Below are 71618 nucleotides of genomic sequence, written 5' to 3'. Positions count from 1 at the left end.
ATTTTAACAATTCTTAACAAGGTCTTTGAACATAAATCAAAAGTAAAAATGTAGAAAGAAATTTAAAAAAATGAAATATCTATCTTTGGATATGAAAAACAACACAAGGTGGTGAAGATCTAATATTTTGAAATCAATACTTGAGGATAAACTCACCAGGATGCTTTTGTACATGTTGCCGTTGTTGTGGCCCAGGTCCACGCTCACCCTGACTATACAGGAGTCAGCCACCTGGCGGTTATACAGCGGCAGGGAGGTCATGGACACGGAGCGCTTGTGGTGGGAGGCCAGAGTGGGCTTCGGCCGAGCGCCACCGCAGGACGCGGCTGAAGAGCACAGATCGGTCCGGCAGTCAGAGGAGGAGCTGGAAAGAGAGGGGGAGTCCGGAGAGGAAGCCGCGGAGGAGCAGGGGGAAGATGAGGAAGAGTAGGATGAGGAGGAAGAGAAGGCCTCGGACACGTTGCTGCAAGAGCCGTGAAAGGACTGATGAGACAAAAACGAGAGAAGGAATATTGATGAGTGCCACTGGAAATATGGTCAAAGCATCTGTAGCCTTTCAGAAGTGATTGCTCTGCAGAGAAGAACTAAGCTATTTTAAGGAGGATGGAATCAAAATGAAAAAATATATAAAAAAGAATAAATAAAATGAATGCCATTAAATGTAAAAATCATGAATAAATAAATAAATAAATACATACGTCAATTTTATAATGAATAAATAAATTAAAAATAAATTAAAAAGTTAGTAAAAATAAATAAATAAATAAATAAATAAAAGGGAAAACTAAATAGAAAAGTATATATTTAGAAAGCAGAGAATAACTAAGATTAACCCGATCTATTGGCAGAAACGGAAGATAAAATGAAAAAGTATGTTTTTCTTTTGTGTATAATCACCTGAAAATAAGAATCGCTGTGTTTTCGTTACCTTAAAATTAGTCGTTTATATCTACATAGGGAGCGGGCCCTCTTCACGGAGTCCGCCATGATGCACGGCCATGTTTCTACAGTAACCCAGAACGGATAAACCAAACTGTTAACTTTTCCTGCTTGGGCCGGAGTCAATAACGTTACTCGCTCCCATTGCTGCCGCTCTCTCTCTCTCTTGCTTCACCGCTCAATTCCCATGTACGCACACACTCTAAGCACTGGCTCTGCTCCAAATTGCTATAGAGAGGGCCAATCACATCATGTTTTCGCGTCGGCCACCGTAGCTCTCCAACACGCTTGGCACACGGGAGAGGCTTCAGTTGGTTGCAATCTCCTCACCTCACCGCTAGATACCTCCAGATCCTACACACTGGACCTTTAAAGAAATATTTATTTTTTTAATTGAGTCATTTATTTATTTTTTATTTCGGCAGGTTCTGTCCTCCATACTCTCGAGCCACGGTGCTGCAATGAGAACTGTGTACCATTAAACAAACCCTCCTCCAGCTCAGCTAAGGACCAATTGAAATTCCACTTGTCGAGGGCTCACGCTAGTTTCGATGGCCCTTTAAAAGAGGATCTTTTGTGAAGGCATATTATGTGAGTTTCCCAGTTTTAAAAGCCATTCACTGTATTTGACTTCTCATCAGAAATGCTTCCGGGTTTGTTTTTTACGACTAAAAACAAAACGATTGTTTGTGAAGTGTAAATAGGGGTTGTTGTGCTGAACACAGATGCCCATTATTAGATGAAGGCACAGCATGACAGAGACACCACTATGCACAACTGAGAACAAAGTACGGACAGAAGACAATGAGGCAGACACATACATAGCTGTTTACCTGCAGTCTGATGGAACAGGCTGAGTTTGGGGAGGATAGATCCTCCATCTCAGATCCACTGGATCCAGATGATGAAACGCTGATCTGGTCAGCAGGGACTTTTTTAGATCCATCGCTCACTGTCAGGAGACTGAAGACAGAGACTCAACTTAAAGTTTGTATCAAAGACAAAACTAATTTTAGGATGATAATAATGCTGTTTTATATAAGATTATACAATAATTTAGAATATATTTGTATGTATCAACACTGCATACAATAAGTCATACTCAAAAGAGCTGCTTCCTTTCATGTTATGGCGAAGAAAGCACTGTTTGTACCCACTGTGGCTCCAGGGTTAAAGGGTTGTGTGCAGGTGTGTGTGTGCATAGTAAAATGTGCATGCACCGTGTGTGTTTGAACATTCAAATCGGACCACAGTAGAATACTCACAAGGAGAGTTTCTTTGTGAGTGTGCGGTGTCTCCAGGGAGTTGGCGAGCACAAGTCCAACGGAGGCTCCAGCTGTCTCGACAGGTCATAGCTGTAAGAGAAACAGGAATGAGAACTGCAGGCCTCTATGATAGATTTTCATGTAGTGAGGAAAACTTTGGACTTGTTGCTGCTTTGTCAGTCTACAGGCATTTAACCCTTGAATGGTCTTCTCATGTCTAGAGCACATTTTGAGTTGTGATATCTTGATGATACATTAGTTGTGGTTTAATAAGTTGTGGTAATCGTGCTCTACCAATCAGTTGAGATTTCCATAAATGGTAGAGGTTGTTTTGCTGGCAATTCTTTATCAAAACTGGGCGGTGCAACTGCTACCTAAAGGGTGTATCCACATTTCAGTGTACAGGAAATACTCAATTTTATTGTTTTTGAATACTCAGCAGTCAGCAGAGGATTGTAAAACCACAAGAAGCTGAAAAAACTGTTGTGCAGTTGCACTGCACAGATATTTGGGATATTTCTTTTCAAAATTGCTCAGCACTAATCTTTTAGCATTATAAATGTCAAAAGACTGGCTGCTTTATTAGATGCCATTACTCAGTATGACTGCACCTTAATGCCGAATATTTCAGTGGAAAGTCATGAAAGCAGCACACCTTTATTTGTCCATATCGAGAATTAACTCTTTAATGAGAGAAGAAGAATTTTTACAATGCATACTTCACATTATGTAACATTTATTGGGCTTACAGCAGGCTTTCCTCTGCTCGTGATGCGATCACGGGTATGTTGTGTGGAAGTAATTAAAACACTTTCTTTAGCTCACCTCTCTTGGTCGGTGAGCAGCTTGTGTCCCTGCAGCCAGACAGCGATTCTGGGGTGATTGGGCAGGTTGTACTGGGAGCAGGACACCTGTAGCACACGGATCTGTGACAGAACCTCAAACTCCTACAGGAGAGGGAGAAATGATGACGGATAAACAGAGTTACAGAGATGCTCCTGACATCTGTGTGTTTACATAAGCAAATCTGTTTTTTAAGTGTTCCATAAAGAGATATGTAAATGTTTAAAAAGGTCTCTAGCTTTCAGCATGTCACGTACTGAAAAGGGAGTCAGAAAATGTCCCTCTCTGTTTACTTTGACAATGCAAATAAGCACACGCCCAACTGCACCATCACTCACATGCTGACAGAATGCTACATGGACATCTTTGTACTTTGTTTTTGACCACTATGAAGAAAAAATTATAAATAAAAGGGAAATTCATAAAATATGACACAAAGAGGAAACACTTACCCTCCTCCTCTTCTCAAAATTTATGAGCACAACCTGTCAAAAGACAAAGTATATATTTATTGCATATATCAATGATTAATTGGATCAAGAAATGAATAATTACACTTTGGTAACACTTTACTTTAACACCCCCTATTTAGGATTTATAAGCAGTATATCAATGATTAATAAATGGTCTATAACACATTGTTATGTAGTTGTAAGCAGAAATAAGAACCTTCTAAGTTTTTATCAATGTATTTGTTAGCAACTATAATACCTCCTGTGAATCATCCATAACTAGTATATAAAAAGATGAATCATGAATCATTGACAATATAATATAATATAATACAATATAATACAGGTGTAATCATGACCATCGATAGGCTAGCGTATGTCTTCATATTTTACATGAACATTAAATATTGCATCTTTATTTCTTTATTATTAATAACATATATATATAGTGTATTAGTAAAGTATTATTTTATTTATTTATTTATTTATTTATTTATTTATGACGACTGAGCAAATTCAAAAGGCCATGAGATGTGGCTGAAAGCTCTGGGAGAAACCTAGAAAGAGGAACTTCAGTGAGAATTTCCAAGGTCAAGAATGAACCTTGAACACAACAACAGTTTTAAACCCACCGTTTGTACACGAGTGTAATCATGTCATTAAATATGATTGCAGCTACTGTATGTTATATTGCGTCGTTATAACCTTCCATTAACTCTTTATACACCAGTTAGCCTACGGATGTTTACGGATCAAGTTAAGACCTGAATCTGACTTTTTGACAATCTGATTTATATCATTACAAATATTATGTCATGGAAATTGAATTTGAAATGCTAAAAAAGGGGGGTAAAGTAAAGTGTTGCCCACTACGATGTCCTGAAATAAAACACATATGATGACACATTTGACTTTACAATAGGCTATATACCTAACCATTGAATGTTTTCAATGGCAAATATTAAGCAGAAGAGGCTACATTATGTACCTCCACAACGTCTGGCAGGGCAGTGTCCAGCATGGTGAGGACGGTCAGATAGGTGCCCAGGTAAGGAACCACTCCACTGGAGGTACTCTGCAGAGAGACATGTAAGCACACCATCCATTAGCATTACAGCAGTAGTTTCATGTGTCACTGTATTTCAATCCAGTCATTAGCTTTCTTTTCACTACATGGGTTGAGATCGAACGGCATTCACACAAGGCAAGTCCCAGTTAGCAGCACTGTGGGTTCATGTTACGGCCCAGGAGAATGTGCATATGACTCATAAAAGATCACGGTCTAGTCTATTATTACTGTCCTATAATCCTGGTGATCTGGGGCCATCTGAAACTTGTTGAACACCGAGCGAGGCTAAAGATAGGTTTGGGTATCTGCCATGCCGGAGTTACTCCACCCACACTGAGTGAAATCAACTCTCTTGTGGATTTCAAAGTTGTATAATATATGGAAAGGATTTTGCATGTGTCTTTTTGAAAAGTTGAAACTAAACCCTGCCTCAGGTAAAAAGACAATATCACACAGATCACATTTTGTAACATTCCTACTGTGAAACGGCACATTTAATGTGGCAGAAAAGGAAGGTTGCTGCAGATATAGGTCACTGAGCTTCATCTCATGTCTTCAAAACATCTCAGTCTTTTCAGATCCTGAGGTATGGCTCACCATCTGTCTGTGGATCGGACACCGCTTGGATATCTTTGGAGAAATGTTATCCACAGTCGCTTGGCCTCCGTCCTGTAGAAGTGGGTCAGACAGAGCTATATTCAGTTGAAGGTTATATTTCAAATTATTAAAAAAAATAGCATGATTATTTTCATTCTCATGCATGCGTTTATGAGGATAAACATTTGTTTATATACATGCACACAAGCACGTACAAGGGGGCTGTAAATGAAGTTTGTGAGTAAATTGTAAACTGGCTTATGAAGCAAGTTCTTCAATACAAGAATAACACTTATTATTCATTAACTTGGATATCCTGTTTCATAATTATCTTGTGAAAGGAAGGGAGGCCACTTCCAAGTATTCTCTCTTAAGTCTTTGTCAAAAACAGCGATTAGTCTTTAAGCAAATGTCTGAGTCACTGTGTTCACATAGATAAAAGGCACCACCTGAATACAACCAAATTGAAAAGTGAAAAGGAGGAGAACAAGTTAACAAAAGTGAGACGTATAAAATCCTTTCCCAGCGAAGAATCTCTTTGAATGCTATTGTGAAGCAGTAAACACTCGTGCAAGAGAATACAGGTCTCTGTATGATCTATTGACTTTAGCGTCCTTTCACTGTAACTAGAGACAAGTCGCCTCTGACGCGGTCGCCTAAAGGAGGCTTCATAAAAGAAAAGAGGGAACACAATGTGCTTGGGGCCTAGTTTCCCATTAACACTCTGTTAAACATTTCTGTAAATATTAAACTCAAAAATGAATGAGAAATCCATGTGCTTAGGAGGATAATCATTTCCAAACATGTTTTCAATATGTGCAAAACATTCTTCGTCCTATGTTCTTTGTACATAGTCTGTTGTGTTTATGGTTACAAAATAAAAAAGACCAACTCTGTAATTCCAGTATTGTGTCATCTGCGGAAAACTGCCCCAATACTGGTTTTATTAGTGATTGACCCCCCCATCTCAAATTGACTGCCGAGACTGAAAGTATGTACAGCTGCACTGTGTTGTATGCATCGTTAAACATTAACTCTTATAGGTAGATCAAAAATGAACCGTATGCATTCCCATTGAAATGTATAGGAATATTTCTTAAATATATATATGCAGTATCTGCTGTGACCACATCTCATCTATCATTGGCGTTACAAGTCACCTACATTATTTTACACAGCGATACAATTTTACATTTGATAGATGTATTCGAAATATCTCCTACCTTTTCACTTCAGAAAAAGTGATATTACTAAATTGATAGCTGTTTTCCATAACATTTACACACTGGTTATGATTATGTTAAAGAGTACCTGCTATTAGTAAAATTACTCTACTTTATAGCTGGCTAATTGGCTTACAACTAACATTACTGTAGTTGTGGATGAACTGTTGCCATAACAAGTAGCTTAACTTAGTGGCTAAGTAGCACAACTGAGAGAGATAGACTCTAAAATTCACAAGTATGTATATATAATTTGATAATGAAAATGATAAACTAATGTTAAATTATGATTGTGGAATACAAATGAATATTTTGAGAATAATTATGAAGATGGCATGTAGTAATTATCAACAAAAAACATTGATTCTAATACGGTTTATTTTTGCCTCGCTTATGGACGACTGTAGGTTCCAATTACGGATGCATCTAAAGATTAGCTAACACTGTGTTTACATGGACGCGAATAACCTGATCATAAACCGGTTATGCATGTTCATGTAAACACAGTACACTGTAAACACTGAAGTAAATAACCTGTTTTTTGTGCAATAAGCGGTTTCCTTCTCACCTCCACCAGGAGCTCTCTGTTGGTCAGGACACAGTTCTCATCGGGGAACGTTTCCGAGAGGTTATCGAACGTGGCCATGCTATCCCTACAACAAGAACAGAGATACAAAAAACAAACAGATACTTTAATAATGAACTATTATACCACTTCACCCGAGACCAGATGTTTACACCATAAAGAGAACATGAAGTTATGCTTCAGTTATCCTTGACGTTATAATAGTTTACTGCATTGTTCATGACCTGACATACTGTAGAATATGGTTCACACAAAGGTGAGACATTTGCTGACTTGCTCCGTCAGTGACAGTGAATTGCACTTGATGAGGGTTCAACGTCCTCATTAAAGGACGATTATGTAAAACGCAATATAAACGTAACGATGGAGACGGACAGAGGTTGTGGCCTTTGAAATGGCTATAACTCTACCTGCTGACAGCAGCCCAAGTCTTCCTCAGCCTGTAAACTGCATTAGACTGAAGGGCCGACAGGATCGCCTTGAGAGAGGAGAAGTTCTTCAACCGACGACAATCCTGTAGAGGAAACAATTTCAAATCAAATAGTTTTGCGTTGAGGATTTACTCCTTTTATAAAGCGTTAGTTAATGAAGCTCTTTGGCTCACTTTGGCATTTTTGACCGACCTGTGCTACTCTGATCCACTTCTCTATGATGCGGGCCCTTTGAGCTGGTGTAGTGGGAGGCCGGCGGGAGGAAGTGGGACTTGAGGTGGCGTCGGTCGGCTGGCAGAGCAGGGACATGATGACCTGGTTGGTGATGGCGTTGAATTGCGCGATGGTTGCTCGGATGGTGGGAGACATGTTTTCCTTCTTGTCTCTTTGCGACCACACACAGCCCAGACACTGGTATGGCACCACTTTGACAAACAGAGCCTGAAACGTCATAAAAAAAACAATCATCAGCCTTTAATCGTCAATGTAAAACAATAGAACATAAAATATATCCTCTCACGTACAGAGTCCATCCGGGTGAGCTGTTCAGCAACGGCTGCAGCGGAGAACTCCATGATGCCACCTTGATCCAGAGAGTTTTCACATCCTGAATCCTCATCACCAGAACCCTCCTCATCTTGCTCCAGTTCAGCCGAGGCTGTACTGATACTTGTCTCAGCTTCTGAAGAAACACACCGAGCAGAAATCAAGAAATAGTGAGCATTTTTTGCAGGAAGATTTGGTATGGTGACATTTGGCTCATGGACAAAGGCCTTATCATGTACAGTCATGTGATGTGATGGAGGATCACCTTCGTTCTGTAACCTCTTGAGCAGCGCCTCAGCCTGCCCAGCCAACGAGCTAAAGTTGGGCTGGCTGCGCATGTTGTCGTGAACGGCGGAGCTGATCCTCAGATGATCCAACAGCAGCCTGAGAGCCGGGTGCAGGGGAGGATCCCTGAAGTCCTCGCTGTACTCATCCAACCATGTCTGGACAAAGGCCAACAGAGGGCTGAGGAGGCAGAGGAAGAATCATTACAGATTAACCATTTAAACCAGAGGGACATATTAGAAATTAACCGCATAAGGGTCAAAAGCCATCCACCTACCTCGTGTAGCATTCACCGTTGTCCAGATCTGAGGCAGCATTGTCTCTATAGGGGGGAAAACAGACTTAGTTGTACTCTTCAGAATGTTTTCTGTATATTTTGTAATTATTATTTGCTCCTGTCCTGCGACTATCCTAAACCCGACCTCGGTACATGCCAACCACAGTCTAAAACCGCTATGTGTGTAATTGTTGTTGTTGAAAGCCTCAGCATAATGAGCACCTGCAAGCTACTTATTACTACATCAAAGCAGGCAGGGGGTGGTTGCCTTGTCAGGGAAACAATGTATAAAAAGATCCTGACGCAACGTGGTGACTTTGCATGTGCAACAATCCAAGTTGTTTTCCAAGAATCTAAAGCACAAAGGAGATGTCTCTTCACCTGTAGCTCTTCATCATGTTTAAAATAAGGAGCCTGTACTTTCTGATCAGGGGAAGATAACCAGAGAAAGAGGCTAAACTGTGCAAAAATTTTAGCCTAAAATGCCTGAAATAAGGTGTGTGGTTAACACAAGCTTAAGAGGTTTTAACGTTTTGTTCTACAACATAAAATATGTCAGTAAGTACCCCACTTGTGAATTTTGAAGCCTGTATGTGTCTTAAAGAAGGCGTTTGCTAACAAGTGGCTAAATGAGACTACTAAATGTCATCACGCCGACTTGTCTGCCTTTACAGCCTCGTTGTGTTTATACTCGCATTCATGTGGGTAATTGCGATCATGCTGGTAATTGCATTCACACTTCAAAACTCATAAAAGTGGTGTTCATTTATGTAGATTATCTTGCAGAACAAAACGTGTAAGTATCATAAACATGTGTTTGCCACAGAGCTTATTTTCTGCAATAATCCAAAACCCAATGGAACAATCCCATTGGCTTTTTGTCGAGGGAACCAGGGTGATACTAACTTCCTGGTTGGCCTACAAAAATACGTCATCCCTGGAGCACTCTATTTACTGTACAGACATGACAGTGGTATCAATAGTCCCATCTCACTCTCAGCAAGAAACCAATAAGAGTATTTCCCAAAGTTCCATGAAGAAAAACTAACAAAACCAGGCATACACTGGTAAAAAAAAAAAGAGTGATTGTACCTCTGGAAGAGCATCTCTATGAGCTTTGAGGTACCGGTGAAGGTTCTGTATGTAGAGAGGAAGATCCTGCCATAGTCCTGCTCCTGGCAGCCAGGGTCGAGGACGTGATTCACAACGAGGTCCAGGGTCGCGGCCTTCAGACGCCGCACCTTGCAGGTACGGTACTGCACAAAAGCGAGGCTCGGGCTCTTCTCACCAGGGTTGGGGGAGGATGGGACGGGCTCCCGGCGCAGAGTGACCCCGTAAACTGCGCCGTCCTCAAACTCCTCACCCCACTCCTGCACTGGGTCCTGAGGATGGTAGAGGCGGGAAATAATTATGTTTGAGGTTTTCACGGTGAGAGTGTGGCTGGTTGCCATCCAATGTCGTGCTTGTGTCCGACAGATATACAGGTGTACAGGTCAAATACACAAATGTATATCTGGTAATGTTGCTGGTCACAACATTAGGGTCAGAGGTCGGGCCGTGAGGAGGTTAAAAAAAGCAGCAAGCCTCCATGCCAGGTGAACCAACACAAACAAGTGACACGCCATCCCACACTGATCCCGTGTCAGCCACAATGACTGTGCAATATTTGCTGATAACCATCACGCCAAGCCTTCAATGACAAACAGTTTAGTGTGTAATGATAATAATTATCAGATGCTCATCCACTCTACATGTTGGTGTTAGCCACTGCTTAGTTTTCATTTCAACAATTTCTCTGCACAGCGATCTGAAATTACCCAGAATTTTGTACAGTAGGTTCACATGAGTGTTTATGGACAAATAAAGGATTATCAAAAGGTTAGTACATCAAATGGTACACCAAAGCAAAATACCAAAACACATGCCAGACACAGCCGAAATGTCAGCGAGTTTCGATCAGCATCACTCATCTTCCAATGACTAATAAAGAAAAGACTGTGGGCTGTTGGTTCAGCAGGTTTAGACATACTGAACTGACATGCACATGCAGACAAGAGGTCCGACCTTGTTTGATCTCAGTGAGAGCGATCAATCAGTGTTTGAGCAACGGCTCCTCCTGAGTGCTCAACAGCACTTGACCCAGCATAGGGAACAGGGTTTATCAAATGTGAATACTGAGCGCCTTGTTCAGACTCTCAGATTATGTGAAGTGTAACGGCACAACAGCTGTGATGCATAATTTAAAAAGGTCCAAAGGAGCCGCTAAACAATATGTGCATAAAATACTACCACCAATGAATACTCAAGACAATGAAGTCACGGCTCAAAAAGCAAGGTAACAAGAGTGAAATGGTTCATCTGTCATTTTCGGACCCTAAATAAAGCACTTTTAGGGTTCAATATCTTGTTAAAATGTAACACCTGGAGCCATGACATTTGGTAGGGGCACGGACAAAACGGTGTACACCAGATCCAAATGATTGAAAGGCACAAGTAGATGTCATACTTTTCATTACTGACCCTTTAAAATTAAAAGAAAAGTGCAAAATGGGTGGTTTTGGGGCCCAAGGCAGTACCCCAAAGTATATACGTACGGACAATTCCATATTTTCTGCTAAACATACAGTGTTTGGTTGACGTTGTGCCAAATATCAGGGGCTCTAACTTACACAGAATACAAGATATGGCAAGTATGGCAAGCCAAAATTGCAATTTTTTTGCCGTTTTGAGATGCCAAAATGCCAATGTGGACTCATTCCTAGGAAAATGAAAATTTGTGTGAAACAGGGGCTATATGTGGATATTATGTGTGTAAAGTAACACGTTTTTTTTCGATGTTGTCTTCATGTTTAAATTGAACAAGATATAAGGCTTATTATGCCCAATTAATTCATGGTTCTAGGAGTTATCTGTTAGAAGATATTGAACCCTAAAAATGGCTATCCGGCCCGACTAAGACATTTTTTTAGGGGGGTGGTGGGATGACAAAAAATTACCAATTGTAAAAAACTATGCAATTTACAGAACTTTTTAAACAAAATGTTAACAAAAACCTCTAGCTATCTCATTTGACACGGAATGACATCTCTTGTTACACTGACCCTGTCTGGCACGTCCTTCAAAACTTCATAACCCACTTTGTAACGCAGGCAATCTGTTCAAAATTTCCAATCCCGAAGACAAAACCGGGGTTACCCCTGATGACGTCACCATGACATCATCAGGGTTATTTTCTCGCAGCTGTTTTCACAGGTTAAGTAGTGCTCCTCATAACAAATAAACTAAACTTCATGAGTAAAATCAGTGGAGTGCTTCATTAAATGTCTGACCCGTTATATAACAACACCGGGCATCAATAACTGGTCTTGCATGACTCCTGTCTAATCCATCTGGTTAATAAGCAAATGATTCACAAATCCATACAGATGCCCCGGAGTGAAAGCAAGTACACATTCAATATTAATTCCTCTGAACTATTCAGAATAGAAAATCATTTGTGTCACAAGCTTTTAGTTCTGAATCACATGCCATACAACTAGACAACTTGTTGCATCTTTAAAAAAACAACTGTATTTTTGGACTAATAGTTTTGTCTCAAGGTCATGTCTGGACAATATGGACACACTGGACGAACATTACTGACTAAATACTGCAGAGGAGATTAAGAAAACTGCCTGCGTTCACAATAATTATTTAAAATTGGTTATCTGTTGTAGATGGGAGGACTCACATCCTCGTATGTAAATGACCATTTAAATTTATTTATGTAACGACAAAAGTTGAGCTGTTGTGTCTGCCGGTGCTAACCAGTATCACACAAACCCCATTGTCCCTCATAGAAAGTAGGATTGTTTGTTAGCTACACAGATGCATTGTGTCCTATGTTACTCAGAGTCGGCGATGGTGGTGCTAAGCACTACCAACAGGCAAATCTCAAATCTGAAAATGTATCTCTGGAGATCTGATTATGTTGCCTCTACAGCATTTAATATGAAAAGCAGATCATGGAGCAGCAAGAGGAGGACTCGTCAGTCTCGAGTGACAGACTTAAACACGGGGGAGTTAATACAGTCACTGCCTTCTTGACCTTTTGCAGCCCCAGTTTGTGCCTCTCATGTATTAACATTTAATTTCAGTCACAAAGCAGAGACAAATAAAAACCTGGTGATCTTTGACAGTTGAAAGAGGTGGAAAGGTCAAATTTTAAAAACTCTTAAATATCAGTTTTATTGAGGTTTTCTTTGCAACATTCTTTGTTATACAAAATAAAATGTCAATATTTTGCCTGTGTTTTACAAAAAAACAAGGACATTTGTCATTCTCATCAACCTAGATTTGGAAATATCATTGCAATTTGAAAAAACAGGTTCGGAATATTTTTTTTTATGTGCAACAGACTGAACATTTCTTTCATCCAGATGGCGAGGATTCTTCAGAACAGCATTCAATGTTTCTAAAATTACTTCTGGATGTTTCAAACATTACTGATTTTTCAGCAAAACTGATGCTTAGCTCTGTTTTTCAAACGTAATCGTAAAACTTGAGCGGTAAAACATGAGGCTAGACCTGTTGCAGCTTCAGTACAGTGGACTGTAGATTCTCATAGATACACTAACTACAGATTAGCTGTGGGATCAATTGAATTACAGAGGTTATGAAAAGACAGTGGTGGAAGAAATACTCAGATCTTTTACTTAAGTAAAAGTACAAATACCAGTCAAAAACTATTCTGTTAAAGGTTGAAGTCCTGAATTCAGAATGCTACTTCAGTAAAAGTACAGAAGTGTTATCAGCAAAATGTACTGAAAGTATCAAAAGTAAAAGGACTCGTTATGCATAAAGTGTTATATTCTTATAGAATATTAGATTTTTCCTGTTTTGATCTCTAACAATATATTTTAATGTTGTAGTTCTTCAATTTAGATACTTAGGTTTATATACTACTGGGTGGATTAGTAGCACAGTGCTGCACCATATCATAAAGTAGCATAAAATGGAAAATACTCAAGTACAAGTACCTCAAAATTGTACTTAAGTACAGTACTTGAGTAAATGTACTCAGTTACATTCAGGTGTGGAAAAGAGGCAATTAAATATGAAGAGTAAGATTCAAGAGCCAACTACACCCAGTGATCTCATTTCATTTCAAAATGTATTTCAAAAATGTAGAATACAAAGAAATAAATAAAATAAAATAAAGAAAAAGAAAATGATCACACCAACAAGTGGTCAGTCAGAAACAAGTAGTATTTACATACAATGAAAAGCGTAAGAAAAATAAATTGTCAAACACTTGATGCCTTGATTTACATATTGGAAAAGGAGTGAGAAGAAGAATAAACTTATTTAATCCCAACCCTTCTCCATAAGTCAATTAATTAATTATTAACCAGCTTCCTTATTGAGCCATACATATACTTTAATTACATTTTCCTAAAATTTGTCTAACTATAAATATTATTATTTATAATTATAATTATTATTATTTATAATTATCTCTTCACATGTTAATCAAAACAAAAGCACCATTTAATTGCATCTATTACATTACATTACAGACTATGCAAATAAATGAGCCTGCACAACAAGCATTATTCTTGAATCATATGAAGCATTTGTCTTACCATTGTTAACTCCCATTTTCCCATCTCGTCCTTAAGGAGTGGTGCTTTCCATCTTGACAGCAATTGTTAGGACTGAATATCAACTTCCACTTCGAGAAACAGTAAAGTTTATGGCTGCATCTTGATATAATAATAAAAACGTTTTTAAATGATGTTCTTTGGAGCTACATTAACGCGCCTGTATTACAATTAAAAGACGACTTTCACGGCAGAGTCTCTGCTACATGTTATGTCAGCACAGACATGAGTATAGGTCTGCTGTTTCCATGTGAGTCAGACCAGAGATAAACTGTAAACCGACTTGTTGTCTCGGTGCTGTGAGACGGTTTGTTTGTGTCCTCCGGTGCCCGCTGGCTGCTGTCCTCTGACTGGGGACAGAGACTGAAACTGACTGGGATTTATAGTGGGAGGTGTCTTTCTGCTGGAGGACTGAGAGGAGGTGTGTCTGGCTGGGTTTAGTGTGGGGAGAGAGGGTGCTTTAGAAATGCACAGATCTGCAAATGCGCAAATATCATTCCACCTGTAGAAATAGATGCACAAATGCGTATATATCACTTTGCATGTAAACCTATAACATTTTTATGTGGAATTATTAGTTATGTGTATTTGCAAATCACCCTGTATTTTTGTGGACGTGACTTTACACAACACAAATACAAAAATACGTTTGTGGGTAGTGAAATATTTGCAGATCATAGTATTTATTTGTGAATTGTCTTCTGTGGATTACAACTATTATCTACAGATCTGCTGCAGTACCAATTGGACAAAATTCCGTAAACAAACAGGCAGAAAGTTACAAATGTCACGCGCAAATATCATTCCACGTGTAGAAATAGATGCACAAATGCGTATATATAACTTTACATGTAAACTTTAAAATATGTATTTGCAGAGTAAGTTATGCGTATTTGCAAATCGGCGTTTATTTTTGTGGATGTGACTTTACACAACACAAATGCAAAAATACGTTTGTGGGGAGTGAAATATTTGCAGATCATGGTATTTACTTGTGAATTGTCTTCTGTGGATTACAACTATTATCTATAGATCTGCTGCGGTACAAATCGGACAAAATTCCGTAAACAAACAGGAGGAAAAGTTACAAATGTCACGTGGCCCGTAAATCCACAGGATGCGATCTGCAAATGCGCAAATATCATTCCACGTGTACAAATGGATGCACAAATGCGTATATATCACTTTGCATGTAAACCTTAAAATATGTATTTGCAAAGTAAGTTATGCGTATTTGGAAATCGCCCTTTATTTTTGTGGATGTGACTTTACATAACACAAATACAAAAATACATGTTTGTGGAGAGTGAAATATTTGGAAATCATGGTACACATTTGTGGAATGTCTTCTGTGGATTAAAACTAATAAAGTCCAATAAAAACTTCCATAGCCTTCGATATAGCAGGATTTGTAATTTAGCATCCAGGTAGCCAGCGGGCTGCCATCTTTGTTTTGATTAGGAAACAGAGACTTGGGAAACGGGTTGAAAATCATTTTTAGCATTCAGCAGACGGAATGTTTTTAATTCATATGGTCAGAAGAGTCTTTGTGGATCATAGAAATACAATGGTAAGTGTTTTTAAACGGCCTCCGCCAGTTATTATTAATACAAGAGTCACGAACTGGGGCTAGGAAACAGCTAGCCTGGCTCTCCCTAAACATAAGAAAATCTGCTTTAAAAAATGTGAAAATCACAATTTAATAAGACTCAGGTCATCTATGATTGAGTGAGTGTGCGTGAGTTTGTTTAAGGTAACAACTTCACAATCTGACCTACAGTACACGATGCTGGCTTTTCCAAGAAGGTGAAAACCTGCTTAACTTTTCTATGAAAGATGGCTGTTCTTTCCTGAGTGTGGCATTTCGATGCACGTCATCTTCACAGCTGATGTGTAGTCCTCCCCCTTCCCATAAAAAGTCCAACAGACAACAAACACATCAAACGCTATTTGTTTAGGAAAGACATGGATGTGCTTGTAGCCTACTGAACCACTGACCCACATATGGAACTGTCTAATGTTAGTGATGTATTGTATACTCATGCATCATAGGTATACCACAGGGGTCATACTTAAATCACTGTAACAAGTGACACAAGTGACGTTCATGTTTCTTCTTCACCTAAAATCGTGACAGATTTAGCTTCCGTTATCCAGTCAGAACAGAACAGAACAGAACAGTTTGTTAAGCCGCTGCTGTGAACCCTCTGACGTCTTTAGGTGTGGTTCTTACCCCGAGGGCCTTTCATTGTTGATAGCGTTGTCATCATGTATTATCCCAGGCTGTAAACTCAAATTTGACACCATACAATGCGGGCTAATAGCTGCTATTAACATGTCATCTTTTTGAATAAGTTGTATTTAATTTAAGGTCAACTGATGGTCATTTCTGAAAGTGTTAGCAGACATTGATTATTTTGATTCCGATATTGTAAAGTTTTTTGCCTTTTCAATCCATTTCTCCCAGTAAGATTCAACATTATCAGGCGAGTTGAAGGAGAACGTCACGTCACATGAACAAGACTTACAGTGTGTTCCAATCCACGTACTTCCTGAAGTACACTTCAATGTAGTGCACTGTGTGCACTCTGTACTTACTTGAGTAGTGCGTAAATTTCAGCAGGATAGGGTCGTTTCAAATCGAATACTCTGCAGCGCACTTACCGGTAATGACGATCGCAACATTTGACCGCTGCTCGCTACCCGCCAAAATGTCTTCTTCTTCTTCTTCGGGGTTTAACGGCAGCTGGCATCCTTTATGTTGCACTGCTGACTCCTTCAGGTTTTACCCGTCCACTACCCGCCAAAATATCTGCCTGCTTTGTTGATCCAGAATACACAGAAAATGAAATCAAATGAGTAGACGTGAAACTTTATAACTTACATCTATAAGGTATGTTGTTCAGCACCGCAAAAGCTCCTGCATCATCTGCCGCCATTTTCACATGTTTGAATAGTGGTCATGGTCCCGCCCACCTTTGAGCTCTAACATCTGCATGCAAACGTGAACAATGACAATGCTAACATACAGATGTTTAGCAGGTATGATGTTTACCATGTCCATCATCTCAGTTTAGTTTGTTAGCATGCAATTATGCTCACAATGACAATGCTAACATGGATGTTTAGCAGGTATAATTTTTCCCATGTTCTCCATGTTAGCATGCCAATATTTCACACTAAACACAAAGTACAGCTCAGGCTGATGGAAGTGCCATTCGTTTTTGCAGGTGTATGGTCATAAACCAAAGTATTCGACAAATTTGACCAAAGTTGTTACGATTCATCCTGAGGGGAACATGAATGTTTCATGGTAATTAATCCGATATAGCTGTTACACATTTCACTTAAAACCAAAAATGTAAACATCATGGTGGCGCTTGAGGAAAATCAGGGGCTCACCAAAGACAGTAGGATTCATCCTTGGGGCACCATGAATGTGAACATTTCATCCAATACTGTAATTGTTGAGATATTTCAGTCTGGACCAAAATGATGGACCACTCGAGTCCCAAAAGCCATGCCGCTATAGCATAGCTACAAAAATAGACAACATACACAATCTGCAGGCATTTCACTGTTGAACACATTCCCACCTCAGCATGCCGTCTATCAACGTCCACCTTCAGATTGTGTAAGGCTCTTGAGCAGCAGCTCTCTGTCTGCTTTCTGCCTTGTGAACACCTGTCAGGGATTACAATCTCCTCTTTTGATGATTGCAGTGATTGGGCCAAAGAGGAGCGTTTATTACTCTGGGACACTCATTATGGTCAACAATATTGTCTGACCGACTCCAGCTGATTGGTATCTGACATCAAATAATGGGAGTGGACAAAGAAGTGTTGGCCAATGAGTACCTGGTCCCATCAGACATGACTACAAATCTGGATTTAGGCATTCAAAGACTGACGCACAGTGGTTACAGCAGCGGTAAGGAATGCAGAAGGGCAGTTTCTTTATCACAACACAGCACAAGAGGCAAATACCTTTTGAAACTCTTAGCATTCACAAGTCTCATGACAGGGGCTGGTCTTTAGGGCAAAGCAGGCTGAACATAAGAGTATGTTTATCTTCAGCACATTTGGTTTCGGTTAGTAAACCGGAACAATGTGCTCTACGCAGCCGTGTTTTAAAGAACCACTGTGTAAAATTTATAGGGATCTATTGGCAGAAATGGTATATTAATAAGTATCGACATCAAGTGCCGATTAAACTTGCGGTTGTAATATCAAGTCCTACAAGCTCAACCAAATGTATTCTTCAGTGTATAATCACCTGAAAATAAGAATTGTGTTTTCGTTACCTTAGAATGAGCCGTCTATATCTACATATGAAGCGGGTTCTCTTCACGGAGCCAGCTGCTATGTTTCTACAGTAGCCCAGAAGGAACAAACTATACACTGGCTCTAGATTTTAGATAGTTTCCTGTTCAGTGATCCAACAATGTCTGCCCTCCTAAGATTGCTGTTATACAAGTTAAAATATGTGCCTGCAGATGTGACTGCTTTTGGCTCTCTCCAAATGTGAAACTCTCCAGACTAAAGAAAAGTGGTAAAACATGACTCATGAGGTTTTACCAAAAGTCTGTTTCCAGGGCCATATATCAAGTGCATACCAGGCACTCTCAAGAACTCCACCACTCCTGCTAATGACTCAACAACTCAGGCAGTTCAGGTGTTCTCCATGGCAACCGAAATGAAAGACTCAGGTCCTCTGACGCAAAACTGCTAAGAAAACTTCTTCTGTGACTGGATGGCTGAATTTTATCGCTCACTGTTTGACTGCAAACACAATGAAATGCAGTCCCACCGCCTCGGGGACACTGATGATGATGCTAATGAGTCAGCTTTAATCCTGGGTGTGTTTACCGTGTTGATGGAGATTATTGTGCAAATGTTAAAAACTGTCTGCGCTGAATGAACGTAACCTTTAGGAGAGGTGTGGCACAATGTGATGAAAAGCAAAAATCAGCACAAAGAGATTGATTCCAGGCCAAAAAAAACACAATAAAATAGGATAATGTTACACAAGGCACTGAAAAACAATCTCTCAGTTTTGTTCATAAAGAGTAGAATTGGATCACAAAATGTAGTACAAACCCGTCAGCTGTGATTCAGAGTGGTATGTCACTGTTGGGTTTTGGTATGCCGCTGCTGTTCTACTGGTTTACGGCACAAATGGCGTGACACTCATTCCATTGTCACTGTTCTCATAATATTTACGCATTCAGTCCTATTCAAGGTCGCAGACAAATGGAACCTAATCCTACTGAACATGGAGGGAAACATCCAGGGCATCACTACATTACAGAGCAAACGAAGATAGACAGACCTAGCTGTTATACTTATGTGTGATTTGGGGTCACCAATTCACCCATATGGCAACTTTTTTGAGTCTCCAACACTACTGACTAGCGTGTCGGCACAGTGTCAACGTCACAGTATCGTCCACGCATCACCACAAGTGATGTATCTGTTGAGATGCTGATATGACTCTTATTAGAAAGATGATTGTAATCTAAGTAGGGCAGATCTTTCCTGCAGCCGTCAGGTAAGCAAACTGGAACTATGCTGACTGACCTGCACTGATAATGGTTAGATTACACACACTTTCAATCTCATGGACAATAAAAAAACTGGACAGTGGGCTTGAAGGTCCTTGGACTTCAATCAAGTAGTTCCTGAATACACCGCATTCTGTCGGGACACACACTCTTGCGGAGTCTGACTGTCCGTGAATAAATTGTGTTTATGCTGAAATGGCATGCAATGTGAAATGAATATTTTTGTGCGACTGCTGTCAGTCGGTAATATAAGTTCAAATGTTTGTTGTAACTCGTGATTGCTCTGCACTTCCTGCCCCTTTTTTCATTTAGTTATTTATTTTTCCCTTCCTTCTTGGTATCGTCATGTTATGTGTGTGTACATGTATCATAAAAAAAAAGAAAAGAAAGATGATTGTAATCTAAGCAGGGCAGATCTAGCTCCTGGAGATAAGAGACCTTCCTCTGCTATGCTGACTGACCTGCACTGACAATGGATAGATTACACACTCCATCTCATGGACAATAACAGAACAGCAGGGAGCATTTTATGGCTGTTGGTGAGAGTGTCATGTATCACTTTTAACGTTTACCTTTAACTGTTGGTATTTATTATTTAAACGATTGTATCCTGTTTTATATCTTGTACATGTTTTAGCTTTATCATGGTTTTTATTGTATAGCACTTTGCAACTTTGTTTTGAAAGGTGCTATATAAATACAGATGTTATTATGTTAAGGTAGATGTAAAGGTGTAGATGGTAAAAAAGTATCAGGGTTTAAAATGTTAATGTATAAGGATTAGGGCGGTCCCTTTTTATTTGAAATCTAATATAATCTCAGTTTTCTCAAGGTGATTCTTTGACATGGAGAAGGCCCACACACACAACTGGGGTCATCAAGACGAGCCTTCTTCCCTCTCATTAAGATATTGACTTGGAGTTGGCAAGCTCTCTATTAACACATGACCATCTCCAAAAAATAAAACAAAGCAGATTGGGTTTATTATCAGCATCTGAAAGATACCTAATCAGCAGAGAATGAGTAATTGGTTAAACAGGAGAGACAGTCTCATACAAATTTGTACAAAACTCTGTTTATTTCAAAAACATTCTCAATTCAACTCCACAATGATGAAATGAGCACCGAAGTATAACCCTATACATCAATTACAATATAAATGTAGCTTTTGTCTCTGTTTATATTTCTCTCCATATGCTGCTTGCTGATAAATAAGGTGCACCAGCATCAGATGCTTTATGCAATAGTCTAACTGTCGACGGAAATAACCTCCACTTTGCATGATGAGTGGTAGTGTTATGGCTTTGGTAACAAGATTAAATATTTATTCAAATATGACATAAGATTACACCATGATAAAAGCGCAGGGACGTAATAAACAACTTTAGCAGATTACATTAAGCTTACCTTCATGTAACTTACAAATAAAACATGCTCACATTAAGCTGCGTATTCGATAACAAAAATTTACAACATAATAAAAATGTGTTTGGATGATAACTGTGTTCAAAACAGGCATTTTAAAACCCACAAAGCTCTAAATTGAATACCAAACCGTTAAAAACTGGATTCATAAGAAGCATGTGGGAATGAAACATTTGTTGGTAACAAAACACAAAGTATGACACTAGTGATTGTCACCTGTAGGCTCCTGGTGACTGATGGCGTCAGGTTCTTGTCCAAGTCGGGTTCCTGTGAGAAAAAAAACACAGTCCAGTCCAGCCCACAGTTTGGCCTCACAGAGGAGGTGGTGTTCTACTGAGCCGGCTCCGTCTTGTTCTTCTTATTCAGGACTTTGCGGAGGCTCTCAGGCATCAGGTAGGGCCTCTCTGCACTGCCGTCGTTCCTCTCAAGATCCTCCACTGGAAACAGATTTTTAAAAAATGGTCATTAGAGCCACAGAGACGAGTACTTTTAATGAGGGTCAAGCTTCACAATTTAGTGAATCTGAAGGACAAAGTTAATTTGGCTTGTTTCCACTTAATAAACGTATATAGCTTTGATCAATAGTTCAGACAATCACCAACAACATGCATCAATTTCAAGAGTTTAAAGGTCCTATAAATAATATTCGGCCACTAGATGTTGCATTCTCCCTCCCCCGTTCCATTGCATTTACTTCACGACAAGTGGTTGCCAGACACTTACCGTCAATCTCAGCTTTTATCTGTTTTTTCCACACTAACTGACGACCCAGATACCACGTGATACCAACATCGCGTTACTATTGGCAAACAAGCCTCGTAAGTAGTGGTAACCAATCGTCAGATATCTTCCACAGAGATAAACAAAACATTCATTTGGACCTAAAATTATTTATTCAAAATCAAATAATTTTTTTTCAGGAAAAGCCATACTTTCATTCAGCGCCTTTCTAAACACTCTGTTGATGTATTTTCTTTTCTTTTCTTTTTTTAAAATATTTGTCTACACAAAAATGTTATCAATAAGACCTCTAAATGACTTTGTTTCGTGGCTTGTTGCCTCAAATACTGTTTATTAAACCAACTTTACAGCCAAGAACACATTCCTTTGTAAAAAGGTACTGAATGCAAAACTAAATACATTCGTTTCACAGTAAAAACTTCAACATAACAGTCTGCAAAGCAGCTAACCTCAACAAAAAAAACAATCTTCATTTATACAGATAAAAAAAACCTGTTTGGTGTTAATAGAAATTAAAGTGCATTTATAGAACAGCACACTAACGAAGTAATACTGATGATCACGTGGTTCTGATTGTAGAAACTGTAAACAATTAGATACCCTTTAAGTCAAACGGTGCAAACAGACCTACGTTAACACTGTCAATTAGGCACATGAACGGCTTCAAGTTTCTATTGGCCAGTGGCAGTGGGAGGAACTATTAAAAAGCTAAAAACTGAGTTTAGAAATGTCAGTTTGTCACATAAATGTCACAGTAATCCATTCATACAATCACCTGACATTCAGTCGAGTGGGGTTACGAACACGTTCAGGAGTACCGTAATCAAGCACCATGTCGTTAAAGTGAAGGAAGACCTGGTTGTTAACAAGAGAATCTTTCCTATCTCCAATGAGAGACCATTTCATCGTCTTAATCATGCAACAAATTACACACATTTTAAAGTGCTCATTCCTAAAGACAGGCTTGATGTTTGATTGACCATTCGCTAATCCCCAGTTATTGTTGCTATGCCTGTCAAGCTTTCCGTTCTCACATATTACACATTACAGTGATATGAGACCGAGGCTAGGATGAGGAAAAATGTGAGACTGTTTTGTCCTAACATAAGCTTGTTTGGTTTGCCTAGTTTACACACGTATACCAGAGATGGGGACTTGGATTTGGACTCAAGTTGCACACACAGTGACTTGAGACTTGACTTGGACTTGCAAAAAATGTATTGTGAGCCTCTCTGGGTTTCAGAGGATAGAGGGATGTGTTAAGGTGCTAAATACGGGATTGGGAGCATTTCTATTGCCTCCGCACAGCTCAGTATCAGTACAGTCCGCACAGTATCTCTGACGTATACATTACAGACGTTAGATTTATGCTCTATTGCTAATTTGCTAGCAATTTTGTTTAAAAAAGACGAAAAGGCTTTTCAGGTGAGGAGTAACTGCTGCGTTTAGTGGACATAATGCTATCTCGAATAACGCGTTAGGCTGCGGTGGCTCGTGTGTAAACTGTCTTGCTCTGTATTGGAATTAGGAAAGAGTCGCTGAGTTAGCCTACACTCTGATATAACATCCAGGACCGGCTTCCACACATTGAAAAATACTACACAGTGAATACGCCCTTTTTAACAGAACCTGTAACCGCCCAAGATAATGTAGTATAAAATGCTCCTTTGCGTTGGAACCAACAATGGGTTAAGAACTATAGGTTGTAAGCTAGTTAGCCAAACATGCTAACACTAAACTGAGTTTAATACATTCCTTAATGTAATTATTACCTTCACCAAGGAGGTTTGGTTTGTCTGTTTTACAGCAGGATTACAGAAAAACGACTGGCCCGATTTGTATGAAACTTGGTGGAAGTGTGTATCATGGGCCAAGGAAGAGCCCATTAGCACGTTTAGCACACGTTTCTGAATCACGGGGGGGATACACACAACGACCGTCCGATTGCCCTTCTAGTTCACTTCGTAAAGCTACAACTCTTACTACAGCCTCTTGCACACATGCGGAGAAATTCAAAGCGTGAAAGGCTAGTTATGGTTGCTAAGTTATGATTGAACAATCACTGATTGGGGGAGGGGTTTAGCAAATGGTCAATTAAGAAAATCCTTCACATCTTGTTTCCAATGGTTCATTGTGTTGAAGGACAGATAAGGTAAATGGAATAAAGGAAACACTGAATCTCCATTTTAAGGCATAGTGTTCTGTAGCTGTATTATCTGCCTCTGTGAGATGATGAGTGGGTTTAAGTGCAAAGGAGATTTTCCCAATGGACAACAACAAAGTCCTTAATATCATAGTTTAAGATATTCTTAACTAGAACAGTTTAAAAAAATGTTGCATGGGTTTCGTTGGGTGTCTTCATCGTCCTGTTCCTGAGCAGGAGGCGAAGACGGATCCTCGGCCTTGTTCTTCCACAGAATCTCATGAAGAGTTGAGGACATGTAATAAGGCCTTGCGGCTGAGCCGTCATTGCGCTCCAGGTCTTCACCTTATTGTGTGTGTTAGTGGTATTTGAAGGTGTTAATGGATGGAACAGAAAATTAGTATTGAAATGAAGGTTTTAAAAAAAAAAAAAAAAGGAAGTTATAGGGCCAGTAGGAGGGGGATGGGGGAGGTGGTGAATTGTGAGAAGTGAGGGGAAAAAAAGGAGACAAAAAGAGACAGAAAGTCAAATAGCAAGCAAGCAAAAGCACCCACAGGCATTTCAGATTTTGAAAGTTAACAGTTCAACACCAAGCAGCAGCAGCAATTAACCAGATTAACACACTGGAGGCCACAGTTATTTTGTTACGGTGGTGACATTTTCAAGTGTGGCACACCATATTCATGCAATTTAGAATTAGTGACAGCCCAACACCAAAAGCAATAAAAGAGTTGAAGAAGTGAGGAAAGTTTTGATTCAGCTGATAATTAAGTTTTGTATTTTATATCGAGGCCTTTCTTCAATGCAGCAGATCTGGTTCCTTTTATGTATCCGACACTGGACAATCTAGAGGTAATATGTGGAAGGAAATAATGGCCGAGGAGGTGCTACTTACAGAAACAGAGGAAGAGAGTGTCCACACACATGGCATACACGCTGAAGAATCCATGGGCAATGAGGTAGGAGCCGACCACCACAGTCTGGTGAGGACAACCGTAAATTACACATTTCATTCATAACACACATAAATACATTTTAAGCATGAACATCATGGATCAGAACCAAAAAAAGCAGGGGAAACGGAATTAAACTAAAAATTCTGTAGTGTTTTTGATTAGATAACAATGTTATGAAAAGGACCAGCAGACTCACCAGGATGGGTACCCAGTAGTAGTGGAGATGGGGAGCTGTATTCTCAAAGGCCTTCACTCTCCCAGAGAAGAAAAAGAAGGCAAAGATCCCTGTGGAAGAAAGAAAGACCATAAAACTCACACTCTTATTTGATGAGTCGAATCATGTTAAATGCTTAGCTTCTCTTATTGATAACTGTTAAACAGTACTTTGAGTTACAATCCAAATCCACTGTATTTACATATATATGTATTATGTATATGTTCCTCCTGCTGTATACAGTACAAACTCCATTCAAACTTCAAAATGCTCTATGTTGCACACTGATCAGCTGTGAATGAACTCATTATGATGACATGTGGATATACGTGATATAACACATTAAAAGGGATAGTTTGGGTGTTTTGAAGTGGAGTTGTATGAGGTACTTATCCATTGTCAGTGTATTACAGGAGTCGCACAAAACCACCAGACTCCATTGAAAAAACCTGCTATTTCACCTCGCAGAACACGGGAGTTGCTGGTCTACCGCTGCCTCGGTTGGTTAGTTTGTTTGTGAAATTCTGTGACTTTTGTGAATCCGAACTAACCAAAGTCACACAATAACACAAACTAACCGATCGAGGCAGCGGTAGAGCAGCAACCCCCGTGTTCTGCAAGGAAAAATTACTGTTTTTGTCAATGGAGTCTGGTGGCTTTGGCAAGAACAAAGATAACAGCTTCAGTATTCCGTTGGAAACAAAGACTGAATAGCTGTCTGAGGGAGAGGCCTTTGCTTCCGTGCGGTAACTCGGTCTGTTTCTCCAAACTGGGGTCGTGCCGACCGTCATCTACTGTAGGTAATACACTGACTATATACAAGTACCTCTTACAACCCCACTTCAAAACATCTATCCCTTTAAGGTCTATGAAAACCCATTCAGTCTCATTCTATTTGCAAAACATCTGTATTCCATTCAAATTCCAAACGCTCAGTATTTCCCACTGATCAAATGTAAATAAGCTCATTATGACCACATGTATAATTTATGAGGTATATTTTGCATTAAAGTCTATGAGGCCCATTCAGTCCCGCTATACTTACAAATACAGCGCCTCTGTGCACCACAGTGGTTGACTGTGAATAAGCTCATTATGATGACCGTGCAGTTTGAGTTCAAACTGTAATGCATAAAGGTCTAATGCTAATGTGTTTTAAAGCTCTCATTCACTCCAATTGCATCAATGACCCAGCCATTCAGATCAATGTGTTTTCATATTATAAAGCATGCCGAACAGCATCAATGCGCACGTATATCAAACAGATTTTCTTTTCTATTCTAAAATACTGCATATGTTCAATGAAAAAATTCATGCATGAAGAATAAGGGGTGAAATAAACAGACTCACCCACGAGCCCGACAATGAGCAGTTTGCCCAAAAACAAGAGGAAATCTGTCACTTTGTCCAAGACAGCCACCCTGGGGGGATTAAAGAGAAGCATTTATCTTTTGCAAAGGAGAGAGTGCCAGTCATAAGACTTCAAACATGAGAAAAACATTAAATATATAATCATGCAAAATTATATAATCGCAGATCCCATGTCATCTCACCTGACCATGTTCCTCATGAGGAGGAAGAAGGCATCTCTGGCAGAGGAGCAGAAGTTTTTGCCATAAATCGCCACCTAGAGGCCAAATACGCTCATTACATTCAAACACTTCAGACATTACTAATAATAGGTTTCTATTTGAATGATGGGCTGAGTGGAGTGAAATAAACCACACATACCATAATGTAGGCGTTTCTGTTAATGAACTTGACGAATTTCTCCAGACACCAGAAGCAGCACTTCAGACAGCACAGCAGGAACCTGGTACACTTATTTTTGGCTCCTGTGAATGAAACCATGATTTACAGATTAGTGAAGGTCGAACCAACACTGGAGACACGTCTCCCAGGTTATCCCGATGTTGCATGAGAACAGTGGTTCCCAACCTTTTTCCTTAAGGGAACCCTTTCCTATCATTGAGTAAATTGACGGTCCCTGACTAAGTGACATTTTATGAATATTTCATATTATATTTCAATGCATAACAATAACAGTACAGAACAACTGATAAACTGTACAATTAACCCAAAAAGTGAACGCAGTAACTGCAGGAATTTTGTGTAAAACGAGCGATTTGGATGAATTTTGAGCAGATAATTGCATCACAGATGAGTTTTCCTGTTATTTTTAGGAACTTTTAATAAAATTCTCTGTCTGTATTATGTTTTTTTATTTTCAACAACATACTTAATAGGCTTCTTTTTTGACAAATTCAGCGTTTTCTTCTCCCTGACGCTTGGCCGTTGTTCTATTAGCTCTTCGGTTGTTTAACTGCATACTTTTTAAATAACAATCCAAACTTTAAAAAGAACAAATCATGTAGTTGTCTTCACAGAAATGAATAAACTGCTTAGATAAAGGCCAACAGGATATTGTTTTTAAAGAGTTGTTATACACTCCTTAAAATCAAGAAGGCCTTGTGACCCCCGTGAATCTAGGCTAGACTATTTCAAATTATTCTCAGTTTATTTTTATACAGCGTCAAATCATAACAGAAGTTCTCTCGAGATGCTTTTCTTATAGAGCAGGTCTGGACCGTACTGTATAATTTAGAGACCCAACAAGAGATCCTTCATGAGCATGTATTCCAGTGCAAAGCGGTGCATTAGAAGGTAGTGACTTTGCTATTTGTGCAGTTCATTCATTTAACAATCAGAAAGAAATGCTGAACAACAAACTAATACACTTTTACATCACGGACATTTTCGTTGCTGCTATTTACCAGGTAAACCCTTCCTGTAAGCTAGCTTGATCAAAGGTTATCGCTTGATTCAGGACAGTATGCTACACAAACTATGGATTATAGCCTTGAGCAGAAATCTAAATTGTAGTCAACAACAGTACCAGACCTTTCAGCTTGTGGTCCAGATACTCCAGCAAAACCCTGATGATCTGAATGATTGAGAGGATAAGGGAGCCGAACGCCAGAGTTCCTGTGTGATACCTAAAACAAGATATGAAAATAGCGTTATAGTATAGTGTTATATGGCAAATGTAAGGTGTGAGATGAACTGAAACGTCCTCCGCACACACCTGAGAGATCTCCCTAGTGCAGAGAACACTGGGAAGGCAGGCATGTCGTCCGGCTTTTTGAAGGCCCAGTAGTACGAGGCGAAGGCCCCGGCCAGGGTCATCTGTCCCATAGCCGTGACGAAGTTGGCGCACCAGAAGAAGAGGAAGACGTTGTAGAACTGCAGGCCGATCAGGTATTTGTGGTAAACGGTCTCTCCGCCGTAGAAGGCGAAAAGGCACTCGGAATCGGGGCACTGCGCCTTTTCAGGACTGGTTGTGTAGTTCTGAGCACAGATACAGGTTATATAGAAACCTCCTATACACAATATAAGGATAACTAATTAACAGTGATGTTGTCTATAAGCTGTAGTAAGATTAAAACATGCTGCCTGAAGGATCCAACACAAATATAAATTGAGAAAACAAATAAAATGAGAAACCTTACCGCTGGATCACAAGTTTTTCTTGAGTGGTCGCACACTGTCTCATTGAAAACTTTGTAGATGGGTTCATTAGAGGTAGACAAGAAGCTGATCCGTTATGTCAAGGACAATGAATCATAAGGTTTTATGACATAATATTCATTTTGGCACACTTTGGTCAACATTAATGGCTGGCCCACTCTCCCACCTGAGCTTAATTACTTATCCACATGTGCTTTTTAAGTTAATTTCTGCTTCAGGCATCGATCAGACGAGTGTTCACAATCAACGTTTTAGCAGCCTGGGGTGGCTTTTTGTAATTGTTTTCAATGAGAGCGAAGCGTTACGCGCGCTGCTTTTGAGTTGCTGAGCGCCTCACGTTTTTCTGCTCTATGTGACTCCCGTTTTTACAGATGCGCCCTGAACATTCGTTTGCTGACAGTCCAATTTAAATCGGGAAAGTGCCTGTCGTCACTTGTGGTGACTTTTGCTGAACACCTGGAGCTTTATGACTTTACCAACCGTAGTTACAATGATCTGAACAGAAAACAGCAGGAAGCAAATTAGTACGTTACTTGAGATTTTGGGTAAGTTGTTTTCACTAATTTAAACTTCACTATATAAATTATTAGGTAAAGTACAGTCAACCACTCATTCGGTGGCTGCCTAGCAACAATATGTAAAAAAAAAAAAAAGATGCAGCCAATGGCAAAATACATCTGATCTGGCAACAAAAGGGCCGAATACAGTTGCACACACATACATCTAGGAGTTACCCGCAGAAAAACTAATGCTGAATAAAAATGTCTGGACTTCACCGCACTTGCAGACTCCCAAACTTGTGCCAAAACCTGTCCAAATCCACAATTCAACAAGTCCACAAGGCCTCGAGCAGACCTTCTGCAGATTTCTCCTCAAAATGAACTGGATGTTTACATTGTACTTTTTTAAAACTAATCAAATGGAACTGAGAGTTAGCACAACTATACTGGTGTTTGTCAAGACAATGATTATTCATCTTTATTGTTCCTGATGTGCCTCTGTGTCACAAAATGTCTCATATATGAAAGTTCAAGCTTACCTTAATGAGTTATTGAAATCAAATATGTAAAATAGGTCATAGAGTTATTTTCTTTGAAAGCAATCACTCCATTGTAGGAGCTGGTGGTTTAATGCCTGGCTCATGGGCAGTTCCACAAACGTTGCTGAGTCCTAATGTTCTCTACCTGTTGCTCCTACGTTCTTTGACTACAGTCAACCCTAAATAATGACCCTGACTGACAGGAAGTTGAAAGGATACACAGCAGTAACTGCCCAGAAGGCAATGACCATGGCCAGGAGGAGGAACGTGAACAGTGGGTAGAAAAGGGAACTCATCACATGAGCGATGGCTCTGTAAACACAACAACACAACCAAGCCAAAAAAACAATCATCACTAGGAGTTGTATTTCGATTACTTCATCTACGCCTGTGCCATTAGTCAGATACTTCAATCCATTACTATGAGTCACAGTAAAAGGATTTTTAAGTCATAACAATTTAACATTGATCTGTTTTTCCACTCCTCCCATCCTCTCCTCTAAAACAGCTCTAATGTGAAGTCTGACCTGCTGGCTTCTTTGATGAGCGCAATGGCGAGGAGGATCCTCTTCCTGAGGAAGATGAGCAGCAGGATGATGATGACCTCCACGATGGCCAGGATAATCACTAAAGGAGAAGAGTAGCAGAGGGAGTGGTCATGTGGGTGTCCCCAGTTAACAGCAACGCGTTCAGAAACTATAAAGAAGTAGATGATGTGCTGTGTACTGACTGAAGGCCAGCCACGTCTGTCTGATCTGCAGGTAGACGGTGAAGTCTGTCTGGAAGCCCAGATCCTGTAGAGTCACATCAGAGCCCGCCTGTCCTTTCAGAGCAGCGTACTCCATGTAGCAGTGGAAGATACCTAAACAATGATACACCACAAAACAGACACATTAAAGATGGCAATAAGCAACTGGATTTTTCAACAAAAAAATGGAAGCAGTGTGCAACAGAACAGAAAAAAAATGCGATATAAATGTGTATGCATTAGAAGATTAGAAAACACCACTTTAAAAAGTGTCAGTTGGGTTGCAAACATCAGGGGCGTCGCTGAAAGAATACACGGGGCTTTTCCAGTAAACGGGTTCAGTGAAAGCTCTGAGTTCGTTGACCGTGAGTTGATGGAAAGTTTTTCCGTTCCAGAAACATACATGACTTTAGCTCCGGGTCAGTTACCGTGGTAACTTACTGTGAGCCTACAGTAACCTGCTCGCTGGAACGTTCTCTTACTCAAGTTCCCTTTAAAGCTTTTCTGCACATTTCTTTTTACAGCAATCTTTGTCTTGAGCCCTTTTCAGACATGGAATACGTGACATTGCTGGCTTCATCTATCGGTTAAAGTGATGGCTTTTTTGTCATTTAGACATTAAAGGTTTAGGTTGGATATTTTGTTACGGTTGTATGAGGTACTGCTGTGGACGGGAGCACCAGCAAAACTTATTTTAGCCACCTAAAAGAAAGGCCCACCTGGAAAAAAAAAACATATCAGTTTAAGTGTACTCTACATTTAGAATATTTTCAGTGCTTTACCTTTCCGTCAGACAGCCCTTTCCGATGGGGAACTGAAGCCGTTATATCCATCTATGCTCTCTTCAAAGCCACCAGACTCCTTTCATAAAAACTGTATTTTTTATCTCGCAGAACACAGGAGTTGCTGGTCTACCGCTGCCTCGATCGTTTAGTTAATTTGTTTTGTTGTGAGACTTTGGTCACCGACTAACCGGTCAAGGGCCCCTTTTTGAAAATGACCATGCCAGTTTTTCCTCACCAAAATTTAGCGCAAGTTTGGAGCGTTATTTAGCCTCCTTCACGACAAGCTAGTATAACATGGTTGGTACCAATGGATCCCTTAGGCTTTCTAGTGTCATATGATGCCAGTATCTTCTAAGTATATTATCTTTAAAACTGAGCCCGCTACAACCTAAAAATCGCAAGTTGCATTTATGCGTTAAAGAAATTAGTGGCGTTAAAACGAATTTGTGTTAACGTGTTATTATCATATTAACTTTGAGAGCCCTAGTATATAGTATAAACTGTATACAGTTAGTATGTAGGATGGGATTGGGACACAGCATTAGAGTTAGCATCAACTAGTTTGTTAAACCTTATTTTCTGAAACAGGCCCCAGAAGTGCTGAACTATTTTGAGGTGAGTATGACAAACATAATGACTATTGTGCTTTGGCCCTTACCATATCCGATGACCAGTATCACCAGGACAATCATGACCCAGACCATGATCCCTGCCAGGAAGCGCAGGAGGACGATGAAGAGCAGGCTGGTGAGCATAGCGAGGACCAGCCCTCTAGAGAGAGTGGATGGTGTGAGGAGGGAAGGGAAGCACAGACAATGGTGTTTCATTCTTTACACACAAATTGGATCAAAGAGGAAAAAGAAGCAGGGTGACTTACATCAGGATCCAGTACCAGGACTGCGTGTAATCCTCAAAGATTTTCATGACCACCTGACGAGCCTCGATAACCACAGTGGCGTTCCTATGGAGAGACACCCGTGTGTTTATACTGTATGTTTAAGCAGCATTATGGAATTCCTCGTCAGGTACCGTTGGGACAAATGGTGACAGAGCGGTGATCATTCTGTGATGTACTTACTTGACTCCATCGACAAGATCCTTGGCATCTCTCATGTTCCCACTTCCATCATCAAAGTGAGAGCTGTTTCCCACAGTTATCACCCCTCCTTTGTCAGCCAAAGCAGGGAAACATCTACGAGTGACTGAAAGTAGAAGTAAATGTAAAATGAGGCTAAAGGAAAAAAACAAAACACATATCACAAAATATATTTTTGTATGCCAGAACTTTCCAGATCTACACCAGCAGTCTGGATGCATACAACATGTAATATATTATATATTTTGGATCCAACTCACAGGGTCTGCTGGGGGTCAGCATGGCAGGACAGAGACCCAACTTAAGGATTTGTGGTATACCCTGAAACACAATATACACAGTACAAAACAGATGAGAAGGTGTGAGGAAACCTGGGCAATCTAAATAATCAAGGAAGTACAGAGTGGTACTGGAAAGAAGCAGCATCCAAGGAGGTCCAAAGAGGACCTAGTACGCTCATTTTCAGGTTCATACTTGTATTTTTGCTACTTTGTGACATCACCACGTTACGGAAGAAAATGCGGGACTTCAATCAAGGCGTTTCAGGCAGTTCAGCAGTGTTTCTGTGGGGTAGAGTAACTTCCTTTGGCGTGGACTTTGGGCTTTGTAACGTTGCAGACCTTTTACATGCCCATAAAGCTCTATAACGTACTACAGGGAAGTGAAAAAGCATCACAGCATAATAGGTCCTCTTTAAACTCAAGTGTCTCAACAACATGGCATTAAACTCACCATTGTATTAGTCACACCTTCCTTGCAGAAGGTCTTGTAGTAGTCAAAGTCTTTTTGGTTGGAGTAGGCTTTGATTAATGTCATGAACTTATCGGGGCACTTCTCCACACACATCTGAGGAGGAAGCAGACACAGTTACATCAAGTGCAGGAAAAGCATTCACTGGTTCAGGATGTTGGGTACAAAATGCAGCACAGCAGGAGACTGAATGCCAAGACAAACTATTTTTCAGACCATGGTGATAAAAGGAGAAAAAACAAGCAGTAGCTGTGCCCCAAATCCAGACTACATACTAATACTACATACTAATACAATCACAGGATGAGAGAAGAGTGGAGTTCACACCTGCGAGGTGGGACACTGGAACTCCAGCAGCACCATGGGGCTGGCACACTTCATGATGTTGAAGTAGAACAGCAGTCGCTTGTTCCTGTTAAAACACACATGCAAAATGGTCAGAGGAAGAAAACGCTTACAGGAAAAGTGCATGAGAAGTGTTAAAGCAATATCTGTGCATTTCATGTTTTTCATGTCATGTACTTGACCTTGTCTTTGTCAAGTACACAAAACAACATTGTGATCATCCTTTTCTTATGAGGATGGTACATCCATGGACATACAGACAAGGGTACAAGTGAGAGATGTGGTTTTCATGTGGAAAAGGGCGCGTAGGAAAAACCTCATGAAGTGTATCCGGTTGCAGCACATTTCATGGAAATGAATCACCCAAACATATGGGAATTGAGATAGTGTGGTTGTCAATGAGAGGGTGATTTAGAGAAGGTGCTCCTTATGAAGGGGCACTCTGGATTTCTAAATTGGGCTCTTTAAGCCTGAGAGGGTTAAATAAGGAACTTGACCTGAAGCCAGTTTTATATTATTTATGTCTTCTGTATTATATTTGTTCTCAAAGAATTGGAATTTTGGACATTTAGTTAATAGATGGATGGCTTAAAAACAACCACATATTGACTTTGATTCGATTCATAAATATTAAGGGACAAGGAAGAGATCTGAGTATGCTTTGTTTACCAGCCGTGACAGCGTGTGGCTGGTTATGTTTGCACATTGTGAATTTGTGTGTGTGAGTCATCATGGTTAAATGTGGTCCCGGAGACACCGACTGTAGCGGCAACTACCACAGAGGAGGTTTAGAGTTCTTTGCCAGGTGTTTATATTCCTGTCTGTGGACAGATTTTGTCACCGCGATAGTCACAACAGTGCAAGATGCAGTCACGAAACTTTACAGCTGTGTAGTTGAGATCAAAATGAAAGCAGAGTTTGAAAATGGGTGTAGTTGAGCAAGGATGGCGAAGATGGAAGTTAGGGATTGGGGAAAGGGCCTCCACTTTACGCCCCAATGGCCCAATTTGGCATTGTGTCGGGTGTAATCCCATCGATTTGAAAAAAAGAGGTTGAAAGAATAGTTTGTTGCATTGTATTGAAAAACAGATATTCAATAATTTTATGCATTGATAGGTTAAAGGAATACTTCACCCCCAAAATGACCATTTGTATATCAATCACTAATTGATATACAAATGGTCATTTTGTGGATAAAGTATTCCTTTAAAGATGAAAGATTGTAACTGCCAGAGAATATTCTGAAAAGAGGATTAGAAAATAATATGTTTGGTATTTAATGCTCATTTATCTTTATCTTGCAATGTTTGTACCAACTAGGAGTAATGATATGTTCGAGGAAAAGGATGATAATAATGTTTGTATGCTTTACCTTCCCTGATGGTACACATTTGGTGAATATAGCATGGTGTTGTTTTAATGTTGATGGACATTTGCAGCCCTGAAGCTCACACCGGTCTGCGTACTCAAAGTAAGAAGTCCAGCAGAGAAACAGGGGATAATTATAATTATAATCTATACTTGGAAAGCAACTCACTCCAGTGGGGTGCCAGCCTGCCCACAGAACTGGCCTCGACTGTCTGTGGGATAGATCACCTTCCTGGGGTCGCCCTGGGACCAGGCTGGAAGCACAAAAACAGATGGTAAAGGTTACAAAAAGTATATTTTTATAGGTTATAGATTGTGTTTTTAGAGGTATACCAAACGGCAGAGCTGTTTACTTACCGAGTATTCCCACTGCGATATAACCCAGTATGGCGATAATGAAGAGGATGCAGCACACGATGTCTGTGCAGCCCCTAGAGAGGAGAGAGAGCAACGTTTGAAAAAGAAACTCCTTGTAGCCACTTACACACAGAAAAAAAACAGAAGTAAAATCACATCTCTATTTCACCTGTTCTGGATCGGGCCCTTGAAGTTCGAGTCATATTTCCTCGGCTCGCCTACATAGAAGAAAAAAAGACTCTTAGCATTGTGACTACTGAGAGCGTGGCTTGGTGAAAGGTCTACAACCGTACGTGCAACAAAGAGATGCACCTTGCACCCAGACTGAGTTTTTAAAGGGGAGCTGATTTGAGGTTAAGAAACAGTGCGCCCCTCTCTTCCTCCCATTCTTCTGTCAGATGACTTTCCCCTCTGAGCAGACACGCCTGGCAACACAACAAATTCCTCCCCGGTGACTAAGCAGAAGGGAACCCATGTTGCTCCCCGGGCGCTTCACAGCAGCCCACTGCTCCTAAATGCTCAGGAAGGGTTCAATTCAGAGGTCAAATTTCATGTATGTACCTGTATGTATATGACAAATGTAATAAAGTTGAATTTTTTTTTTTTTTTTAAGTTGAAAGACAGAGCCAATGTGACTTGTACGGCCACTAGAGGGGGCCTAAATCATTTACTGCTGTTTATTACTTTGACAAGACAATGATGTCATGTTGTTATGAGATTTATGCCAAAACCAAGAAAGCCTTTTGAAAGGTAAAACTTGAATTAAAAGCAACTCCATCTAAATCAACAAAGCAAATCACATTTATTTAATGATCCCAGATGCATCCAAGGGTTTGCAAAGCATGAAGTTGAAACGGTTAAATTAGGGCTGTCAATCGATTCAAATATTTAAATCGCGATTAATTACATGATTGTCCATAGTTAATCGTGATTATTCGCAAATTAATCACACATTTTTTATCTGTTCAAAATGTACCTTAAAAGGAGATTTGTCAGGTATTTAATACTCTTATCAACATGAAAGTGGACAAAATATGCTGCTTTATGCAAATTAATATATATATTTATTATTGGAAATAAATTAACACAAAACAATGACAAATATTGTCCAGAAACCGTCACAGGTACTGCATTTAGTATAAAACATATGCTCAAATCATAACAGGGCAAACTGCAGCCCAACAGGCAACAACAGCTGTCAGTGTGTCAGTGTGCTGACTTGACTATGACTTGCCCTAAAACTGCATGTGATTATCATAAAGTGGGCATATCTGTAAAGGGGAGACTCGTGGGTATCCATAGAACCCATTTTCATTCACATATCTTGAGGTCAGAGGTCAAGGGACCCCTTTGAAAAGTTCGGAGCCTTATTTCGCTTCCTTCTCCTATCCTAAAAACGGAGCCCGCTACAACCTAAAAATCACAAGTTGCGTTAATGCTTTAAAGAAATTAGTGGCGTTAAAACTAATTTGTGTTACCGCGTTAACTTTGACAGCCCTATTAAATACAATATTTTACTATCAGGACTGCCATGCTTTAATGCCATTTCAGATTCTGAGCATCCAACTGATGCTCTGCGGGTTCTGAATTACTGCAGGCTCAGGCATTTAGCTAGGTTTGCTGCAAGTCATCGGAGGTCAGCATGTCAGAAAGCAGGAAGAAGAGCTTCTATTATCTAAGCAAAATTCATCTTGGACTAAAGTCATTGGGGAACATTAGCTTCACTTAGCAGGCCAGTGCTCTCCAGGACAGACATAAGGAAGCAATCTGTCACATTATTACCAACATCAATCCCATACTAAACTACCACAGCATGTACATGTATATGTACATATGAAGCGATGGATCCTGACACCTTAGAGTCTAGACACGGGGTATGATATTCTCCGTGGCGTCTTTGCATATTAATTATGTATGCGATACAGAGGATAATGCTGCAGCAAGCATTTAACAGGCGAGCCCTTAGAGAAGTCACAGCTTCCTGTTCGAGAGAGCACGGCTGTTGCATTTCATATACACGGTGTGATCTCGGCATGGTCACTCTGGGGTGCCATTTTTGACAATTTTAGACAAGTCTAACTGTTTTGATATGAATTGCAATACCTGAGCATTTCCATTGATTACCCCAATTGTGCCCAAAGACTATATTTAGTTCTGATTGGTCAAAAGTATTGAAATTTGGGCAAGTATCTATCAGTACAGCTTGGAAATTTTTTAAATCACATGAAAAAAATCACTTTTATTAATAATTAAAAATCAAGATTTTTGAAAAATTAGGAAAAATGCTAATATTGTGTTTATTAAATGTTTTTTTAAACACTGAATATGTGTGTATATCTTTGATATTCAACTTGTTATGAGTTCACAGATACCAAAACATGATTGTGCTCATTGTAGTTTCTGAGATACAGCTATTTTCCTATCATACTCTATCTAGATATCTAGTATTTTGGCCCATGGGTTTATTGTTTTTTCTTAAAATATAATGGAGTCCATTGCAAAAACAGTAGTCCTATGTGCCCAAAGATTAATAGACTAGATTTATATTACGGGACCAGATATAGCATGATCAGAAAAACTCACTTTTCAGCCAATGGTTTGACCGATTTCGCAAATTTCCTCACATTTGATCATAAGCAAGCCCAGAGAACACTTCCATTAAAAGGAAATTTTAATTTTCAGTAGCAGGCACAGATGGATTAATATAAGGTCAGACTCAACAAAGAAAAGGGAGGCCTTGTTAACTTCAATATGTAGCTGTAGGAACCGGTGACAGACTTAATGAAGCATTGATTCATTAGCCTGCTGTTTCAATGCTTATCCACACACACACACAACACAGTGATATTTGTGCAGGAGAAAACACTGATAAAAGAGCTCCCTGCTCTCACACACCTATATAATCAGCAGAGCTGCCAGCAGTAGCCGGTTGCACAAAGTCACACACTCACACCCATTCCTTCCCCACAATGTTGACATGCTGATACTGACGCTCCAGTTTCACTCCACACGAATTAGACAGATTCATTTTTAAGCAGTGAGAAAAGAAAAGAAAAGAAAGGGCTAAAGATTAACGATAATCCTCTGACTTTTCTTTGATGAGTACAGACAGAAAAAAAAGCTGAAAATCAATAGAAAACTAAAGCAAAAACAAGCAGTTACCATGCTTTCCATAAAACTCTCCTTCTTCTCCCTCATCTGGCATTTTGAAGCTCCTCTCTTGGCCGAATGTTGAGCTGTACAGAGAACCCTTTTGAATCTTTCCACAGCCACTTTTATCTGGTTCACCTCTTCTTCCCTCTCTGCTGGTTTAAATGAGCAAAAGCGGGGGGAAACACGAGTATTGTGAAGCCAGAAACCAGTCCAACCTGTCTCTGAATAGCCGAGAGCCCAGGCAGCCAGCAACGCTCCACCTCACCTTCCCTCTGTGTTTATCCTGAAACAACTGCCTCCTCTCCAATCTGCGCCCCACCTGTGCATCTCTCTATGTCTCCTCCCACTTCCAAATGACCTCTTTCTGTCTGTATTCACACTTTGTTTCTGTCTCAAAAAGCTATCTGAACAGGCAAATTAAGCCATCCAAATAGGCAAATTAGCTAAACTCCAGGAAGGCTGTGAGAGAAAGAGAAGAGGCGTGGACATGTGAATGTGAGGGTGGGGACTGTTGTTGTATATGAGTAGGAAAACAAGTTAGTTAGTTGTTATCAAAAACATGTGTTTGGATACAACAAAGAGCCCCCCAGTGGTGAGTTGAATAGCTGCGGAGGAGGAGGAAGCATGATTAGATTCAGGTGTGCAGGATATTTGGGGCAGCAAATACCAACACCTGCAGTGAATTTACAATATTAAGCTAAAAGAATTCAGAATTTTGTGATATTGGATGATTGCCATTAAACCGCCATGTGGAGCAGCTCAAATAAGACCAAATCAAATCTCTTGCTCTCAAAGTGTTTTCTCCCATCTTGTGGGGACATGGCAGTATTGCACTGGGACCAAATGAGATAAAACAAATCTGTTTAGATCCTGTTTTTTCTGCTTTCCTTTCCACAGCAGGAACTTTTCCCCGGAATTAAGAACCTTTAGAGGATCTAATTGCGTTTCGACTGCAGGGACCAGGGTATAAATTAAGTTTTGGGGACATTTTACGGGGCCTTTTTACCCCTCAAAAATGCCCTGGTAGGGGGGGAGTACTTTCTGAAAGTACAGGAGCTTTTGGGGTGGAGTTTGCTGGGATGACCGTGACTGATTGGTAAAACACACACAGCACCACTGCTTCAACAGCTTCAACTTGTGTACTGCCAGGGCCGGAATGCAGGAAGAACAGCTGGCAAAAGAAAAAACTCCCGATGTGTGAATGCGTAAATTAACAGAGTTATTAATTTAACGGAACACTCAAAAGTAAGATATACTCGTCTAGATATAAATAGCTGACTATTTGAACCTTCTTTCAGCTGCGTCCCCACTCTCAGGTGGTGTGAAACAGACTCAAGAGGAAGTAAGAAAAAAATAAGTATGAAAATATAATTCAAAGCGGTAAACACCTACAGCCTACAGCCAGCTGTCCTTTCTGTATTTGTCAGTTTAAACTGTGTTGTTTTTAGTCTGGATTATGACTTAAACTTCTTCATATGTGTATAATATTATCATACAATCACCGCACAGAGCTCTGATTGGTCAGTAGGCGGTGCTTTTATACGAGTTGATCTCTTATCTGGAACATAACCCGCTCTGGAGCAGGTTAGCTGTTCAGCATAAGTTACCATGGCGATCTAGCCCGGTAAGAAGTGATCCGCCTTCGTAGGACGGAAAACCCAAGGTTAACCCTGAAGTTACCTCGCTAACACCAAATCCTGCTTCGTAGTACAGGCCTCTGGTCGCCCTCTGCATTGAGGTAACAAATTAACAAATAAAGAAAGAAAGAAAGAAATACAATCTTCACCCCTGTAACTCTCGTTGCAGTGAAAATAACGCTTTTAAGCCAACAATATCAGGGGCCAATTGTTTATTTATATTATAATAAATGCAATTATTTATGAAAATAAAAATCTTGATTTTTGTTTTGTTGTTATGTCTGATGTGTGTTGGGGTTTACGGGGCTAGGGTTCTGGTTCTGGGGGATTGAACCCTAACCCTAGAGGGGAGTGGAAGGGGGGGCTCCAAATACAAATTTCGGTTAGGGCCCCAAAAGGGCTAGAGCCGGCCCTGTGTAACGCTTCATTCATAAACAAGGAAGTACTCTAGTATCAATTTAGGACTATTTTAGGACGAGGGGAGGGCAATTTTTTGTTTCATAACATTAAAAGTAAAGTTAGGCTTTGCTGTTGGCCTCACGACTCAATTAAAAAAAGAGAGAGAGAAAAAGAGAGAGAGAAAAAGAGAGAGATCGTGCGAGGGAGCTGAGAGGGCGAGCGGTAGAAGAGAGAGAGACGTAGCGCGGCGGTGCTGTGAATGAGAGAAAGAAAAGTCATCTTCTGATTGTTTCACAGCAGTTACGTTCTGAAGCACAAATAAATAACCCTCAAACACTCAACAGATGATTGACTGTGGAGACAGACGCTTAGTTTCATTTTCCTTTGTTGCATTTCATTCATTACATCCAACGCGCATCAGTAAATAATATGCAGCAGTAAAAAAAATTCCCAGCGTGGTTTTTAAATGAAACAGGTGGACACACGTATTTACCGGTTTGATCACCAGCAGCCCTCGTCCCGTGTCATGTTGCTTTTTCATACATCAGCGGACTAATTTGCCTAATCTTTGCAGGTCTTTAGACCGCGCTGGAAACGCAGACAACAGTGGGCTGAAGGAACCTTTTATTTCCATGAAAAGTAGTACCAGGGACTAAAAGTCTAGAGAATTTTAGGGTGGAAACACAGCTTTAGCGCTTTCATGCACTAGAATATTTTGGATAACTCTCTGTATTCAACAGCCAAAGGCAATCAGAGTATGACAAATGTAACAAAGAGTCCACAGAGGGACTAAATGCCGCAGATGTTTTTAACAGATGCTGACAGAAACTCTCGTTTCAGCTGAAATGGCTGTTAGTTTCCATCCACTCTGTTCTTGTTTCATGGCCAAAGTTGCTGCGCATGGGGATTCCCATCAGGAGCCTTGGCTTTTCTGTGATTTCCATTACAAAAAAACTTTTTTTCAACAAGTGACTCTGAAACAGAGACCAGTAGTTTCTGGTGAATTTGGTTTCTTGGATGACGACACGAGACACAACAATAGTTCTTCCTTCCATCTATTGTCCTTTCACTGTTGAACTGATGCTACAAGTTTACCGTCCATGCGCAATTAATCCTGAACCTTAGTTTGACATAAGGGATGTATGGTGAAGTAAAACCCACCGTTCAGTTTTTTAAACAGGCTTGAATTGATTATTGGTAATCGTTGTTCTTTGGTGGCAGTGAGCAACTGTTTTAATATGTTAAAAGCTCCCCAAGGGATCTAATCTAATTCCAACAAGCCACAACTGTTCAACCAGACAACCCTTAAGCATTCACTAAAATCATTAAATTATATAAATGACGTTTGATACATGTAAGAGCTTTGATTCAATTATGAAATCTTTACAAGTGCTGCCCATTTACAGAGAAACCATCTGTCTTTGTATTGTGCTTTTGTGTGTTTTGATCAGTACAGTATTATGTATCTAATCATTGTGTTATCTATTATTTAACAATGAATTAGACCGTTAGAAAGGAAGAAAAACGTGCTTTGAATACATAAACACCCTTGGGTCATATTATCATAGTTTATGTTGTGTTGGAGGAGTTCTGTTTTCACAGAAACAAAATCAAAAGTGAAAGTGAAACCGAACATGACGTTTTGCATTGTTTCTCAGAGTGTTTCTATTTACAGACATGAAGTTTCCCTGCTTTATTTCCTTGTCACCGCCCTTCACAGCCCTAATGTACGAGGAATCTGGTAGGCGTTTTTCATGGAAGACGTTTTGACATGTCACAGTAGCAAAAGCAGAGGTGTAAATAATAAAATTAATGATGGCTGCATTTCATCTAGCTGCTTCAGCTTCAGGGTTCTGGTATTGTGCATGCTGACTCACTGGAATGGCTGTGATGACACACTAAATAAAATGGGACCACAATTAATTTGATCAATTACACCTGTTTATCCTGCTATGACATGTCAAAATGGATGTTGTGAAAGGGGCCTATTACTGCTCTGCAGCAATTCATACTGTTATTTGTTACACTTGTATTTTAGGTTCGACATTTGTGGTCATCCCAAACTGGCAAGGGTGTGTAGCATTTTGACTGGTGTAGTTGCTTTTGCCAACTGACATTATGACTGTATTGTGCAACAGTACAACCATACAATTTCTGCTTTTAGTTCCTGAACTAGAACAGTCAGTACGGTAGGCAGACTTAAACACCATCTAAAGGTTACAGCAGCTGCCCTCCCAGCCCATCTCTTTCATTACAGTAAGAGGGTGTGGACTGTTTATGTTCAGATCTATTTTTGATCTATAGAGGGAAGCAACCCCACAATCACACACATTTACAGAATACACCCAGAGTAAAATGTTGTCTCCATCGGCACATCGAAAGTAAAGCAACAAAAAAGTTTCTTTGTTTCTAAAAAAGTTGACATTTGGATATGCCATATTTTCACACAACAGCAGGAATATGGAACAGTATTTTATCTACACTTGATCTCTAACCTCCTCTCCTAAATAATCCTCTAACAAAGTTTACCTTTACAATATGTCATCTCTTGTAACCCTATGCCACACAACAGTGTCTGGTGCTCCCATTTCTGCTGACCTCATAACGCCACCCCCTTATCTGTGTCGTAACACTCGTTGTAGCAGTTATTTCTGTAACTCAGACAAGAGAGATCCAATTCATACATTTAGGCAAAGTGAATTAGCTAAACTATTTACTGACACAAGTGGTAAACAGGAAGCAAAGACAAAGACATTTTTCTAGACTAAGTATTCTCTTTGAGACTTCATTCCTTAGATACAAATGAACAGTCATGACTCTAGTATAAAAGAGAAATTTCAAGGAACATTTGATGAAAATAATAGCTGGTAATGTTCCCCAAAAATATGATGCTTTCCTATTAAAACATTCCTGATCAATACCGAGCTTCAGTAAGATCAGCCAAGATCAACAAACACAGCTACTGACTGGTAGAAGAAACTGACTAACACAGAGGGTGGTCCGGCTTCCACATCCAAATGACTCTGCATTTGTATCTCTTCCTCTCCCCAAACTCATGTCCCCAGACCTTAATAACCAGTCTCACACTGCTGTGACCATGCCTTTGTATTTCACACTGTGGGCAAGTTGGCAGAACCGCTAGACAGTTAGCGGAGTCACATGATCCTGTTTGGGTTGTTAGGGTATGATGAAGCGCATTTAAGTGGAAACGGGTGGCTGCAATGACCGAGATGTTTTTCTGGCTGTTTGTTAGGGAGGGAAAGCTGCAGCTTAGAGGAACAGAACTGAAAACTATACAGGACTAAATCTGCAAATGTAGCTCAAACAAGCTTTAACAAACTGCTCGAACATGAAAGAGAGGCCAGAGAAGCTCGGCATCAGGTTTCAAACCACTACTCCTAAATATGGCTTATAATTACACCTAATCTGCACCAGGGCATTGCCGCCTGCCTTCTTTAAATCCTGTCATTGAGGTTTCTTGTTCTATCTTGGCCTGAAATTACTCCAACATGTGAAACTATAGTGGATCCTATACAGTATGTTCTGAAATGGCATGTTTAGGATATTGTCCTCTTCTGCTTTTTTTAGCTGGTTTTCCTAAAGTCTCAAGATGCGCTGATAAATATTCATGTGTGCCGCACTAAAAGTTCTAAAAGCACTAAAAGATAAGGCTCTCATCTCAAACCTCAGTAATTTCTTAAGTGAATATGCCACAGCCGTCTTCCTCCATTGGTCTAAATATAATTATGTTCCCCCTCTGTTTTCTCCCTGTCTGAATCCTTGACAAACTGTCTGTATTTTGGTTATTACAAAAAAGCAAATACAGTACGGCTCTGCCTTCTGAGGAGGGTTGGTAATGTGAGTCAATTAGCCATCGTGTGGCAGGCGGAGTGGAAAAGGGTGTGTGCAGAGAAGAGGAGGAAAATGTTAAAGCCACTTTATGAAAGCCAGCAGACAGAAGAAGTGCCTCCCATTGTTTTCATTCCTACTTGATAACATCCTGCAAAAGCTAAAAGTGCTCAACATGTTGTTGCAGAACAATATGAATTGCAAAACGTGATGATAACACGTTAACGCAAATTTGTTTTCTAATTTCTTTAACGCATTAATGCAATCAATCTTTCGGAGGTTGAGGCGGGCTCGGTTTTAAAGCTAGAGTGAATCTGTACTGATATCATATGACACTAGAAAACCTGAGGAATCCATTGGTACCAACCAAGCTTGTACTAGCTTGTTGCGCTAAATTTTGGCGAGGAAAAACTGGCATGGCCATTTTAAAAGGGGTCCCTTGACCTCTGACCTCAATATATGTGAATGAAAATGGGTTCTATGGGTACCCACGAGTCTCCCCTTTACAGACATGCCCACTTTATGATAATCACATGCAGTTTTGGGCAAGTCATAGTCCACTCAGCACACTGACACACTGACAGCTGTTGGGCTTGAGTTTGCCATGTTATGATTTGAGCATATTGTTTTATGCTAAATGCAGTACCTGTGAGGGTTTCTGGACAATAGTTGTCATTGTTTTGTGCTGTTCATTGATTTCCAATAATAAATATATACATACATTTGCATAAAGCAAACATATTTGCCCACTCCCGTGTTGATAAGAGTGTTGAATACTTGACAAATCTCCCTTTAAGGTACATTTTGAACAGATAAAAAGACAAAACAAGGCCTTTTCGGCATAAACATGCTCCCATAACATGCTTTTTCTTCTGAGAGAATCGTTCATGCTTCACTGATGAAATGCACTTCCCTTGTTAGAAGCAAAGAGCTGCATTTAACACCCACCACAAAACAGGGTGTGTCACTATATAACACAATTATAAGAGATATTTTGGGGGGCATTAAGTACAACCACACAGAACCAGAGTGGCAATCCAAGCAATTAAAGAGATAGTTTTGAACAATATAGAAATTGGATTTTCATGAAGCCTCATATGACACTAAACATAGTGTTTATAATATGACACAACCAAGAGAGACTGAAGACATGTGGTTGAGAAACACAGACACTCTTCACATGTTTGTGGTATTTTCTAATAAGCTCTATACATAGCTGGCGTATAAGCTCCTGTTGCACTGCTGCCATACCAGTCTGAGGAATGTGGCAGCAACTGGACAAGCACAAGATAAACTGGGACATTGTCCACCCTGACAATATATGAGAGACTCTGTACTACCAGCTTACTTACTGTTTACATAATGCAACCTGAATTTTGAAAACATGACAAAAAAAATAATAAACAAAAATAAATAATAATAATAATAATAATAATAAACAAAAATAAATAAAAAATAATAATAAAAAATAAATAAAACATATTAAATCAATATTAAATAATTAATTTATATACAGATATAATTAAAATAAATAAATAAATAATAATATATATATATATAATTAAAATAAATAAAACTTTATACTCTGTAACGTTGTAACGTTGGGTACAAAGTGAACAACCAACGTTACGAGCTCATATTTAGGTTTGTTTGCATCAAGTACACAAGAGAAAATGGTCCACTAGTACCAGCTAACTTGTGACAATAAGAAGTACACCACAAAAAAAGTATTATTGTAAATACTGAACTATTTCAAGAGCTATTGGCAGACCAAATAGTAAGGTTATCGTCTTGCTAGCTCACATTGTTTATAGATGCAGCTACAGTCACTGAGTGGACAGTTATCCCGGGACAACACGAAGAAAAGCCGTGCTGGACTTTATATAATTACCATATCTCGGTTTCTCTTCCAGTTCCATGATAACGGAGTCTTCTTTCTGCGGGCCAAAAGGTGCCTATAGGTGAGGGCTAACTACAGCATATTCCCAGCCTTTGACACAGAGGTGGTTACCGTGTGGCGCTGCTGCCACTTTGAACACTTGAGAGTAGAAATCCGCTCCAAAATCTTCACTGTCCTCACATTTAAAGGGAGAGTCCTCCGAGGAGAGGGTTGACCAATGAGAACGCAGGACGCCCTGATTGACAGGGCGCTGAGCCAATCACTGAGCAGGAGGCGGGTGTTTATGTTGCTGGACAGGCTTCATTGCTAGTACCGTTAACTGATACAGGCACAGCTGTCCACTGAGCTGCTATAACTGTCTAATAAACACCAAAATACAATAATATATAAACAATAATATATAAACAATATTTATTTATTTTTTAAACAATATTTTTATTGAATTTTACATATAGACATATATACATATATACACATACAGACAGACTAACAATATTAATAATTAAATTATACAATGAAATGTTTAGTCAGAATTTCAAAGAAAGAGAGACATGACATTTCATGTATTTCACTTATCTAACAAAAAAATGAAAATAAAAATAATATATATATATATAAAATAAAATAAAAGATAAGACTAAATAAATACCTCAAAGAAGAAGAATAAAAAAAAACTAAAAAAACACAACAACACACAACAATTCCAACAACAGCACTTAGCAACACACCGCAGTTTTAATTTGCGTTTAATCTCAATATTTAATAAAATATAACGAGGTATATATCACTTGTCCATTATTACTCATTCACAGCTAAATCTGTCTACATCAGCCAGGAGTATACAGCAAATTAATGGCATAGCATAACTCTTATTGGCCTGATGAAATTCAAGGCAACATTAATTATAAAAGCAATCTATTCATTCATAATTCAACTTACAGGCTTAACATTGCCTGGTCTGACACTGCACTCTGTGAGTCATGACAGCTGCTAGTCGGCTGTAGAGGTGGAAGAGATCCAAATAGTAAAATGAGAAATACCGCAATGTAAAAAATACTCCATCACAAGTAAAAATCCAAATTTTACTTAAGAAATAGCCTAATATTATGAGCAAAATGAAAGACATCTTTTAAAGTAAAATAATTCATTATGCAGAACAGACCCTTTCTGAGGATGTAGTGCATGCATGCATTGTACTGTATTAAGGTAGCATTAACCTTTTCCACTCCCCTCCTCTTTTTCATAGACCTGTTTTTGTCTTTTTTTGGGGGGGTACAGGGGTTTTTTAGGGGGAGATAGCAGGTCAACAGTAGATGTCACATAGAAGTGGTGTACATCACCTGAAAGCTGGGAAGCTGAAGATTAATTTGAGATGCAGCTCAGCACTGTGTGTCAAGTTGTTTAGTCATGAATCAGATCTAAAAAATAATAAATCGCTAAAATGAATTGTAAAAGTGTATAAGGACATTATGATAGGAATATGTGATGGCCATTCCCATGCATAAGTTGCTGAGCAATGTTTGGGTTGATACCATTTGTTTTACAGATCTGTTGCTAAATTTTACTTTTTTTTCACTCGTGAATTGATAAAAATGATTAAAAAAAAAAGAAAAATCCCTCCAAAAAAACACATTAAGACACCAAGACCTTGAGGAACACCATAGAAAAAGCCATAGTGTGATTCGGTACCAAAAGCTTTTGACATCTGGAGATTTCTGCAAGAATTGTATTTTTCAGCATTTGGATGGCGAGCACTTCTGTTCTGGAAACTGCTTTGTTGCAAGTTTCATGAGTTGTCATTATCCTAGAGGTCACCACAAGTCAATTTATACAGTGAGGTCAAATTTTAAGAAATGGTCTCACGAAAGAAACCACCCACTCTGCTCATTGGATCCACAAGAGTCTCAGCTTCAAGCCCTCAAGGAGTGGAAGACCATAAATAAACTTCAAGTTCAGTTTACTCACAAACATCACTTTATACCAGTTGTATAATGTCATCTGTGCCTCTGGAAGGAGCTTAGAAAATATGTGACAAATGTTTAAGCCTGTGTTACATGGATCCTGGAGTTTGAAAGAGATGGGCATTTACCAGGCAGTAGGGATGTAACAAAAAACACTGTCATCCAGTGTTTTTTAGGCTTGACCCATATTTAAGACTAAAAGTCAAGGTGTCTCAGGCTCTGCTGCTTTGTTTTTCACAATTACTTTAAAAATGTATCTCTTGTTAGTCCCCTCAACTTTACTGAAGTACAAAACTCAGTCACTAAATCACTGCCTTGAACATGTAAATTACATGTTGTAGCTGGTACAGATGGAGCTAATTTTAACATAGCTTATTGTTGCACTGTGTAATGTATCATGCTGTATATATGAGCTGACCATATGTAAAATTTTATCTGCAAAGTAACTACCGTTGTCAAATAAATATGGTGGACTAAAAGATTTGTTTGTCAAAAAACCTGATACTAATGAATCCGAAGTTCTCTTCGTTTTTCATGGAGGTTTATTTTATTGAATGCTCTTTTGATCTTTCTGGTTCTGTTATGCCATATGGAGGACCACAAGAGTCATGTAAATATTAATAAAGCATTTAATTGATTATTAACTAATTGTACAATAAAAATAGGCATTCACAAATTTCTTTACAAATGTATTTTTTTAATCTATGAATAAAAGGACTAAATTACAAAGTAGTTCACTGTTTGACATTTTAATGGGTAATAAAAAGAGGAATTCTAAAAATAATTTACAAATGTATATTGTAAACAAATTTATCAATGGCTATCTTTATTGTACAATTAGTTGTTTATCGATGAAATGCTTTATTACTATTTACGTGACACTTGTGGTCCTCCATAATGCCATGTTGGCACTTAAGGAAAATGGTAGCGTTGAAAAATATAATTGGCCTCCTGCACTTAAACTTTTAATATTCTCAGACAACTTATCTCTGAGTAGCAGACAGGAGTACTGCTATGAGAACAATTGAAGTGCTTATTGTGTCTGCTGTCAGGAATGGAGGGCTGACCCTAATGGAAAATTGGCAGCTACTGTCATCCTGCGACTGTTTTATTCTAGGAACTGAAATATGAATACAGCCACTCCCCCAACATCCACGCCTCTACCAATGAGCCAATCACAGTCGTTTACAGTTGCTAAAGTATCCCCCTTTAGGTGATACGGACGAACACAGAGTTCATTCATAGTATTTATGTCTTAGTCTCATATTTAAGATGTACTGCTTTCACATAGACAACATGATTTGCTCTGTAAAAACATAAAAACAAAGTTTGGCATGGTTTATTCTCTGACACGTGGTGGCACGTCCAGTTTGGCGTGTTTTACGTGATGACGTCAGGTTGTGTTTTGAGGTGTTGACGTTCAGTGTCGCTGCGTCATCAACCTCTGTAGCAGAACAGAGGAACCAGAGCAAGTTGTCCCACTTAACAGGTAAATGCTCCTTTATACAACCACCACCATGGTACCATACTGCTATCCTCAACACACAGCGCTCATACAGTATATAGTTACAAAGGTTATTTGGTTTATTATGTCGTTTACACCCAAGTTATAAGCCAGCTGTGGTGAGCTAGCGCTGTTAGCTTGTAGCTACAATAATGTCACTTGAGCCCACACAGGTTGACCTGAGCTAGGCTAGCTTAGCTTTGTGCTGTGACAGGTTGCTTCATTAGATATTACAGTGAACAATCTGACATGATGGATAAGTGAGAATGCAACCACAGTTAAATATTAATTTCTGACAGTTATTTACAGCAGCCAGCTAGTCCTTCCTTACAGCAGCTGTCAGACTCCACAACCAGCACTGCTCCCTGTAGACACTTACACTTACATATACACACCAAACACTGACAAGAACTGCACTTTACTGTACACCAACTGTCTATCAGTACTACTCAGGTGTAAATCATACTGTGCAATATCATTTTACTCATAAAATATCATGTATTGATAGAAATTCAAATAGCTAGCTGTGTATAGATAAAGACATACAATATCAACATTGTATTTATAATATTTATAATACTTTTTGCTATTTCTTTATCTTGCTTAGGCTACATTTTTGATAATTAAGGTATAATAATTATAAAAATAATAGTAATAATAATAATAACAATAATAATAATAATGGTAATAATAAATGTATTATTATTATTATTGTCGTTATTTATTTATTTAATTTACCAGTCAAAAATATTGAAAAAGGCTTAAATTGTCAAAATTAAAAGTGTGTGAAGGAGCGCTATCGCAGGTCCTTCCTTCCTGCAGCTGTCAGACTCCACAACCAACACTGCTCCCTGTAGACCACTTACACTTACACACCAAAAACTGACAATAACCCTATATTTTCAGGTGGAATTTCATTCATTCATTCATTCTCACTGTGCAATATCGTTTTCCACTTGTGCAATTTTGTTAATAGTCTGTTTATTGTCAATACTGTATATACTGCTCCTATTTTTATTCTTCCTTCTATTTAAATGGTTCATATTTTGTTACACTTTGTTTCGCTCTTTTTTTTACTGTGTTAGCTGATGCATCTTGTTTTTCGCACTATCCCCTTTGCTGCTGTACACTGCAAATTTCCCCACTGCATATCTTACCTTATCTTAACATTTCTCATCCCCAGCTGTAACTTAAGCCCTGCATTCGTGTCAAACTCATTTGTATGTATAAAACGTGTACGAGCCACGCAGTCAAACACTGATTCAGGGTTAATAATAGACTAAATTCATCAGATGGCATCAGCAATTCAACTCTTGATGCTCTTAATTCTTAGTTTAGGAAGACAGTTGTTAAAGTTACTGCCATTACTTTCACTGCAAGCTACATGGTTGACTGTTGCCAGTTTAATGAATGTGAATGTAAATGTTAAAAAGTGTGTATTTTATAGACTTATCTTCATCATGGCATTGAGAGGCGCTGTGTGCCGTCTCTTGGTCAACCCTCACAGATGTGCCATCATCTCAGCTTCCAGAGCACAGGCAACTACAGCACCTGCCAGAAGAGGTAACTACTATGACATCATGCCAGCCACAGAGATAACACTGTTTTAAAGGGATGGCTCACATATAATATTAATCATTTTTCTGGTTTGAATTTTCCACAGATGCAGAGAAGACTGAGCAGAAGTCTAAAGCACGTAAGTGTTAATAGCTCCTTATGTCAGAGCTTATGTTTTGGATTCGAGGCTCTCACCAGAACATATTTTGAACCAGAGTTTTAAGGTTTTTGAATTGTTCTTCCTCTAAATGTCTGACAGCGAAGGTCCAGTTTGACTGGCGTGATGCCCTGAACCTGGAGGGCCAGCTGACGGAGGAGGAGATCATGATCAGAGACTCCTTCAGGACCTACTGCCAAGAGAAACTCATGCCCCGCATCCTCATGGCAAACAGAAACGAAGGTGAGGGACTCATCTTGATTTTTTTTACGTGCGCGAGCCAGAGTCCTTAATTCATTACTTGATTTTTCCATCCATCCATCTTCAACCGCTTATCCGGGATCGGGTACTTGATTTTTCATTAAGCTTTAATAAGTCCCTATGTTGCCTTCACGCATAATGTCCATTTTAAGTGTCTATTAGTGTTTATGCTGAACAACAGATCTTTATATTATGTAATGTGTACTGCGATATTACCACTTTGTTGACATACTCTTAGTAGAAATAAAGGAATGAAACTCCTCTAAAACTTAATGTGACCGATACTTGTGTCATTTTTTTCCAGTGTTCCACAGAGAAATTGTGTCCGAGATGGGAGAGATGGGTGTCCTGGGCCCAACCATCAAAGGTGAGTCTACTTGATTTGACAGGCACTTAAACAGAATGGACCATAGATGTGTGTTTATTGTAGCATTTTATTGTGAACTATAAATGTTTCACTAGACTACTATTATAAAACAGCCACAGTCCTATCACATAAATGACTGTCAGAAATGGACTTTGGCCATGTGTACGCTGGACCTGTGTGTTTTGTTTGTTTTTGAGAAATCTTTTTAGTGAGTCTGTCCATGACAAAAAGGTTTTAGCCCATTAGATTGTACTGTATTTCCTAACTTTAATTCCTTCTGATACTTCACAAATCTATTTTTAATAACACTGACAATAACTCCTCTTCCTGTGTTTGATATAAAGGTTATGGCTGTGCTGGGACGAGCTATGTGGCCTACGGTTTGATCGCCAGAGAAGTAGAGAAAGTGGACAGCGGCTACCGCTCAGTCATGAGCGTGCAGTCGTCGCTGGTCATGCACCCCATTAATGCCTATGGCACAGAGGAGCAGAAACAGAAGTATCTCCCTAAGCTGGGTAAGAAGGAGAAATCAGTCAGTTCAATCAATGCATTAATCATGATAACCCAGTGATGAGTGACTGAGCTCTTGGTTTACTCCCAGCTCGGGGAGAGATCCTGGGCTGCTTTGGCTTGACGGAGCCGAACCATGGTAGTGACCCGAGCGGCATGGAAACCAGAGCAAAGTACAATCAATCCAGTCGCACCTACTCTCTCACTGGCTCAAAGACCTGGTAAGTAGAGGATATATAAAAAAATAAAATAAGAGATGTTTTCTTTTGCTGTGAATCCGCAAATAGCATCTCATTGGAGGATACACTTTTGTGGAATTCAATGTCAAGACCTTGTGTCTGGATTTTTAAGTAAAATCCTCAGCAACAGTGGAGACAGATTGTGTCATTTCAGGGTTTACACTTTGCAGTTTGACTCCTTACATTACCCTAACAACTCTAATTAGTTCTCTGATTGTAGGAGACAATATAAAATAGTGTGGTATTTTTACACTGGTTTGTCTGTTAACCCACTACAGACTCTGACAACTTAAGTATATTAACACCCAAGTGTATATTTTTAAACCTCTTAGAAAAGGCATGTAGAATTATAAATCAGGCTATTTATTACACATTACTGCAAGATCAGACATATGTGTGTGCCCTGTTACTTTTTAGCCTATTAAGACTATTTTAGGGCTGCAACTAACGATTATTTTATTGTTGATTAATCTGTCGATTATTTCCTCGATTAATCGATTACTTTTTTGGTCTATAAAATGTCAGAAAATTGTGAAAAATGTCGATCAGTGTTTCTCAAAGCCGAAGAAGACATCCTCAAATGTCTTGTTTTGTCCACAACTCAAAGATATTCAGTTTACCGTCATAGAGCAGTAAAGAAACCAGAAAAAAAAGAAACGGGAATCAGAGAATTTTGACTTCTTTTTTTTTTTTTTAAATGACTCAAAGCGATTTATTATTATTATCAAAATAGCTGACGATTAATTTAATAGTTGACAGCTAATCGATTATTATTGTTGCAGCTCTATACTATTTCAAGGCAGCGTCAAGCAGCACCATCAAAAATAGAGAAAACAGTGTGATGTGTCTGATGGGGAAGATTAACAGTGAGAGTTGATTTTAATAGTTGAATCAAGTACCAGGATGTCTGTAATCACTTGAAAAATTATGACATGTTGCATAAAGTATCTGATGTTAATGTCAGGTATGTTTACATACAATTATTTTGAATGAATTCTCAGTAAACTGCATGGTACACAGAAAACACAGACCAATATTTTCTTTTAGTGACCTTAGTAAGTTAGTTATGCATTGTTTTTCCCCTCGTCATCCAATATATTGTTTTAAATTTTTAGGGTAGTATTTCTGTTTTCAGGATAAAGGTTTTTGTTGTGGCATGTGGCATTAGTTGTCCACATGGTGGAGCTCTTCACAGTTAAAGTACTGCATGAAACTCACAAAGACTTTGGCTTTTTTCCTAGGGTTTACTAGTGTATTTTTTTAATCAATACATAACTTCATACAAGTAAATAAGATTATTATGCTGTAGGTCCAAGGCAAAAGAAATATTAGAAATATTACAAGATTACAGTACACCAGTAAAGTACCCATCATCATACTGCATAGTTCAGATCTATGCTGTTTACTCTTTATAGTAAAATGACACCTACCTGTGCATCTCCCTGACATTCTCTTTGCTTCCACCCTCAGGATCACCAACTCCCCAGAGGCAGATATTGCTGTAGTCTGGGCCAAATGTGATGATGGGAATATCCGCGGCTTCATCTTGGAGCGTGGCATGAAGGGCCTCTCAACACCAAAGATTGAGGGGAAGTTCTCCCTGAGAGCCTCGGCCACCGGTATGATCGTCATGGACGAGGTGGAGGTTCCTGAGGAGAACCTGCTGCCCAATGTCTCCGGCCTCAAGGTGAGTGGAGTGAAACCATGAACAATCTAGATGAAGTAATGGAAGATACGTAAATAACTGTACACCGTTGTTCTGTTACATTGAATTAAGTTTGTGACTCGCAGACTTTGTTATTGTACAGTTTCTAATAGGTATTTAGCTTCAAGTGAAATGACACAGTGTGGCTCAGTGTTTCACAATTTAAACACACAGCGGTAATCGCTCATCACACACCTTCTGCTGCTTCCAGGGTCCTTTTGGCTGCTTGAACAACGCTCGTTACGGTATTGCATGGGGCGCTCTGGGCGCTGCAGAGTTCTGCTTCCATGCAGCTCGACAGTACACACTGGACAGGTCAGACGTCCCAATTGTCTGTGTAATTTGGTCAAAATGACATGTTTAGTTCAGTTTGGACAGAACGTGTTACTTTGATTATTTATTGATGAGTATAACACAGTTGTTGTTTTCTATACCAGAATCCAGTTTGGCGTACCACTAGCAAGAAATCAGCTGATGCAGAAGAAAATGGCCGACATGCTGACAGAGATCACCATCGGCCTGCAGTCCTGTCTGCAGCTGGGAAGACTAATCGATGCTAAAAGGTAAAGACAACTTTTATCCTCTAAGTGAAGTGTATTAGATGGATGTGACATAGTACTAATGTCCATTAATGGCACTAGTGTTTCCTGAGGGGCCCATCCATCCATCCATCAAACCACACAGTCACTCTGACCTCTCTCTGTCAGGTTGAAAAGGATGAGGTATTTTCTCCTTTGGTTCTCAACAGTGTCTTGAAACTGTTAGATACTGTAGGCTACTGTGTCTCATTCTGGTGGCTGGCTGTGTAGTTTCATTTATGGCACACAGAACAAAGATACAACCAAGCGCAAAGTACATCTGAGGCGGATGGGATTGTCAGTTTTGCAGGTATTTGGTCATAAAGCTAGAATTGGAAAATATTTAAAATTTGACGTGATGATGGCCCTGGATGAAGAGTTAAGGGATCACCAAAGTTAATAAAATTCATCCTGAGAGAAACATGAATGTCTCTTCCAAATTGAATGGAATTCCCTTTCTATATTTGTTAAAATATTCTAGTTTGGACCAGTGGGCAACCTCTGGTTCTCAAAAGTAAAGCCAATGCTGAAGTGCCTTAAACTTGCATTCTTTCTAATAGCCAGCAGGGGGCGACTCCTCTGGTTGCAAAAAAAGAAGTCTGATTGTATAGAAGTCTATGAGAAAATGACCCTACTTCTCACTTGATTTATTACCTCAGTAAACATTGTAAACATGAGTTTATGGTCTCAATCACTAGTTTCAAGTCTTCTTGTGCTTAGCTCAGCCAAAAACCAAGATGGTGACGGCCAAAATGCTGAACCAAGGCCTATTGAAAGAGGCTTGGACACGGTCTTGAGCTATGGGGTATAACAAATTCGCAGTGTAACTGGAGCTGCGGTCGTGCGTTGCCATTAGCTCAATTTTAGCGAGTGCAGATCAGATTTTACTGCGCATGTGTTGTACCCCAAAGATATGACGCGTTAATGACGCGTGACATCTTTCCTCTTTGTCTCCTCGACATTGCCATCCCTTGCCAAACTAACGCAAAAGAAATGTGGTGTTTTCTTTAACAGAGCCGCCCCAGACATGATCTCCATGCTGAAGAGGAACAGCTGCGGTAAAGCCCTCGATATCGCCAGGCAGGCCAGAGACATGCTGGGAGGAAACGGCATCTCAGACGAGTACCACATCATCCGCCACGTCATGAACCTGGAGGCTGTCAACACATACGAAGGTTAGGAGGAGAAACAGTTTGAAATGTACTTTAGTTCCACATGAGATTGTATATATATATTTATTGTTTGTGAGAGAGTATATTAATCCGATAGTCATGCATACCATGTGTTCATTTATTCTCCTCATCCAGGTACCCATGACATCCACGCCCTGATCCTGGGCAGAGCCATCACAGGACTGCAGTCCTTCACTGTGGACAAATAGATCCATCCAACAGAAACCTGCTGTCAGAAATGTAGCTCAGATTGTCAACTCTGCAGCAGTTTTAAGATTGTTTTGATGAATTCCCATCCATATAGTGACGATGTTTGTTTTCACTCAGGTTTATAGAATATATATTTGAGTGCTTTATTTTGAGAGAAAGAACAAGTCACGTTCAACAAGTGTGTCTGAATTGTTGTGAAGTGTAAATAATTCAAAAGTCGATTTTTCAACTCAAAAAGGGCTATTTTTTTACTCTCAATCACAACACTAAAACAGATCCCTATATGCCTGTCGTATAGACAAAGTGAAGTTCATTGAATATACTTTAATGGACACTACTGAAGTGAAGTATTAACGCTTCTGAATTAGGTCAAGATCTAGATTTGCTGCTAGTTACTGCAACGTTGATACTGTAATTCTAAAACAACAAAGCATAAATAACCACAACGTGTTTGGAATTGCATGTGAAGCTTTTTTTATTTTTGATTTGATCTAATTATGCAGATGTTGTTATTGTATAATTGGTGTGAGAGTACATACATGACAGATCAGTTACTATTGTTAGGTTCACTGTGGTGATTACTTCTAGCACTGTTCTGGCTCTGTCACTAAGGTGTAATAACTTGGTTTGCCAGAGGTCAAGAATGTTGATCAGAGCTTTAATAAATAAAAGTTATTTAAGTATTCCAAATGTCTGCAGGGGGATGATGTGTAAGTTTGTTGAGGTAAGCCACACCCCTCTAATCTGCTGCGATTTCATTCTCAGAACAACATAAATCTGAGGTGATTAATGGGAGAGGAAAGAAGAAGTTCTACTTTGTATTCGGATTTCGGATTTTTCTCAAATCTTTGATTTTTTTGTGCAATATCGGATAATTTGACCTCTTTGGGCCTCAAATAGGTATTTAAATTAAATAATTTAGTTAAGTCAATTTATTTGAGATGCTGTGTTCATATTTGAAATTGCAAGTCCCAGACAATGGTCCCCGTCTGTTGATTCATGCAACTAGATCAATACAAGTCTAAATTTTCACATCTTAAATAGTCCCAATTGTCACATTTTCTCACAATTTTGCAGTAAAAACTCACACTTTTAACTTAAAAAAAAACTTAAAACGGACTTAAAATGGCATAATTCTGTCTAAAAAAGTTTGAATTCAAAATTAAAGTCATAATTGTACATAGATTTGTCTATAATCCTTGCTTATGTATGCAAAAATTTGATGATTTGTCCTCTGGGCCTCAAACTGTTATTTAAAAGAAACCATCTGAGAACTTTAGAGGGAAAATCTCTATTAAACTGCTAACAACTGATAGACATCTGAAACATGACAAGGAGCACCAACTAGAGGTCACAAGCCAAACTGGTTGGGAACCACCTGTTTGTAACTGTTAATCCTCCTCTCACTCTATCCCAGTTTGACCCTTCCTATTCATATTAACATAGACCATGATTATGAGTTCAATAGAGAAGATGGGAATCAAAACTTTTGTTACTGAAAATAGAATAAAAGCTGATATTACATAACAAAACGCCTCAGTCAGATGAAAAGGAAAGGGTGGCAGGAATGCAAATACTGAAAGGTTTTTATAGCTGATACTTGAACTGTGAACAACAAAATGATAAGCATGTGCAAAAGTCACATGTCGGTCAGTCAAACAGAAGATAAAACACTATCAATATGGGAATTAATAACTCAATAATACTGTAGATGAACCTACATCCTACTTGGTACACATTGAATGTAACCTTCAACTGATTTACTATTGAAGAAGATTCATGTTAACCAATGTCAGTATGAGACAGATCACAGGACCATTTTACATGTCTGAGTTTTTGTTTTTATTTGACTGAATTGAACATGAGATCAGTCCGAGTGTGTAAAGTGTGGAGCTGAAGGCGGTTCAGTGTGTTGAGTGGACTGCTGTGGTGCTGGAGCTTCCTCACATCATGACTGCTTGTGTGATGCTACTACTGGCTTTGTGTGGTTCGGTTGACGTCCACTCTCAGGGGCTCCAGGAAGAGTCCTGCCCTGTGAGATCAGAAACAAGTCAGGAATGTGGATCCATCTCTTGGTCTGCTGTCAGTGTCAACGTCTCCCAAACTTCAGCTATAATAATCATCTATGAAGACTAATTTATGTCTAGATAAATCTGCATTAGTCAGTGGTGTCACAGGTTATTTGAGTCTGGAGAACATTTGTTTGACACTATTGAAGCAATGGGACGTTATTAAAGAAGGTAGCCGTAAGAATCATTAACATGTTAGCTTTGTCCAACTATTCCTTTAATGTGCAGCTTACTTACTGAGTCCACGAAAACAGAGTCGTTCACTTCTGTTCTGTCCGTCTTGTGATCCGTCATCCATCTGATTCAGTCGGGAATCAGCATTTCTTCTTTGTCGTAAAGGAGCCGCTGAACTACAGGAACACTCAGTCTCTGTAAAAATACAAATAAACAATGGTATTATATATATATATATATATATATATATAAACAGGTGTAGCATACAGTATATATATGTAACTAATTTCTCTTTACATAATAAAGTAGTTTATTCCAGATCATACTCCCCTTTTTGTCCACAGTGAACAGCAGCAGCTCAGGTGGTGGAGGAAGATAAGAGTAGAGAACAATAGATAATGATGAGTAAGAAAGACAAATCATCTCTGAACTTCTAAATAATAATACATACAGTATGTAGCTAGTTTACACAATCTCATAGTCTTCATATTACAACCTATTTTAAGTCTCTTTCTTCACATGTCAGACGCTCACACTAACCTTTTCGGTCCGTAGTGAACAACAGTATCTCAGGTGGTTGAGTAATTTCAAGTTAAGATAAATAAAAAGGTCAGTAAGACAAGAAATCTTTGTTCATTTAATATTAGTTGATAAGTCAAACAAGTTATAACACATATTGCTTTCTCTAATTTATATTAAAAAGCTCATAATCATCTTTTTCATCCGGAGTGAACAGCAGCAGCTCAGGTGGTGGAGTGAGAGAAGAGGAAATAAAGGCAAACATATATTTAGTAATCTTTGAATTATTATACTTTATAGACAAACAGGGTTACACAATAACATACATTACTTTCTCTGTCTCTATATTAGAGCATATTCTAAGTCACGTTCTTCACGTCAGATGCTTGTACTTACCTTCTTCTTCCATATAAAGTGAATGGACGTAGTTTAGTTTAGGTGGTGTTGTTAAATCCAGGGTTGGTGGGTTGATCTCCAGGTTCTTCTGTAGGCGTTTAGCGTCAACGTGGAACTGATTCATGTATACGTCTGATGGAAGACGTTTGTTTTCTAATTGTTTTTAAAGCTTTTAACCCAATTTTGTTCTCTCTCTCACAGTGTAGTGTCCGGTCCTGTCACTGTTGACCTGGGGAGGACAGCCACATGGAAGCTTCACCGGGAGGTTTAAGCCAACCAGATCCACCGTAGACTGTCCAGACCCCAGACCACTCAGCGGGAGTCACTACTGCTGTGATGAGAGAGATTGTGTTCATTTGAACACAGTACCAAGAGGAAGAAGGAATCTGCCCTGCCAGTCGCAAAAGCTACATGGCACGGGGTGTTTCGACAGCCCTGCCAGACTCAAGGGCTACCTGGGGCGTTGCCGGCCCTGCCAGATGCAAGGACCGGCCCTCAGGTGAAAGAAAAGTCGATCCAGCCGCCGTGCCAAAATGTCATACAAATATGCCCGAGTGCAAGACGCTACTTGGGGCATCTATAGCCCAGCCAGACGCAAAGGCTAACCCTAAAATCACTAGCCCAGCCAGACGCAAAGTCTAACCCTAAAATCACTAGCCCAGCCAGACGCAAAGGCTAACCCTAAAATCACTAGCCCAGCCAGACGCAAAGGCCATCCCTAAAATCACTAGCCCAGCCAGACGCAAAGGCTAACCCTAAAATCACTAGCCCAGCCAGACGCAAAGGCCATCCCTAAAATCACTAGCCCAGCCAGACACAAAGGCTAACCCTAAAATCACTAGCCCAGCCAGACGCAAAGGCTAACCCTAAAATCACTAGCCCAGCCAGACGCAAAGGCTAACCCTAAAATCACTAGCCCAGCCAGACGCAAAGGCCATCCCTAAAATCACTAGCCCAGCCAGACGCAAAGGCCATCCCTAAAATCACTAGCCCAGCCAGACGCAAAGGCCATCCCTAAAATCACTAGCCCAGCCAGACGCAAAGGCTAACCCTAAAATCACTAGCCCAGCAGACGCAAAGGCTAACCCTAAAATCACTAGCCCAGCCAGACGCAAAGGCCATCCCTAAAATCACTAGCCCAGCCAGACGCAAAGGCCATCCCTAAAATCACTAGCCCAGCCAGACGCAAAGGCCATCCCTAAAAACACTAGCCCAGCAGACGCAAAGGCCATCCCTAAAAACACTAGCCCAGCCAGACGCAAAGGCCATCCCTAAAAACACTAGCCCAGCCAGACGCAAAGGCCATCCCTAAAATCACTAGCCCAGCAGACGCAAAGGCCATCCCTAAAAACACTAGCCCAGCCAGACGCAAAGGCCATCCCTAAAATCACTAGCCCAGCAGACGCAAAGGCCATCCCTAAAATCACCAGTCCAGCTAGACGCAAAGGCCATCCCTAAAATCACTAGCCCAGCAGACGCAAAGGCCATCCCTAAAAACACTAGCCCAGCCAGACGCAAAGGCCATCCCTAAAATCACTAGCCCAGCCAGACGCAAAGGCCATCCCTAAAATCACTAGCCCAGCCAGACGCAAAGGCTAACCCTAAATTCACTAGCCCAGCCAGACGCAAAGGCCATCCCTAAAGACACTAGCCCAGCCAGACGCAAAGGCCATCCCTAAAATCACTAGCCCAGCCAGACGCAAAGGCCAACCCTAAAATCACTGGCCCAGCCAGACGCAAAAGCCATCCCTAAAATCCCTAGCCCAGCCAGACGCAAAGGCCAACCCTAAAATCACTAGCCCAGCCAGACGCAAAAGCCATCCCTAAAATCCCTAGCCCAGCCAGACGCAAAGGCCATCCCTAAAAACACTAGCCCAGCCAGACGCAAAGGCCATCCCTAAAATCACTAGCCCAGCAGACGCAAAGGCCATCCCTAAAAACACTAGCCCAGCCAGACGCAAAGGCCATCCCTAAAATCACTAGCCCAGCAGACGCAAAGGCCATCCCTAAAAACACTAGCCCAGCCAGACGCAAAGGCCATCCCTAAAATCACTAGCCCAGCCAGACGCAAAGGCCATCCCTAAAGACACTAGCCCAGCCAGACGCAAAGGCCATCCCTAAAATCACTAGCCCAGCCAGACGCAAAGGCCATCCCTAAAATCACTAGCCCAGCCAGACGCAAAGGCCATCCCTAAAGACACTAGCCCAGCCAGACGCAAAGGCCATCCCTAAAAACACTAGCCCAGCCAGACGCAAAGGCCATCCCTAAAAACACTAGCCCAGCCAGACGCAAAGGCTATCCCTAAAATCACCAGTCCAGCTAGACGCAGAGGCCAGTCGTCAGCGGTAGAGAGGCTGATGATGCTTTGGTGGGATACCTGTGTGATAGAGAGGAAGAGTAAATGTGAACATGTACTGTCCTGATGGCTCTGATGGTTCCAGGAGAGGATTGTTAGCCGTGTAACTCACTTGGAGTTAGTATAGCTCCCCAGAGCACATCGACCTCTTGGCGGCCTGCTCCTCGTCGCGTTTCTCTTCCCTTCTTCTCCTTCTTCTCCTTCTGGAGGAGCCGTGGCCGGAAGATGAATGGGAGGAGAGGGGCCAAATGGTCCCAGCATCACGAGCACCAGACGCCTGCAGAAGAACACCAGGATGATTAACGATGAAATAAGTAGGAGGAGCATCAAGACGAGGAGCATCAAAAGGGGGAGCATGGGGATAAGTAAGAGGAAGAGCATTAAGATAAACAAGAGGAGCATGGGGATAAGCAAGAGGAAGAGCATCAAGATAACCAAGAGGAGCATGGGGATAAGCAAGAGGAAGAGCATCAAGATAACCAAGAGGAGCATGGGGATAAGCAAGAGGAAGAGCATCAAGATAAGCATGGAGATCAGGATAATAAGCAGTATTAAAAGGATCATAATCATCATCCTGGTCCCTCCCAGCGTCTGGTGGTGGGAACTGCTCCAGTGGAGGAGAGGGAGGTCTGGCATCTCCATCTCTGGGAGGCTCAGCCACCTGAGGCACATCCTCATCGTCCACACCTGAGGGGGAAAAACGTATAAAACGGTCACATTCTACCCTTCTATAAAACAGACTTCAATAGGAGACTCACAGCTTACCTAGTGAATCATTTTGACCATGTAAATTGCATGTATTTTTCCATGTACCTACACTAACTCAGCTATTCTCAACCCACTGGGTAAACCACTTTACTATGTAGAGAAATAAGACAATCATTGTGATTCAGTTCTCCCTCTCTTTCCCCTCCTCTACTGCCGTTGGGCCACTCGAACCTGTGAAGACAAATCATCCCTCTCACCTTCTTCATCATCTGTGTGAGGCTCAACCACCTCTTCGTCCAGACCAAGGAGACCAGGAAGGTCTATCTCTTGGTCCAGATCAAACAGGTCTTTATCCTCTAGACCAAGAAGACTGGGCAGGTCTTCATCACCCAGACCAAACAGACCAAGAAGGTCTTCATCGTCTGTGGGGAGGGGATAAAAAGGGTCACATCTGCACTTTTACCTATACCTCCACTAACTGTAAATACTGTGCTGCAGGTGCATCACAAGCACCTTGTAGAAAGGCCACACAAGGTGCTACTACCACATTTAAAAGTAACACCAAATATTATGCAGTTCTGCTGCTGCTATTTTGAACACATAACAGGACGAGAGTCATGTGATGCTGCATTCACGCTAGAAATAAGAATGACTCTTCACGCCACTTTTTCTATTAAAGCAACGTTATCATCTCATAAGTAACATACCTGAATAAATATAGCAATACCACAATTTGAAAATACTCCTTTACAAGTCCTACATTCAAAAGCGTAGCACAGAAGTATTTTCAGCAAAATGGATCTAACGTATCAAAAGTCAAAGTATGTATTATGCAGCAGGATGTAAGTGATATATCACCACATATTATATCATTGGATTATTACCACTGATGCATTAACATGTAAACAGGTTTTGGTAAATGGCTGCATTTACATACATTCTGTGTAGTTTAATCTGTAGCAAGGCACCATGTTTTGTAATCTCATCACAAACAAAATCTTAATGTGCAAAGTAGCTGTCGGATAAATGTGGTGGAGTAAGAAGTATGGTATGTGCCTGATAAAATGTGGTGGACAATAAATACTTATTGACATCCCCCCACCGTTTAACCCATTTTATACCAACATATTTAACAAACAGGGAGTCCCAATGAGAAAATCTGTGTGTGCTGTATCTGTATCTGTGCCTGTCTCCATTATAATGACTGACAGAGTGACCAGACCCCCTGATATTGTGTTACACTTTAAATTAGGACCCATGGCACACATGTCATCTATTTATTCTATTTTATCTATTTAAACTGCACAGGTTTGCTGCTTTTGACAGGGGTCCCCTAAGACCCCAATACTCTATAATAATACTAATAATATAATACTAAGAGGACAGATAATAATGCACACAGTGCACTTTCATAGACTAAGCTACTACCTTTTTACTAACATGTTTTGCACTATGGAACTGTGATGCTGGAAACTTGAATTTCTCTCTGGATCAATAAGTTACTATCTATCTATCTATCTAGTCTGATATTAAAGTGATTATTTTTTTATTATGTATTTCTCTTAATACATCCATGGATGCAGGACACGCACAGACCTCTAATGAGGGAACCTCATGAACTCTGAACTTGAAATGATCCGTTAACAGCTCCGGATACATTTGAAACAAAGCTGAGCATCAAGCATCATCACAGACTCTGTTTTGTTTTTTTTATACCTGCACGTATTTACGTCCTGACGTCATTAGCTCATCATCTTTACATCGTCTCCATGGTGATGGTGAACAAGAAAAACTGACTTTTTTGGCATTATTCGAAAAATGGCCCAGTAGCCATCTATTTTTTTTTTTTTTTACCAAATCGTTGATAACAAATATGTAAAAAATTGATGCCCTCAAACCAAAACAACAGTGTTTTCATATCACTACACTATTATTAACACATTCTGTACTGGCCCCGGGAAAATCTGCACATTTCTACCATTAAATATTCATCTTAAACCGAAAAAACAACATCAGAAAGTGTTTGTTTTTCCCACAATGTTCGACAAAATGTCCATTTTAAAATTCATCAATTTCAATTATTATTATTATTTTTCACACAACAAAATGTTTTGAGCATCTCAAGAAGATTAATGAATAAGTTAGGTGTGATATGAGAAGATGCCTCACCTTCCTGGTAGTTACAGGAGTCAGACCAGGAGATCTTCAGGTGCTCCTCCAAGAAGTTTAAAGATATTTCACACCTAGACATTCTCACTTTAACTAGAAAGTTAATTCCTCCTTCAGCTATCCAACAAATCTTTTTCCAGCAGAAGTTTCCAGTCGACCAGTTATCCAAAAGTTCAGCTTCCAGCAGACAAATGTAGCATCGTTGTCAACTCCAGTCAAGTCCAAGAGCATAAATGATCAATTAAAAGGCCTCAGCTCTTATATAGCCTCGGGTCACGTCACCATTCTGTTGCCATGGCTATCACTGACGCACGTGCGTGAGTGAGAGAGATGATTGACAGCAAATGATATTAATTATTGGACTCCTGTGTGATTAGTATGATATTTAATTTCACTCTATAAAATACCAGAAACTCCTGTAGCACCTGAATGCGTCTACATGCTTATGATAAACACACTCTGTCATTATTGGTTTATTAATTCTTGATTGATGATATTAATAATATATTATTAATAATCATAATATAATTAATATAACTTTTTTTTCCGATTTTATTTTGTTATACACTACAGTCTATGGTTATACCTGAGGTAGGGAGGCCACAGTATAGTTTGTGATGTGGTTATTTATACTGGACTGCATTATAAAGTAGTGTGTTCTTGCTATAACTCATCCACACCCTCGTTTCCCTTACATCAGGGAAACTCCTAACAACTTGGATCAGCATTAAGGACAAGATTGAGTTCCTACGAGGTGACTCCTCGGTAACTTGAGGGAATTAAGGACACGAGGACAGCGGCCTGTATGAATAAGCCTGTGTGGGCAGAGTAGGAGCGCAGCTATAGATGGAGGAGTGGTCACAGTGGGCGGACCTGACAGTCTCTACCTGCTGCCAGACAGAGAGCGCATCTCATCCTGCACCGAGGAGGACAGAGAGGAGGAGGCAGCTCCTGAACGCATCACACATGAAGACACCAACAGCTGAACTTATTCACTCAAACATTTGGATGGATTTAGAGCATCAAAATAAGGTTGGAAATGAAATGCAAAATTATTAAATGCTGTTACAAAATGTCGTTTTTCCTTACTCTTGTTTTCTTTGCAGGATTTGAGGAAGACAAAAACAAGTCACTCTCGGTTGGAATAATAAGTCATTTAATCATGGATGGCTATATTTCCACCGATCTGAACTCCACTTATGAAGCCCAGGTGTACCACCCGTTTTCCACGTCACTGGAGGACCCCCTGTACAGGCAGTACAAGCCCCCAGTGAAGGACCTGATCCCTCTGCCTAAGACGGTGGTGTACCTGCTCATGGCTGTCATGGTGGTTGTTGGAGTTGCCTATGCTATTGTTGGACATCTCATCAAGGATCTGGCCATTGACATAGCAGGTATTGCCTTCTGTAATTTACAGTTTTATTCGAGTCAACCCACTATTTTAACATACAGTGAAATGAAGTGGATTTTTAAAAGAAATAGTGGAAATGAATAACTGTTTTTTGTTTACATTTTCAATTTTATTTATCATTGTTGTAGTTCTATGGTACGAGTATTAGGGCCACATTGAGGGAAAAAAAAGAAATCTGAGATTTTGAGAATAAAGTCATAATATTATAAAGGAGTAATTTTCCGTGCCATTTCTTTTTCGGAATATTACGACTTTTTTTCTCGTAAAGTTACGACTTTATTCTCGTAATATTACAACTTTTTTTCTCGTAAAGTTATGACTTTATTCTCGTAATGTTACGACTTTTTTTTCTCCTAAAGTTATGACTTTATTCTCGGCATATTACTATTTTTTTTCTCGTAAAGTTATGACTTTATTCTCGTAATGTTACAACTTTCTTTCTCGTAAAGTTACGACTTTCTTCTCGTAATATGACTTTTTTTCTCGTAAAGTGATGACTTTATTCTCGTAATATTATGACTTTTTTTCTCGTAAAGTTACAACTTTATCCTCGTAATATTACGACTTTTTTTCTAGTAAAGTTATGACTTTATTTTGTCATATTACTATTTTTTTCTCATAAAGTTATGACTTTATTCTCGTAATATGACTTTTTTTCTCGTAAAGTTATGACTTTATTCTCATATGACTTTTTTTCTCGTAAAGTTACGACTTTATTCTCGTAATATGACTTTTTTTCTCGTAAAGTTATGACTTTATTCTCATATGACTTTTTTTCTCGTAAAGTTACGACTTTATTCTCGTAATATGACTTTTTTTCTCGTAAAGTTATAACCTTATTCTCGTAATATAATTTTTTTTCTCGTAAAGTTATGACTTTATTCTCGTAATATTACAACTTTTTTTCTCGTAAAGTTCTGACTTTATTCTCGTAATGTTACGACTTTCTTTCTCGTAAAGTTACGACTTTCTTCTCGTAATATGACTTTTTTTCTCGTAAAGTGATGACTTTATTCTCGTAATATTATGACTTTTTTTCTCGTAAAGTTACAACTTTATCCTCGTAATATTACGACTTTTTTTCTAGTAAAGTTATGACTTTATTTTGTCATATTACTATTTTTTTCTCATAAAGTTATGACTTTATTCTCGTAATATGACTTTTTTTCTCATAAAGTTATGACTTTATTCTCATAATATGACTTTTTTTCTCGTAAAGTTACGACTTTATTCTCGTGATATGACTTTTTTTCTCGTAAAGTTATAACCTTATTCTCGTAATATAATTTTTTTTCTCGTAAAGTTCTGACTTTATTCTCGTAATATTACAACTTTTTTTCTCGTAAAGTTATGACTTTATTCTCGTAATGTTACGACTTTCTTTCTCGTAAAGTTACGACTTTCTTCTCGTAATATGACTTTTTTCTCGTAAAGTGATGACTTTATTCTCGTAATATTATGACTTTTTTTCTCGTAAAGTTACAACTTTATTCTCGTAATATTACGACTTTTTTTCTAGTAAAGTTATGACTTTATTTTGTCATATTACTATTTTTTTCTCATAAAGTTATGACTTTATTCTCGTAATATGACTTTTTTTCTCGTAAAGTTATGACTTTATTCTTGTAATATGACTTTTTTTCTCGTAAAGTTACGACTTTATTCTCGTAATATGACTTTTTTTCTCGTAAAGTTATAACCTTATTCTCGTAATATAATTTTTTTTCTCGTAAAGTTATGACTTTATTCTCGATATATTACAACTTTTTTCTCATACTATTATGACTTTATTCTGTAAATCTCAGATGTTTTTCCCTCAATGTGCTCCTAATACTCCGTAGTACATTTGCTCTTTGGCCCTCACTGCATTAGTCTTACAGTATATACTATATACTTAGACTATAAACTGTGTTACCTTCATCACAATGCTCAAATGTTTTGCGGCTCCAGAGAGATTTATTTGTATTTTTTTGCCTAAAATGGCTCTTTTGATAGTAAAGGTTGCTGACCCCTGCTCTAATATCTCATACAGGGTTTCAGTAGTTGTTGTTGGTCAAGACAAATGCGGCACACCTGGCTGCATAATAATAATAATTTAAGGACAGGGGGTAACCATGTCATGTGAAGTAGTGAAGTAATGTTACCTTTTCATTAACACCACCAGTCATGTTCCAATCATGTGCATTTTATTTCAAATTGGATGTTATTTAAAGTGGATATTGTTCATACAATTGAACTGTATTTAGGTTGTATTTATGTATTTAATTTGAGCTACCCCATAGTCTCTACATATCCCTTACTGATTTAAGGTTTTATCTTTATTGTAAAGCATACTAAACTTCAGCAGCCATTGACCTCAAACCCTTTTATTATTGGTGGTATTAAATCTATAACCCCTGTCTCCCTTGTTTAGATTGTGTGTTGGGTCCGGTTGCCGATGAAGACAAGGACAAGGACAACAACCCGCAGCGCATAGCCGCCAGCCATCCTCCTGCAGTGCATCCATTTGCCCACAATGCCTTCCATGTGTGGGACCAGGACGACGTGGTCATCCCTCTGCACCATGAAGAGAGCCCCACGAGCAGCCCGATGCTAATGCATGCCATGCCCTACATCCCCTCCTTCTTCCCACACTCACACAGCCCGACGAGTCACCACTCTCTGGCTTTCATCTGCAGCCCAGGGCCGATCAGAGAGATCAAGGAGCTCTGATTTTTTACCAGGACCATGATCATGAACACGCCTTGATGACTGGCAACCTTCCCTCTTACTCTTTTAAAAGTTTTTCTTATGCTACGTGACTCAAGACTCTCTTTCACACATCACATCAACAGACAACTCAAAGGGAACATCCTGAGAAGGGGAACTCCAAGGACAAAAGGGATTACTGGAGAAGGTCTCTGGATATTGTCTCCGTGTGCCTGAGCTTCATAGAGAAAGCTGTTGGACATGCTAGATTAAGTTTAATAAAGCCCAGCAAGTGGCTGTAAGACCATATGAGAGTGGAGCTACCATATGTTCAGTGTGGGGGACTTGTGTTTGTACTGGCAGCAAAAGAGATCTTTCTTTTTGAGTGTAAAGTGCGTCTTAATTTGTGGAACTTGCTGGTGGATTTTCCGTCACTTTTGTGTACGTTATGCTCTGCAAAAAGGCACAGGAGATCAGACTGTTGCTGGGGGTTACTTCATTCTCTTGTCAACAAAGCTGATTCCAACCAGCTGGCCATCTCACACACTTGAGTAAAATGTTATTTCAAGACACCGAGGGATTAGTTTAAGAGGAAGACTTAACGGAGTTCCAGCAATTCAACATGTACACAACACGACTCCTAATCCTGCAGCCTTAACTGCAGGTGTCACACGCACTCGTGGATTCCCCCTGTGTGGCATGCACAGCCCGCCAGCGCAGCTTATAGCACAAAAGGTATACATTATGTGCTGGGAAAGTGAGCTAATTTCTCATTTAATACCAGCTCACAGCAACTCCCTAGACGTCAATTTACATTTAATCTAAATCAAGTTTGAAATCACAACTTATTTTTCAGCTTTGGTTTGGCTTCTTTAATCAATTCTCAACTAAATTTTAATGCAATATTTAAAGCTCCTGATTGACCTAAAACATATTTTAAATGCAGAACAAAATACAAAACAGTGAGTGATCTACTTGTGTTTAGTTTATTTTTCCAAACAGTAGGAAAGAGCTAACCTATAGACTGAGGTGAAAGGATTCTGAGAAGTTTTGATCTTTTGGCAGACTGAAAGAAACTCCTCTTGTCTAGCCAATGTCATGTGGTCAGTTGTCGCAGCAGGAGCTTAGTAAGTTAATTTGGGCACTGAACTGTCTCTGAACTTGAGTCTGGATATGAGATGAACTGTATTGAACTTGTGTTTTAAGATGAAATTGTATAAGTATATAAAAATCATTACAAGGGATAAAGGATTACACGGGGATCAAATGGAAGTAAAATGATGTATTTCAACATATTTCCATTCCAAGATGTGTCCACACATTCTTAGAAACGTCTATAAAGCAATAATATAAAGTCAACTGTAATCCCACGTCCTTGGAATTACAAACATAGCCACAGCGTCTTTTCCATCACAGACACAACAAACCTACAGCGCAGCTGGATACAAAAATGTCCAGTAATTTATATTTGTAAATAAGTGCAAATCTAAGATCTTCCACAACATATGACCTTTGAATTATAAATTTGTATGTGCGATCTGAGTGGTTTTCAGATATTGAGGTTCAAAGGTTTCACATCCTAAAACCTTAAAGATACTCTAAATATATTAAAATCTAAGTACCATCATATGTTTTTTAGTTTTCTAGATCAGGTGCTATGCAGATAAAACATTTTACAAAAGTATTTTTTCAAGTTCAACTTTTACTTACAACACAATTGTAAACAAAGTAAAGAAGAAAGAAGAAGAAGAACAGATGTCCCCACTTACTGATTATGCCTTCTCTCTTGATTTTACATTTGTTACCTCTTTGCTGTTGTCTCTCTCTGGTGTTTCTTTGAAGGTCTCTTTTTTATACTACCACATTTACTTGTACTTTATTGCCTGGACAAGCTCGGTTCATCACAGTCATGTCGTCATGGTGTGTCTGCTGCAGTAAGTTATAAACAGACAAGCAACAGATCACTAAAATGTTCCTCAACTAGCAGCTCGAAAACTGTTAAAATAGACCTTTTCTCACAGCAGACATTTTGGCTTGTCATAGGAGGAACCGCTCAGGTGGAATCAATAACATTAACGATGACTGAGCTCCATGAAGTGTCCCAGTAAACTATTCCCGTGAGGCAGCATGCTCAATACCAGGGCCTCCATCATTATTAAAGGACCCATATCGTGCTCATTTTCAGGTTCATACTTGTATTTTGTGTTTCTAGTAGAACATGTTTACATGCTGTAATGTTCAAAAAACACATTATTTTCCTCGTACTGTCAGCCTGAATATACCTGTATTTACCCTCTGTCTGAAACGCTCCGTTTTAGTGCATTTCAATGGAATTGCAACGGAATAGCGTTGCTAGGCAACATCTTTGGTCCATGATTACTTCCTGTCAGCTGATGTTATTACATACACTGCAACAGGAAATAAACTGGGACACATTTAGAATGTTTACGTTTAAAACCGTGTTTAAATGGTCTAAATATTGTATATTTGTGACATGTATCAGTGTCTGATAAAATCATCAAACCTTCTGAGTGCACACTATTGTCTTCAGCGTCTGTCATAGAGCAGTGAGGTAAAGAGGCAGGACTTGGTTGGTCCTCCTGTGTTCATTCTCAACGCTGACTGGCTTTGCAGGTAGAACCTTACAGAAAACCAAGTAAGACGAGTTTGGAGATATGATATTTTAGGGCCATTAAAGCATACAAGTCAAATTAAACTTCTTAAAACATCTTAACTTGTCAAAACAGTGGCATGT

General features: G+C 39.5%; 3 protein-coding genes and 4 long non-coding RNA genes across 11 annotated transcripts in view; 3 read left to right on the top strand and 4 right to left on the bottom strand.

Annotated features, from left to right (window-relative positions):
* LOC119501822 (ral guanine nucleotide dissociation stimulator-like 1) overlaps window positions 1–14520 on the bottom strand; it is a 17224-nt gene extending 2704 nt beyond the window's left edge. The window contains exons 1-15 of one of the 2 annotated variants that reach the window (XM_037792461.1): window positions 14138–14520; window positions 9606–9895; window positions 8514–8558; window positions 8217–8416; window positions 7930–8087; window positions 7598–7846; window positions 7385–7488; window positions 6957–7041; window positions 5166–5237; window positions 4488–4574; window positions 3500–3532; window positions 3030–3151; window positions 2205–2294; window positions 1761–1902; window positions 157–483 (exon numbers count right to left, since the gene is read on the bottom strand). In XM_037792461.1, coding sequence (XP_037648389.1) covers window positions 157–483; window positions 1761–1902; window positions 2205–2294; window positions 3030–3151; window positions 3500–3532; window positions 4488–4574; window positions 5166–5237; window positions 6957–7041; window positions 7385–7488; window positions 7598–7846; window positions 7930–8087; window positions 8217–8416; window positions 8514–8558; window positions 9606–9895; window positions 14138–14161 — 2028 coding nt within the window. In that variant the 5' untranslated portion in view covers window positions 14162–14520. The remainder of the gene's footprint in view (window positions 1–156; window positions 484–1760; window positions 1903–2204; window positions 2295–3029; window positions 3152–3499; window positions 3533–4487; window positions 4575–5165; window positions 5238–6956; window positions 7042–7384; window positions 7489–7597; window positions 7847–7929; window positions 8088–8216; window positions 8417–8513; window positions 8559–9605; window positions 9896–14137) is intronic. The other variant, XM_037792462.1, reaches the window with a different exon arrangement.
* Window positions 14521–20774: 6254 nt separating this feature from the next.
* LOC119501183 (choline transporter-like protein 2) lies at window positions 20775–46313 on the bottom strand. 3 transcript variants are annotated; one of them, XM_037791340.1, is made up of 22 exons: window positions 38376–38822; window positions 35383–35431; window positions 35214–35287; window positions 35026–35110; window positions 33471–33555; window positions 33126–33239; window positions 32654–32714; window positions 32376–32499; window positions 32175–32258; window positions 31956–32068; window positions 30495–30626; window positions 30292–30391; window positions 29984–30076; window positions 28707–28791; window positions 28283–28545; window positions 28099–28193; window positions 26929–27032; window positions 26751–26824; window positions 26548–26618; window positions 25180–25268; window positions 24923–25007; window positions 20775–21580 (listed from the first exon to the last, which is right to left on the bottom strand). In XM_037791340.1, exons 1-22 carry the CDS (start codon window positions 38416–38418, stop codon window positions 21474–21476), a joined length of 2130 nt encoding a protein of 709 aa, XP_037647268.1. In that variant the 5' UTR covers window positions 38419–38822; the 3' UTR covers window positions 20775–21473. The 3 variants fall into 3 exon arrangements, with proteins under 3 accessions (XP_037647268.1, XP_037647267.1, XP_037647266.1); XM_037791339.1 differs by lacking the exons at window positions 20775–21580; window positions 38376–38822 and adding exons at window positions 22183–24372; window positions 46143–46313; XM_037791338.1 differs by lacking the exon at window positions 20775–21580 and adding an exon at window positions 22183–24372 and having other exon boundaries at window positions 38376–38832.
* A 3134-nt stretch (window positions 46314–49447) lies between these two features.
* gcdhb (glutaryl-CoA dehydrogenase b) lies at window positions 49448–57066 on the top strand. The gene is made up of 12 exons (XM_037791342.1): window positions 49448–49601; window positions 51064–51179; window positions 51280–51312; window positions 51433–51573; window positions 51896–51958; window positions 52303–52473; window positions 52560–52689; window positions 54178–54394; window positions 54624–54727; window positions 54850–54975; window positions 56005–56165; window positions 56298–57066. The coding sequence occupies exons 2-12, from the start codon at window positions 51077–51079 to the stop codon at window positions 56369–56371; spliced, it is 1323 nt and encodes a 440-aa protein (XP_037647270.1). The 5' UTR covers window positions 49448–49601; window positions 51064–51076; the 3' UTR covers window positions 56372–57066.
* A 396-nt stretch (window positions 57067–57462) lies between these two features.
* Window positions 57463–58390, top strand: LOC119501188. The gene is made up of 2 exons (XR_005209778.1): window positions 57463–57863; window positions 57938–58390. It is a non-coding gene; the product is annotated as an uncharacterized LOC119501188 (long non-coding RNA).
* Window positions 58191–59835, bottom strand: LOC119501185. 2 transcript variants are annotated; one of them, XR_005209775.1, is made up of 4 exons: window positions 59531–59835; window positions 58913–59357; window positions 58679–58810; window positions 58191–58404 (listed from the first exon to the last, which is right to left on the bottom strand). It is a non-coding gene; the product is annotated as an uncharacterized LOC119501185 (long non-coding RNA). The 2 variants fall into 2 exon arrangements; XR_005209774.1 differs by having other exon boundaries at window positions 58913–59782.
* Window positions 59836–59875: 40 nt separating this feature from the next.
* On the top strand, window positions 59876–60580 carry LOC119501187. The gene is made up of 2 exons (XR_005209777.1): window positions 59876–60166; window positions 60205–60580. It is a non-coding gene; the product is annotated as an uncharacterized LOC119501187 (long non-coding RNA).
* Window positions 60567–62141, bottom strand: LOC119501186. Its single transcript, XR_005209776.1, has 3 exons — window positions 62000–62141; window positions 61029–61908; window positions 60567–60920 (listed from the first exon to the last, which is right to left on the bottom strand). It is a non-coding gene; the product is annotated as an uncharacterized LOC119501186 (long non-coding RNA).
* Window positions 62142–71618: the final 9477 nt, after the last annotated feature.

The sequence above is a fragment of the Sebastes umbrosus genome, chromosome 14 (assembly GCF_015220745.1).
Source record: "Sebastes umbrosus isolate fSebUmb1 chromosome 14, fSebUmb1.pri, whole genome shotgun sequence".
In the NCBI taxonomy this organism is placed as follows: domain Eukaryota; kingdom Metazoa; phylum Chordata; class Actinopteri; order Perciformes; family Sebastidae; genus Sebastes; species Sebastes umbrosus.
Note: the sequence above shows the minus strand (reverse complement) of the source record. Positions and strands in the feature narration are given on the sequence as shown.

Coding starts and splice junctions, on each gene's coding strand:
- LOC119501183 (XM_037791338.1), bottom strand. CDS start 38,418: ATGCCAGATGAGGGAGAAGAAGGAGAGTTTTATGGAAAGCATG. Junction 32,259..32,375: donor GATCTTGTCGATGGAGTCAA/GTAAGTACATCA, acceptor GTCTCTCCATAG/GAACGCCACTGTGGTTATCG. Junction 26,619..26,750: donor CTCATGAGGAACATGGTCAG/GTGAGATGACAT, acceptor TAATCCCCCCAG/GGTGGCTGTCTTGGACAAAG.
- gcdhb (XM_037791342.1), top strand. CDS start 51,077: ATGGCATTGAGAGGCGCTGTGTGCCGTCTCTTGGTCAACCCTCACAGA. Junction 51,959..52,302: donor CCTGGGCCCAACCATCAAAG/GTGAGTCTACTT, acceptor TTTGATATAAAG/GTTATGGCTGTGCTGGGACG. Junction 52,690..54,177: donor CTCACTGGCTCAAAGACCTG/GTAAGTAGAGGA, acceptor TTCCACCCTCAG/GATCACCAACTCCCCAGAGG.